Below are 52,701 nucleotides of genomic sequence, written 5' to 3'. Positions count from 1 at the left end.
ATTATTAAAGTAAATGCATATTTACAAATTTATTTCTAATGAATATATTTAAATTAATTTTAATAAATGTAAATTATAATTATAAATATTTAATTATCTATCTAATTATTTTAAAAATATATATTTAATTAGCACTTGAGGCATTTTGATCATTACAATAAAATTTACAAAATTAATCCATCATTTTAAAATTATACCAAACACCATGTTATTTATCCCACCATACTATTAATCAATATCTCTAATTTTTTAATCACTCTAATTACTAATCATTTGCTTATCCCATCACGCGTACCAAACGGAGCCATATAGGGTTCATATTAATAGCGATTAAACTTGGTAAATAAGGCAGACAAAGTTATATGGTAAAAGTAACGAGGCTACGTATTCAATTCTTGAATATAAAAATGAGCTGCAATAGGAATAATTCAACTTCTTCTGGAATCAATAGAGTAAAACTGAACAACAAGTCTTGATTTTTTCTGCTCTCGGGTCATCTTGTTTTTTTGAAGTATTTATTTATTGGATCATCAAGAGCTTCTGTTACGTGTGTTGTATAATTAGTACTTCTATAAACAAGAGTGGATAATTTACAAACAAAAGAAGAGAAAAATGCGAGAAAACAATGTACTGTTGGAGGCCCAAAAGTCGTTTAACCCGGGATTGCTCTGCACATGGGGCATGGACCGTGAAACTTCAGCCACAGCTCTATGCAGCTCTCGTGGAAGCAATGCCCACACTTAACAATGCTTTTCATAGTCTCTGCGGGATTGTATTCTTCATAACATAGTATTGGACAAACTGTGCTGTTGGGCCATGGGAGATTAATTCGTTGATTTCCTCCAATACCAATCGTTTTCAACTTATTTACGATATCATTATCTCCATAGCCTCCTGTCACACCCAAAGCTGGGGGTGGAACTCGGTTGGTTCCACAGCTTGCTATCATTTCACAACGTGGGGGTGGCTGTGGTAAATTAAAATATATTATGCATACACAACACATATAAACCACGATTGCTTTCAGTAAGCACGGTCCACGTACGTATTTAAAATTATATGCACTTCATTGTAATTTAATCTCAGTTGTCCCTTTAATCATGAAGAGAACTAATTTTCGTAAAAAGATATTATTGGAGCAAATTCCATGCATTAAGACCCACAGAAGTTGGCTCTCACAATAGACGACAATCAGTGGCGGAGCCAGAATTATGGTTCTGCCGAGATAGAATTTTAAATTCTAAAATCTTTTAATATTTTAAATTGATCTACCCGGGCTAATATCATATTATTCCAAAATTATACAAAATTTACATATAAATTTTTTTTAAAAAAATTAGGCCACTGGGCTAAAGCCCGGGTATACAAGCATGTGACTCCGTCCCTGACCACAATAGATCTGTGAAAACTATGAAATTCAGTAAATTTATTTTTGAAGTAAATATCATGAGAAATTATAGTAGTTCACTAGTTTAATGAAATGAGATGCATTTAATTAAAAAAAATCTTTTATTGTTCTGCATAATAATCTCAATTAATTTTTAAGATGTTATGTTGTGGGGGGTTATAATGGGACTTAGGGTTTTCATAAATATATAGTTCACGTACCAAATATATAGTCCACTTTTCACATTTAATAAACTCGATCTTTTTACTAATATACTCCTATTTAATGTGCATAAAGTATTCAAATTTCATTTCTCAATATCAATAAATAAGGGTGTATTAGAATATTTGCCTGTATAATTTGTTTTTCCAATTAACATTCTTAATCTGCGTGAAAAAACAAAATAGACTATATAATTGAGACGGGGAGAGTATGTATAATCGAGAACTTATTGAAAAAAATAGATAAAAAAATACTTTTAATATAATCTATCAAAGGAATATATTGCTATGCTAAGTTGGTGGAAGATCTTTTAACGTACCATTCGCTTCTAGATAGTATGGAACCCTCATATTTGGAAGTCGAGTTTCTCCCGGTCGACACACCCGACGATGATCCTATCCGAAAGTGAAAACAGCACCAGGAGACCCCGAAATACGACATTGTGGGTGCCATCATTAATAACTCAAATGTTGAAGTTTCAGTCATTAGTTTGCAATGAACTGGCTTTGTCAGTATTTAAAAATATCTCAAGACGAGTGATATTTTTCCTGTAACACATACAATTTAATGAATGTGGTGATCAATTATGTGTGTGCATGGCGAAAAACAATGTGGTGATCAATTACATATACATGGATAAATTGGGGTTGTTTTTTATTATTTCAAATTATATGTGGTTTTGAATCAAATTGAATCTGATACGTGACGTTGTTTTATCAAATTTTTCCTTAGTAATTTTCCACACATGGAGGTTATTGGTGACCCAAGAATTAGCTACACAAATCCATGAATTAAAATCCATTCAAGTCATGAATTCAAAGAAGAATTTGGAACGGACATAACAATATTTTAATGGTGTTTAAAGCCATACGGAGGCCATAAACATGGTGGTAATGGTATTGAATGGTAGCCTCTTCACCTCCCCTCCATGAACATGGTGGTAATGACATTGAATGATAGCCTCTTTACCTCCCCTCCATGAACCTATAAATACCCCCCAAAAGCTAAAGGAAACCACACCAAAAACAAGGCACAAGCTGTCCATATTTTCGAGCTCCATAGCGATTATTCTCAAGTCTCGGTTTACCTCCGTCCTACCCACATTTTGTCCCAAGTTTTGAGCTAAGGTTGCTGCTCAAGTGCTGCCACTATTCGGAAGAGTTCGAGCGGAATTCCTCCCACAAGTTCCTCACGTTTTATTCCGAAGATAATAATCAAGTAAGTGGACTTTTGCTATATATATTTCTTTGTAAGTGGGTTTTTGCTATACTTTTACGTACACTTGCATTTCAAAAGTGTACTACTTGATATATATATCGACATACTTTTTCTTCGTAAGTATGTCCACATTTGTTTAAAAATACATTATGTATGTTTCTTCAAATTCGATCGACATGATATATTCGTTTCTATTTGTTATGAAAATCCTTGAACAATTTGTTGTTTGATATTAGTTATAATATTTGAAAGCATGTTTGAAATATTTGAAATGCACTGTAATGATTCGAATTAGAAATGGCCAGGAAATTCCGATATTTGATATGCTTTGTTTAAGGCCCTGATGCGGTGGGATATAATTACCGTTCTTTTGGCCTCGCTCCATAGAGGAGTAACATATAGGGGACTGATCAGTAAACCATGGAAATGAGATGATTTCCAGTGCTATGTTTGTATTTTGTTCGTATTCGATTCAACATGCTTATGATTGAAATTATGATAATGTATTCGTATAACCTTGATATTTGTTATGCCTGATCGACCCCTATTTACTGAGTATTTCCCAAATACTCACCCCTTACATTCCCACCCCAGATAAGAACGAGGAACAAATCGAAGATAAAGAACAAGAATATTTTTGGGGATGGTGATGAAGCCAATCCACTTCAAGACCAGTCTTGTCATTCTGTCTTTTATTTATTTAATTGTGTATTACGCTTCCGCATTTCATTTTAATCGCGTTGTAAAGACGATTATTGATTTATGTAATAGACTGGCTTTTGGCTATTTGATGTACTACGTGGCTTGTTGTTATACGATTTTAAATTGTTAAACGACGTCGATGGCACGTCTCGGTTTCGGGGCGTGACAATTAAGTGGTATTAGAGCCGTCAGGTTCATAACCCGGCTGGGAGTTTGATAGACAAAATTTGGCGAAGTCAAATTTTGGCAAAAATCCCATGCCTTCCCATCCAAATCATTCTGATACATCACATTCATCTCCGTTGTTTAAATCTTCAAGTTCAAGCTATTGCTGTAATTGGATGGCTTATGCTTTCACATGGAATCTCGAAACTCAATCTCGTTAACTGCTTTCAATCTATGCGAAATTACCCTTCTTTCCAACTTGGAAATCCCACGGAAATTTTGTTCGATCCAAATACCCTGCTTATCTGATAATGTAACTTTGATCTCTTTTTTCATTCGATTTGTCTTGGAAATGGCCACCCCCCGTACTCGTGCTCAAGCCGCCCTTCGCATGCGTCAACTTACTATTGAAAACCAAACACGAGAGATTGCAACCCTAAAGGCTCAACTCGCTAGAGGAAAACAAGAGAAACAAGAAATCATGGAGATTTAGAACCTACTTCAAACTGTTATACAACGTCTCACCCATCACCTTGAGCGAGCAGAGAGCCAGCTATCCTTAACACTATGTAACCCATCTAATGTGGTACGACTGGTTCACCTAATCGAAAGTTGATAGTTATAAAGATTGAAACTAAGAAAGATCTTGCTAATCGCTCTCGTCATCAACATGAAGACCTTGCTAGCAAGCAAGACGTTACATTGATAAGCTACATGGCGCTATGGATAGACTGCAAGAACAAAATAACTACATGCACTTTGTCATCGAAAACGTGAAAAAAGAAGAAGAAGTACCTATAGATGTAGTGGAAAAAGAACAGTGATAATGGAGAGATGATAAGGTATGCTAGACTAGTATTATGATTATATGATACAAAAAGAAAGAAGTGTAACATTATTTGGGAATGTACCAAGATAAGTTGAATTATATTGGGAATGTATCTATCAGATATAAGTTGACTTATATTTTTGGGAATACACCTATCTGATATAAGTTGACTTACATTTTTGGGAATTTACTTATCGAAGATAAGCTTCCGACTTAAGATGAAATGTTTGACTCGGGGAGAATAAATTATTTATGAAAATAAAGTAAGATATTGATGAGCATTGAGGAAGTGTATCATACATAATAAGTTCTGACTCCTCTTAAAGTACCAAAAAAAAAAGATTTGAGGAGAAAGATATCTAACGAAACTTGTTTGTGTTAAAGCATGTTAGGCTCATAGTCTTGATTAAAGAATGATTTAGTAAAAGAAGAATTATTTGAGGAATTAGTTTCTTCCGTACAAGGTTGAAATAAATTTTAACTAGGTTATAATTATTGGGAGTTGAGTTAATAGGCTGATAAGGAGTTATGTTCTAAGATTCTATATTGGTTTTAAGTTTCGAGATAGTAATCGTGATAATTTTAAGATAAAATAAAATAAGTATGGATACGCATATATTCAGTGCCGACTTTATTCAGTGTACTATGAGAATTGATTGATTGGACAAGAATCATGCAATGGTAGATTGTCGGGGTAAGAATGCCAAACTCCAATCCAAGAATAAATAGTATTTCATGGCAAGGATAAAGAACAAAAATAATTCATTTCTGCTTCTCAGACCTAGAAAGCCATGGAGTATGGCGAATAAGTCTAACTAGCAATGATCAGCGAGGTAAATGACGAAGTTACTTTGAAGATAGAGGATATTCCAGTTATTCAGAAATTCCCGGACTTCTTCCCTGAAGAATTTCCAGGCACGATTCCTGATCGTGAAGTGGAGTTTGAGATCAACTTGATTCCTAGGGCTGCACCAATATCAAAAGCACCATATAGAATGGCCCCAGCAGAGCTAAAGGAACTCAAGGAGCAACTCCAAGAGTTGTTAGATAAAAATCAGATTCGACCTAATGTATCTCCATGGGGAGCCCCTGTATTATTTGAGAAAAATAAAGACATGATGAGGTTATGTATCGACTATAGAGAGTTGAACAAGATCTCAATTAAGAATAAATACCCTCTCCCAAAGATAGATGATCTTCTCGATCAATTGAAAGGAGACAATGTCTTTTCAAAACTCGATCTGAGGTAAGGATACCATCAACTGAAGGTCAAAGTAGAAGATATTCCCAAAACAGCCTTCAGGACTAGGTACATACATTATGAGTTTACGGTAATGCCGTTTGGCTGACCAACGCTCCAACAACATTCATGAACCTCATGAATGAGAGTGTTTAAACCATACCTCAATAGATTCATGGTCGTATTCATAGACGACATCCTTGTGTACTCACAAAGTAAGAAAGATCACCAAGAACATCTTCGTCTCACCCTCCAGATGCTTAGAGAAAAAGAACTGTATGCCAAGTTCAAGAAATGTGAATTCTGGCTAAAGAGCGTCACCTTCTTGGGACACATAATATCAGCAGCAGGAGTGTCTGTGGACCCTAAGAAGGTAGAAGCAATCATGGATTGGTCGAGACCAAAGAATGTGACAGAAATTCGAAGCTTTTTGGGATTAGCGGGCTATTATCGAAAATTTGTTGAAGGATTCTCTTCAATAGCCATACCCCTCACTAAACTCACGCAAAAGAACTCTAAGTTTCAATGGAGTGAAGAATGTGAACAAAGTTTCGAGACCTTGAAGAAGAAACTTGCCTCTACTCCAATATTGATATTGCCATATGAAGGAAAAGACTTCACCATCTACAGCGATGCTTCAAAAAGATGTTTAGGATGTGTGCTTATGTAAGATGGGAGAGTAATTGCCTATGCTTCAAGACAGCTGAAACCATATGAGCAAAACTATCCGACACATGATCTCGAACTAGCTGCAGTGGTGTTCGCACTAAAAATATGGAGACATTATCTTTATGGAGCCAAGTGTGAGATTTTCACTGATAATCAAAACCTCAATTATTTGTTCACTCAAAAAGAACTAAATATGCGGCAGAGACGATGGATTGAACTCCTGAAGGATTACGATTTGACAATAAGCTATCATTCAGGCAAGGCAAACAAGGTAGCTGACGCTTTGAGTCGGAAGAATATGGACAAGGTAATCCTAGCGTCACTTTCAGCACAACCATGCCTCCGAGAAACAATCAAGATAAATCAAGATCGAGACCCCGCTTTGATGAAACTGAAACAACAAGCTGAAGAAGGAAAATCACCAGATATTAAGACAGATGACAAAGGAGTTGTGTGGATGAAAGTACGATTGTATGTACCTGACGTTGAAAATCTTCGACAAGAAGTGATGTCTGAAGCACACATGTCAAAATTTTCAGTCCACCCTGGCAGTACCAAAATGTACAAAGATTTGAAGAAAAGCTTCTGGTGGAGTGAAATGAAAAAGGACGTTGCAATGTTTGTCTCTAAGTGTCACGTGTGCCAAAAAGTCAAAGCTGAGCACCAAAGACCTGGAGGACTTCTTCAACCTTTGGAAATCTCGGAATAGAAATGGGAACATATTTCCATGGACTTTGTAGTCGGTTTACCAAAGACTAGACAAAGTCATGATGGTATATGGGTAATCGTAGATAGACTCACGAAATCTGCGCATTTCTTACCTGTCTGCATGAGCTATAATCTGGATAAACTGGCTACCTTATACATGAATAATATCGTATGGTTACACGGAGTTCCAGTTAGTATACTATCAGACAGAGATCCTAGGTTTGCATCCCGTTTTTGGAAGAGCTTTCAAAAAGCTATGGGGACAAAAGTTACTCTTAGTACGGCATATCACCCTCAAACGGACGGCCAAACCGAGAGGACAATACAAACTCTGGAGGACATGCTGAGAGCATGTGCTCTAGACTTCAATGGTAATTGGAGCGAACATCTGTCCTTAATCGAGTTCGCATACAATAATAGTTATCACAGCAGTATTGGAATGGCACCGTACGAAGCTTTGTATGGACGAAAGTGTCGATCGCCACTATATTGGGATGAAGTAGGAGAAAAAGCCATGGTTGGACCCGAACTGATCCAAGAAACAGTGGATAAAGTTGTTATGATCAAAGAGAGACTGAAAACTGCACAGGATCGACAAAAAAGCTGGGCTGACCTGAAAAGAAGACCCATATAATTTTAAGTGGGCGAAAAAGTATATGTGAAAGTGTCACCTATGAAGTGTGTGATGCGGTTCAATAAAACTGGGAAATTGAATCCGAGATACGCCGGACCTTTTGAAATCCTAGAGAAAGTGAGAACACTTGCTTATAGAATAACACTTCCACCTGATATGTCAAAAATCCACAATGTTTTTCACGTTTCGCAGCTAAGGAAATATATTTCCGATCCAAGTCATATTCTTGAGGCTGGACCACTTCTGGTTGAGGGCAACCTAAACGAGGAACTAAAATACGAGGAAGTTCCAATCCGAATTGTGGATAACAAAGATCAAGTACTGAGGCGACAAACTATTCTATATATATGTCAAAATACAATGGTCCAATCACACCGAAAAAGAAGCTACTTGGGAGTTGGAAGAAAATATGCGAGAACAATATCTTTATCTCTTTGAAGATCGGGTATAGCCAAGTTTCGAGGGCGAAACTCCTCATAAGGTGGGAAGGATGTGAGGACCCAAGAATTAGCTACACAAATCCATGAATTAAAACCCATTCAAGCCATGAATTCAAAGAGGAATTTGAACGGACATAACAATATTTTAATGGTGTTTAAAGCCATAAGGAGGCCATAAACATGGTGGTAATGGTATTGAATGATAGCCTCTTCACTTCTCTTCCATGAACATGGTGGTAATGACATTGAATGGTAGCATCTTCACCTCCCCTCCATGAACCTATAAATACCCCCCAAAAGCTAAAGGAAACCACACCAAAAACAAGGCACAAGCTGTCCATATTTTCGAGCTCCATAGCAATTATTCTCAAGCCTCGGTTTACCTCCGTCCTACCCACATTTTGTCCCAAGTTTTGAGCTAAGGTTGCTGCTCAAGTGCTGCCACTATTCGGAAGAGTTCGAGCGGAATTCCTCCCACAAGTTCCTCACGTTTTATTCCAAAGATAATAATCAAGTAAGTGGGCTTTTGCTATATATATTTCTTTGTAAGTGGGTTTTTGCTATACTTTTACGTACACTTGCATTTCATAAGTGTACTACTTGATATATATATATATATATATAGACACACATACTTTTTCTTCGTAAGTATGTCCACATTTGTTTAAAAATACATTATGAATGTTTCTTCAAATTCGATCGTCATGATATATTCGTTTCTATTTGTTATGAAAATCCTTGAACAATTTGTTGTTTGATATTAGTTATAATATTTGAAAGCATGTTTGAAATATTTCAAATGCGCTGTAATGATTCGAATTAGAAATGGCAAAGAAATTCCGATATTTGATATGCTTTGTTTAAGGCCCTGATGCGGTGGGATATAATAACCGTTCTTTTGGCCTCGCCCCTTAGAGGAGTAACATATAGGGGACTGATCAGTAAACCATGGAAATGAGATGATTTTCAGTGCTATGTTTGTATTTTGTTCGTATTCGATTCAACATGCTTATGATTGAAATTATGATAATATATTCGTATAACCTTGATATTTGTTATGCCTTATCGACCCCTATTTATTGAGTATTTCTCAAATACTCACCCCTTACATTCCAACCCTAGATAAGAACGAGGAACAAATCGAAGATAAAGAACAAGAATATTTTTGGGGATGGTGATTAAGCCAATCCACTTCAAGACCAGTCTTGTCATTCTGTCTTTTAGTTATTTTATCGAGTATTACGCTTCCGCATTTCGTTTTAATCGCATTGTAAAGACGATTATTGATTTATGTAATAGACTGGCTTTTTGCTATTTGATGTACTACGTGGCTTGTTGTTATACGATTTTAAATTGTTAAACGACGCCGATGGCACGTCTCGGTTTCGAGGCGTGACATAAGAAAAGGAGACATTTAAATTCCAGACAACTAACACAACTCACAAATGCCATAAAATGTTAAAACATAATCAATCAATTATTTAAGCTACCTAGATTCACACTTTTGAAATCTGTGACTTCAAAAGGACCTTGAAAAAANTATATACATACAGCTGGACGCATCCGTATGTACAAATAGGCACCGCATTCACAAGTACTCTATAGCTATAAATCAACCTGCATAAGACCAATCCCTTTGAAAGTTTTACAGTATACTAATCCTTCTCCATACTTTCACCCCCACCAATTAATTCTGTTCTTCATTCATCCCCATTTCTAGAGCAATTTAAAGGGTCAGTAATCTTGAAAATGGAGATGAAATTTACAGCAGAAAGATCAATGAGAAGAGTCAAATCTACCACAAAACTGGGGAAATTCCTGAAAGAACAAAGAGGGAGGCTTTACATAATGAGGAGATGTGTAGAGATGCTTCTTTGCTGGCGAGACTAGGCAAGAATATTCATGAGGATATTAACTAATTAATTACCTTAGAGGGTTTTTACTTTTATATCGTTCCAAATCATATTTATCCATTTGAAATGGAAAATATGATCAGTTTTATGACAAGGGTTTGGATTTTTTTTTTGTTCTTGTTTCATTTATATGTATAATATGTACTAAGATCACGTCATATAATGTATTAATGATAAGATTAATGTACGTGATGATTTTATTTGTTTTATAACTTGTTTAGTTTGTTCTTTTCGAGCTGCGCGCGTCTTTTGCATTAGCATGATTATACGTGTGGTATTAAAAATGGCAGAGAAAGTTCATTGAGGAAAAAGTGAAGTGTGAATTGAGGCTTATGGATGAGTAGGTTTGTTGTGAGATGGTCTCACGAATTTTTATATGTGAGACGAGTCAACTCTATCGATATTCACAATAAAAAGTAATATTCTTAGTATAAAAAGTAATACTTTTTCATGGATAACCAAAATAAAAGATCTGTCTCACAAACTACGACCAGTAAGACCGTCTCACACAAGTTTTTGTCATTATGATTTTAATTGGAGTTATATGGAGTTGAACTCAAATGCCCAAATCTATTGTATGTCTGACTGAAAATCAAGATAATGAATTTAAATTCATATATTTTGAATTAATGTACTTTAGGTATATTTAGAGATTATTTTATTCAAATCAACTCTCAAACCTTAGAATGTCAATGTTTTATCATTTTAAATACCTTAATTTCTAATATTTGCTCAAGTTTTAATCCATCTAGCTATTTGAGCCTATTTCTTTGCCAAAAACCACATTTCAACTCACTTTTTAGTCTAATATTGCTTCATTTTCTTCAAAATTCAATTTTATTTACAAACTTTAATTAAATATTATAAATAATGAAATCACTAAAAAAAATGGTATTAGTTACTCCAAACATGCGGAAATTTGACTTTATGAAAAAATAACCAAAACACTATCGGTACGATCTCAAACGAAAGGCATGTAACTTCACGATCTTGCTTAGCCAATATTTCAATTTTTGTTGTTGAAACCATTGCAATTTGTTTTCAATGTTACTCATATCAAATTGCACTATGACCTCTCACTAGTTTCTATCAATTATTTTTAAATTAAACATTTAATAAAATTAAAAAAAATGTTATATAAATTATGATTATAATTTTGCACACAATAGTTTTTTTTATTGTGATTATATTATTAAAATGAATCTAAATATTTTTATTTAAGTCATATTATTTTAGGAGTACGTATATATATTTTATGTGTTTATGACGTTCAATATAAATTTATTAAATTTTGCATATATGATAATAAATATCATTTCATATAATTAAATTATTATTACTCACATATATACTTGAGATTATAATATAATTCTAAATCCATCGTAATTACAAACCATCTACAGTCGAGTTACTTTCCTGAGACGACGAGGATTAAAAGATTTTTGTTTGTTCCCTAATCCCAATAAATTTTAATTAGCAGGTAGGATGAAAGAAAACTGTCGAATAATGAATAGTGTAGCAACGTTGGAATGGGTACTAATCCGACACGTGTTAAAAGCAACTTTGGTTGGTCAAAATGGCAGCTTTTACTGCACACACGTGCGTGCACCAGCTGGACCAGATCTGTTTGTAATTACCAGTCCCTTTTCAACTCAAATTTGTGGTATCACGCGGCCCAAAAGGCCCACCCATCGTTGCCCATTATTACCGGCACATGTATTAATTTGAAATTCATAAATTTTAATTATTTATAATAAAACAATATATTAAATTTTAAATCTATATCTTACTTATTTATACATCAGTAATACAAAGAATAATAGATTTCAAATGATATCATTATTAGTAAACTTGAAATTTATCTTTATTAACTGAAATATTATATAAACATACAAACGGTGAATTTGAAGTTTATGATCTTGTTTCTCTAGAAAAACAAAAATGCTTTTGAATAGATTTGAAATTCATCAATCCAAAATTCATTTAGATCTTTCCTATGCCAAAAATTTAGAGAGATAAAAATTAGAGTAAAATTTTGGTCTCAAGGTGTGTCAATTTTATAAATACTCAATATGCCTCAATTAAATTATTATTCTATCTAATGATGATGCAGAAAACAATTATAAATTAAAATAACCGAAACATTAAATTTCTAGAATACCCAGAATATTTAACTACAGTGGATATTCTGACTGATTATAATCCACAAAATAATTATACACTAAACTAATCTAAATAACCCTTTTCAAATAGCTATTTTAACTCATTGCAAACAATTTATAAAATTTTAATTTTAATACAACTTCTTAATCATTACGACAATAATTTATTTAACTCCAAAAAAGTATTATAAAAAACGACTGTAATGAAACAAAAATGACTATATAAATATACAACACGTGCACATAGGTTGCTGTATATAGAAAGCGTCGAGATTATAGTACTTAGAAAGTTAAAATTACAACATTTTGTTGAACTGAACTAAAACTAGGACTGTGTCGCACTGATTTGAAAAGTACAAAGACTGATTTTGCTACAATATGATTGATTTTGTTCATTTAGTCATTATCATCCTTACTAAATTCTTGCTCTACAAAAATATACAAAATTTCAAATGGTCACTTAAAAGTTGAATGATTGAAGTAAAACATGAATCAAAATCTAGGGAAACATTCGGACCGCAGAATGATGTCTACTCAGTGAAAAAGGACTTCTGAAAGTCCGGCGCAGACAACAAAAGGTTAACTAACCCCTTCACCTCTTTTTCTCACAGAAACAAACCGCGGATGCCCTACTGTCAAAGAGTCAAAGATGAACTTATACAACGTGCCTATACTTTTAGAATCTCACGTTTCTCAAAGTTTTCTTTTGAAGGAGAGACAACGGCAAGAATCACCAAACCAGCCAAAACAACGGTCATGATACCCAAAGAATTAATCAGCAACGCTTCAGTTGAGTAGCGTGATATTATCTTGTGCATTTGAAGAAATGTTGCCTTCTCAAGAAAACCAGTGGTGCATGTAGCCACTGCTAAGGCATAAATATAAATGCCAAAAAATGCATGCCATTGCAGCAGACCAGCACGACTGTTTCTTGAACCGCCTGGATACCAAAAGGTCACAAATCCAGCAGCCCACTGCAGAAGAATTTGTCAATTGATGTAAGCTGGAGAATTGATGCTTCTAGAAATAAGAATGTTTGGTATTGTAAGAAATAATTAAAAGTAGGGGCGAGAGTCGAGAATCTAAAATTACTACCTGAATTCCAAAGAAGAAAAGGCAGGCTAGGCCAAGCCAAGAGTGGAGACTATAGAAGTTGTCAACGCCTTTTTCATTGTGAAACTTCCAAGCAGCCCATACTCCAATTACACCAAAACATAGAGCCAAAAATTGTAGAAAAAGATGAACTATTTTTTTGAACTCTTTGGTTCCCGAGAGAGCTTTATATGCTATCATGGCTACATAATTGAATGAAGGAAATTCAATACCTTATTAAGAGTTTTCCGTGTAAAAATTTTTTTTAAAAAAAAACTAATTGGTGTGTCTAAAAGTCAAGAAAAAAAATAAATTAGTTGTACCTATGCCGCTATGCGGTATGCAAAAAAGAGAATCCATTTATGGCATGTGAAGAGGAAAGAATGGGCGCATTAAAACAACAGTGCTTGCTTGTTAATATCATCGCGAGAAATATACAGCTGACGATATTCTCTTTTTTTCCACATTGCCTCTTACCCGTACATCGGCAAGATATAACAGACACTTCAACAAAATTAAAGACCACAAGTCCACAACAAATTGAACTAGTTTTTATCAAGTCCATAAAATTGAAATTCGGAAAGAATCAAGAACATAAGTTTCTCTGACCAAACCGATGATTCCAATGGAGCGAAACTGCTCTAAAATGATAATAGTGTGCAAAATTCCTTATGTCTCACAGAGACAACCACAGCATCCATCGTAAGTTCTTTTCAACTTCTTAACTATTTAAAGGAACCTCAGAATTTGTTATAGATGAGCTTTGATAATTTGTAACAAGAAACTAAACGGGGAAGTTTTAAATTAATCACCAAACACAAAGCTAGTAAATAATCTACAAAATAATGGAACCAATTTCTCAATAATCCATATGAACATTAAAAAATAATCTGTCAGCAAGCAGCAAACCAGAGGTCCCCAGTTACAAGTATTGAATCCCAAACTATCGATGAAGATCAACTTAACATATTCTATCAGATGGTTAATACTTAATACTTGAAGTTGTAAGTTTTTTTTTTTGTGCATTTTGAGCGACTGATACACTTCTCCCTGTCTGATCTTACCAGCAACATGATATTTTTTCACGAATTTATCGTAGAAGAAGGTAAGAAAACTGAAGTCATTCTAGTTCGATCTAACAGTAAACAATGCTTCGATGTGACATCACTGGGATTCGAGCTAAACTGTATTCTCTCCTACATTCTTTTTTTACCTTCACCATTCAGAAGCAGAAAGCCAATGAGCATTAAAACAGGGTGAACCTGAAAATCATATAAGAAAAACCATCCAATCAATCAAGCATTTCGATTTAGCTTAAACAAAACATTACCCACTTCCCGAATTCATCCACCAACTCAAAATTAATAGTAAGAATGAACAGAAATGAGATAAAAAGAAAGGAAATTACGTTGAAAATGAGAGCTTTATCCTCGGATACGAGAGCCATTCCTCCTCTGAAACGCTGGGTCCATATAATTGTAAGTGCGGCTAATGTAATTCCGATTAACCTCAGGAGAGGGAATATCGGGAACCGGACAACCGGCACCGCCATTCGAAGATGGAATTCAACAGATGAAAGCTGAAAAGAACAGACTACGCCAGCCCTAAGAGCTCATTGAGGCAGAGGGGTTGACATTTTACTTTATGCGGTGTTTTTTATTATTCTTTTTTTTTTTAATTCATTGTTATTTGGATCAAATAATCTCGGACTTGGATTCTAACTCGGAAAAGATTATGCTTCCACCATTGAAAGCTTGATTAATTAGATTCAAGGTCGAATTTTGTTTGAATTTATGGATTTAAATTCAGAGAAACAAAATTCAAATTGATTTCAAATTCAGTTCATATTAATATATAATCCCTTCAAATCAAATCATCAGTCAACAAAAAACTTAAATATGGATTCCAATTCATAGATTCAAACACAACTTAAATTATTTTATAAAAATATAATAATAAACTGCCAATAATTTTATTCCATTCATCTCAAATACATATATTTTTTGTTTTTTTTAGGAATTTTTTTAACAAATTTTCTATCATTGAGAAATATTTAGAAAACAAATAAAGAAAAAGAAAAATTGTCAAATATTTGGGTCTCACCAGTTACTATTTGCGTTTTTATTTTTCTGGGTTTTTTTTTTTTGTTGTTGTAATGTTGATGCATTTTCTCGAGTTGGGTATACATCAGTGACTGATTTGGGAAGATTCTTTAGATTTTCTTATACAGGAAGACAGCTACAGTTTTAACAAAATTTGTAAAGTCCCATCAAGTTTGAATCTCGACTACATTTGTATTTCTTGATTTGGATTAAGCAGCAAATTTGAACATCGAAATGTTTGGACTGGATTGGCTGTAGGGTGGATCCATCCATAGTCTAACTTAATACATGAATTAAACAGTTTTAAGAAAGATACGAAGATAAACATAACAGAATTTTCTTTGGCAAAAAACTTAACAAGATATCATTACAATAACATAAATAGATCGATCAATTGTATTAATTAAACAAATCTTAAGTTTCGAGGATAAAGATTATATCTTTTGTGATAATCTAATTATGAATATCGCGGTTTAATGAATTTTCGTTATACATATTACACCTATTCTTACATTACATCTATGCCACCACCTACTTTGTTCTAAAATGGAACAGTCATTGAAATGACATGGTTCTCCTCCTCAAACTTTGACTCCTTCCAACCATATTTCGCTTTTCCATTTCATCACCTTTCATTCCCACTACCTCAATTTCACCACAAGAATGCTCCGACGACGATGGATTGACAAATCCTTGAATTTCATCTAGACTGCTGTCTCCTGAAGAAACACTGTCAGTTGGTGTATGAAATATTGTAACACTTTCTTTCTTCGAAGCCTGAAACGAATGGCTCCTGGATGTCCCATCATACAACGGGAGAACGGTTTTCAACCCTGATTTTTCCCCGTCCCGTCCCAAACTATATGTCGTTGAGAGCTTTCTCTTGATGCCTTCTCTTTCTTTAACTAAGTCGTTCAGTGTTTCAAGCACTCCATTGGTAACTGCTTCATCTGAAACTTTTTGTTCAAGCTCCGTGATTGCCCTGTCAAATTCTTTCTGTTGCAGACGTAGCGAACGCTGGTTAAACAAAAGAGTACTGTACTTAGCTGTAACAAAACCAATTTAGTGTAACGAAACTGCCAACATCATGAAATGGTATTGTAATATATAATGCAAGTAATTTAGCTTACTCTCTTTTCAAGAAATGTTCCAAGATTCAAAATTTGAAGCCTTTTCTTCCTCCAGAAGATGCAGCAGTACTTGACAGATGCTGCTAGTAAAACCAGCAGCACTGATTCTGATAATAGAAACAGTACAATCGTGCTTGGGTTACCTGCGTAACATGTTAAAATCAGACCTAAGCTTTGTGTCGTTTCAACAAATATGATCCATATCTTGAAACCAAATTACCTGTGTAGATACCGATATTCTTGGGCTTAATCAGTGAGCAGCTAGATGCAAGCTTCTGACCTGGAGCAACAGCAGCAAAATATAAGACGTTTATGTATGTATTTATTACTTAGTATTAGTATATGTCAGCCGACAGAAGAATATTACGAGTAGCACGACAAGGGAATGGATTGCCATTTCCTGCAAGGTGAAATGATTTGAATAATGAGCTCCTGATCATTAAGAAAAGTATAACGAGTTAGGATTAAGGTTTTGAAAACTTACTTGAAACAGCAAAAAATGACAGAAGTGTTCTTTCATCCGTCGAGAAATGCTTCATATCGCTTTGTGACAGATTGAACAATAAGTTACTATGATCGCTCTCAGACCAGTACGAGGACCCCAAAACTGGAACCAACAATGTAAATACAGCATTCCTAGGTTTCATTGCTGCAACATAAGTGTTCTCTCCTATAATATTGGCTTCTCTTTCCTGCATTTCTGTCTGAGAAACATAAACTGCATAACCGGAACAGTCAAGTACCGGATTAACCTGAATAACCGAACTCACACGCGTTGATTGTGGGAACTTTTTGAGAGATCCAGTTGGTGAAAATGAGTATAAGAATCCATCCAATGATCCAATGGATATCCACCCTGCTTTATATGATCAGCTTTGGTTTCAAAGCTTGATAATAATAAACTTAAATTACTCGTACTTTGTAATCTTACCGTTAGCATCAACAACTGGCTCGTAATCTTCTGAACTCAAAGGTCCAATACTTCCTTCCCAGACAATGCTTCCCATGGAAACTTCCAAGGCTAGAATTTGGGCCTTATCGGGTATAATGACGTACAATAGACCGTTGTTCCCAGAAGTGATGGTAAATTTGTTTCCATACAAACTAAAATCTTGGATCCATTTGAAATGAGGACCACGAATCGATAACGAGTAGAGTTCTCCGACAGTGTTTGAGACCTTGCAAGCAGACAAGAAAACATAATACTTACCGAACCTTGAAACTAAAAAAAGGATAAAAAATATATATTGATGATCGAGGCTTACATATATACTAGCTTCACAATGATCAATGACAGGGACAGAAGTAAAATAACAATCCGTAGTACATTTCCTGCAACCTTGGCGATAGCCATGCCGATAAAGTACCGGACCAGCGCTCCAGAGAAGCTTTCCATGTAATCTAAATGCAAAGAGGCCTCTGTTCTTAACATTTATAACAACACATGAGCTAGATATACTTACTGCAATTCCAACAATATCTGTTTCAACCGGACCAAAGAACACTTCAACCGCTGAGTCAGTAGTTCCATTTTTAAAAGGATGGATTTTAAGTACCCTGTTCTCAGCAACCAAATATATCTGCCGTTGGGCTCGAAAATATCAGTGATCGCTAATAAATACGTCACAAAAATTAAAATTTCATGTAACAAAAAGGAGCATCGGGCGGGCCTTGCCTTTCTTGAACCCCCATGAACTGGAGCTATATCAGCACTGCATGTATAATTTAAATGCACTGTCCAAGCAATGGATCCGTTCTTTTCAAAGGCGAAAAAGCTCTTGTCTGAACATGCAAAAACCCGCCCGTCATCACCAACGAAATTTTTGAAAAGTTGGCCACCGGCTTTCTGGGAAGGCTTCTCTGCTGAAACAAGAAAATTCTCCAGACTACTTACACGCCCTCAATCGCCAAATCTTAAAAGTTTAATATCTAATTTTCTGAGAATCTTAGGTTCACTCCTGAATTCAATAAAGGGCCCTTTTGTCTCAATTTTCCAGTAGGCCAATTCCAACTCAAACATACAAAAACCGAAAAGCGAGCAAAATACAAAATACCCGACCTGGATAAGATAGAAGGGTACCTGCAAATAATGCCAGTCTCTTGAAATGTTGAGAATTATAGGTTACAGCGAACGGAAATTGGACAACAACGGCCAAGATTATTACAGAAGGATGAAGAATAAACATCTCTCTTCTTAAATTTCAGAAAGCACTAAATCTGAAAATTACCCACAAAGAAATCCTTATCCGTAAACGGTTAATATAACAGTTTTTTCATGGCGGGAAACAGATTCAGCATTAATAAATTATTGTGTACTTCATTAGTTAACATGATTTTAAAAAAAAATTAGAAAATTAACTAGAAAATTTTATTTTCTTGAAGTCCTACAAAAGGCAGATTACTTTTAAAGTTGTATCTAAATTACAACCTTCAGCTTTGAATTTGTAGTCGGATCTTGTTTCTGTGTTAATCAAATTTGATTAGAAAAACTATTTTTCGACTTGATTTTCGTAACAATATTGCAAGAAATTAACTTTTACATCCCAAAATGTGTGGAGCTTCGAATAGTTTGGTGATGGTGTGTAGTGAGTTAATGAGATACTACAGTAGGGATATTGCTCTTACAGTAAATTCAACGACTATCGTTGATCTAAATATTTGAGATACATGTTTAACTCCACATAAATTTTTTTTAATGCAACAATGATACCATTAGATTTGTCATGAGAATAATGCTATCAAAATAGGCTTAAACTAAACTTTGTTGAGATTCTTGTTTGGTTTTTCTCTGCAAGATCGATTCAGAACAAAATCTATAAACGCTTCAGATTTCGAAGTTCAGTGCTGTTAATGTGAAAGCAAGAACGAGAAAGTAAATGGCAGCGAGATCGGGAAATTGTAAATTTGACTACAAAGTTCAGCAATGTTGAGTGGGACGGCAATAATGAAAAGAACATGAAACACTGTAATGGGAAACTGTAAATGAGAAGAAATTGTGGGTATAAGCTGCTTTCAAAGTTATTTCCCAATCCACTCTCTTGATCCACGTTCATATTTTCCGTCTACTAAGCATATTTTTATATTAATCTTTAGAACGCTGGGACTAATTTGGTGGATCCTATGTGATAGTATCAAGATGGAAATTTTCGATTATACAATTTATATGAAATAGATATAATACATCGAACAGAGAATTCTCAACAGTTACAAGTTGTTCGCTCATTGCAAATCTGCGGGTTGAAGAATCTTGAACTCGAGGGGTTCAAAATCGGCTGGTTGCCGTCCGAAGAGCTGTATATTGCTTTAATCTCAGAAGGGGCTAAGATGATGAGCCAATCTCAACAAAATTTCTGGGACGAAGCGTCTTCTTGGAGAAGCCAAAGCATCACTAGCAAGAGCTTCCTTGTCATCGGCATGTATGAAGGCTACTACATAGTCGAAAAGATCATCTTTTCCACCTCTAAGAGGATCCTGAATTTGGCAACTTACTTTAGAATCCAGAGACCAAGAATTACAGAAAACAAAGCAGAAATAGAATCATTAGTTACTTGGAGGAATAGATCTGTATGGGTTTTCCCATTATATAAGATAAGTTCAGCTCGAGCCCCGGCTATCCTGAGTGTTTCCGCAAATGCTTTACTGTGATCACAACCAAGTTTAGATAACAAAACAGAGAACGTCTTGATTATACAAGAGACGGCATGAAATTGAATTGTTTTTAATGTAAAAATATTATCGTCGTTCTTAAAAAATCGAACCTTTCGTCCGATGGTATGGAATAATCCGAGGTACCGTGGAAAAGGATAAAATGAGGCAGCAGAGAAACTGCATTATGTAAGCTTGGACTTTGTGCAATAAATTCAGGAGAGAAGTGCTTCAATGATTTCTCCCCTTCCATTATACTGTGATGAAAAATCATGACGACGAAGAAATAAACATACAAAATTTGCTATAGGCCAAATGTTAAGACAAAAAACCAAGCACCTTAAAAAGACAGAGCGATACAAGCCTCGGCCATGGAAATGATCCACCAGTTTGAGTAAATTGTACCTGTTGTTTGATCAATTAGGAGCTATGATGCCCACCAAATAGCACGGTGCCTATCATTGTGTAATTTTTTGACATTATCTCATTTAACTCACCCCCCAGATAAACCAAAATAAGCTCTTATCTGGGACACACTCCAAGAAATGTCATCTCCGTTGGACTCTTTGACTGCTTGTTGTAGAAGAGCACACGCAGAAATGTGGGCACCAGCTGATTGACCCATCAAATAGATCCTAAGAAATCAAAAAGGTGACTTGGTATTAGAAGATCTATGGTCGTACCTGATTTATCATGAAGTTGTGCTTCGGCCTAGCACTTGTCACCGATACCGGCCTTTACACAAAGAAATAGAGCAGAAATAGTTTATCATTTATCGCTATTTATCGTTGTTTTTCGTCATATTACAAGACGAAGAGTAATGTCATACTGCTTCCAGCATCACGACTATTGAGGTCAGAATGTGTTGGCCGTTATATTATGAAATCAATTCCTGTTATTCGATGTAGGGCTTGAATGATGATACACCGAGCTATCGCCTATCAAGTGTAGTAGGATTTGCCATTTGAGCCCTTTCATCCAATACCGAACTCTCCAGTTAAGAAGCAACTAAATCTAAATGTAAAAGAACAAATGACTCACTTGTTCGGGTCACCTCCAAATTCAACAACATCATTACAGACATAAGAGATCCCCTGAGAAATATCATCAACCATATCACTAATTGTCCCCTGTGGAAAATTTCTGAATTGCAGATGTATATATTAGAATGTATCGTGTGAACTCAAAGATGGTATATTTATTCCAAAAAATTTAATATGCATTATTATGAATAATAGGATTAACTATAACTCGAACCATGCCAGATACCTGTAATCAATGCTAGCAACTATGATGTCTCTTTCTGCTAATTGTAATCCTAGAAGAGAACCCCATGCCTTATACCTGCAAATATAAATCATGTTTATAGCTTTGGATAGAGTTGTTTTACTTTGTTCAGCATGAAAACCTGCATGTTATTTATGATGGTAGTGCCAGTTACACTCTATATAATGTTGATCACTATCCATTTAGCTTTTTTACTTTATACGTTGAAGAACATACCACTTGAACTAAACATATAATTTGATTAAGTGGAAAGAATATTTAACAGATGCTTTCTTCGGCAACTTAGTTTTAAACTTAGTGCATGTACATAATTTAGATAACTGACTCTTTATGTATGCTTTTATGCATGGGATAACGAAAACATTTGAAGTAGGCAAGATTTTCCTTACAAGCATTAAATAGTTGAGAAGTAACTACTGTCGTAAAAATGTATATTTTGAATTGTGCAATTAATACAAACATAATGGTAGTTTAGTCAATTTATAATATAAGAAGCCGAAAGATAGTGAAATTAGCAATATGTGGAGTACAAATAACACCTCTTTACTTTTAAAACAATCTTAACAATTGTACCAAAAGAACAAGTATGTTGAAACTTTAAAGTGATTTCTCCAATGACAAGCTAATATTCAAACTCAGAACCCGAATATAAATGAGAGGAAATGACCTCTAGCTTACTCACCCGATGATCCAAGCTCCACCAGTTACAAATATCACAATAGGCTTTAGGCCATCACTATTTTTTGGTAAATACAAATCCAATCTGCAAGATTATTTCATGTTCACACCTCACGGCACCATGAAAGTAAATAAAGTAAGAAGGATAATTAATTTGGCGAAAACGTACCTATTTCTGGGTCGATCTCCGTAAACAATACTTCGATGGACTTGGCTTGAAAAGAAGTAACAAAATCCAACTACAAATAGGCAAATTCATAAATATAAATAGAACTATGCATTCTCAAATAGAGGGAGGCGTGTCGAAAGTGTCATTATCTCTAAGATATCCGACTACAAAACAGTACAGTCAAAGTGCTTGCAGAAAACGGCACCCTATTTCCATCTAAAGAGAAGAAAATATATGAATCGTAAAAGTATCAACTGCAGTTTCCACCGAGGAGATTACTAAAAAATTCAAAAAAACAAATGGAAACTTTTGCTTATTACTTGCTAGTACTCTACCTAGTTATGCATTATCAAAATGCTTTCCAAGATTTCTGATTCATTAGCATTCCTTAGTAAAAAAATTTCTCTAAACGCCCAATTTACAGAATAATTTGAAGAAGCGAATGAGAGTTCGACAATTGATGCTCTCACCTTGGAGAAATCCAGGCAAAAGAAACATGGCATAAAGAGCAAGAGAAAGGAGTCTCGTGATCCATCGGTAGCCTACCCTGAAAACAGATATTATTAGTGAACGTTCATAATAAATATCGCTTCTTGCAATAATCCAACTTTTATTATTATTTTTTCCTGAATATACAAGAACTCCTCATTCGAACTACGTTGCATCTAAAACCCAAAAAGCTCAGAACTTGCACAGAATCATTGTCCAGAAATAGAACAGTGATTTTGGTAATAGCATATACCCAAGATAGCGAAGGAGCTTGAAGCTGAGCCTGGTAATCAAATAAGTCTCCGCCGCAGCGTGGCCGACCTCACGGCCAAACGACCTCTGGCGAGCAAGCAACGACGACGTTCTCCTCCCACCTCTCCTCCTCCACTGCTGGTCCGGTGAACCACTCGGAACACTAGAGACCCTGAACAGAGGATCCGACACCGGGTCTTGCTCTACCAATTCTTTTGAAGAAACATAAGGCGGCAGAGACGCCGTCGCTTCCATACCCGCCGATCCGACAGATTCTAATTATTCCGATGGAGATGATTTTGTACGCTTCGGAAGAACGGGTTCTTACGGGGATTTGCGAAAGAATCCTATCTTTCGAAAAGCTTACACCAACAGTGGGATCTCGCATTGGGTAGCAAGATTCAAAATCTTTTGATTTATAGAAGATGGACACAACCGTAAAGAAAGGGAGGTTTTTTACAAAGTAATTCAAAGTGTTGTCGTCTCAGAATTTTGGATTTAATATGTTCCACCTTTCCATCATCGGACCTAAAAACATTAACCAGTCATCGTAGATAGAACAAAAATTGAAATAAATATACATTTATGCCCTTGAAGTGATTTTTTTTCCAAATATATATTTACTTCTTTTTTATATAATAGAATATTATAAATATGAGTTTGGCTTATGATTAATGGAATCTTTCTTGTCATAAAAAATTAATAAAGTTGCTTTTGGTCATTTTTTAAAAAAAAATGAAAAAGTGGTACCTATTACTTTAATTTGTTCATTAAGTTGTATTTACAAATTTTATGAAAAATGGGAGGGTGAAAAAGTATATTCACGCCAATAATAGGAATAAAAAAAACCATAAAATAAATATTAAAATAAGCATCACGTGTCACTTTGTGTACACATTTGTCAAAATATTGGAAGACGCAAACGTACGGTTAAGTAAAACTCTCGGTATTGTAAATTTGTAAAGTCTGCTCATTAACTCTCATCGAATTCTCGAGAAGAATATTAAATTATTTTAAGGTTACACATAAAAATATGTTTCTATTATTATATTTGAGTCAACTTCCCGTCTTATTTTATTTCTCGCTGAATTTTGGAATTTTCCTATTTACAAGTGACATTTTTGTGTCCTTAACGAATTTTTAATTATCTTATAAACTGTCAAATAATTTATTTTGATTTATATAATTTTTTTGAATCCAAACATGTTTTTTAAAATTCCATTTTCTTAAAAAGGACCCGTTTAGAATTATGTCGAAATAAAGGGATGATCTGCGAGACAAAATGTTAAAAGGGAATCAAACATGGTCATCTTTATCATAAAGACAACAACGCAACCCAATTTCATAGAGTGGAATCAGTTAATTGTGCTTAAAATATGAATCTGAGATACCTTAGACAATTCTTTTCCTAGAATCAAGATTACGCCTCTAGTGGCCTAAAAGAGTAAGTATGCAGTGATCAATCTTCTCTTGTTTTATCTCCTTTTCTTCCTCAGACCCAACTTTTTACCGAAACCACCATCTCTGAATGGCAGATATTGGAGTGTTCAAGAATGGAGCGTACTGCTGCATTAATGGATTCACAGAACGCCCAATCATGGCCCATGTATTTTGATGGTAGCCAGCAGTAACAGGAGAATGATACATAAGCTTCAAAAGCTGCCACGAAGACAATTCAAGAATGGAATCAACTTCAATAAGTTGGTGATCTTTTGTCCATCAAATGTTTGATAAAGGAATATCTATAAATATCATAGAATTCAAGGTATACACGATATTGATAGGATTTTGGACACGGGATTCTGTGAGATGAATAACCGAGTCAAGGCCAAGTGACGGCAATAATAAAGAGGACCAATTGACGGTAATTTTGAAATAACTGCACAAGTTTATGCCGACAGGATAGTGGATCGGACAACAATAATGGTATGTTTAACAGAAACTCGCCAATCTTTAACAAGAATTAGATACACGGAAACATCAATTTCAAGTTTCAATTCAAAAGCAACAAATACCTGCCAGTGCATGAATGCCTGTATGATATTCCGCTGCCACCTGTGTATTAAATCAAGGCACAAAACATCAATTTGGTGAATAATTCAAACAACGTTATAAAATAATGAGTTGAATCAGAGCTTGTTAATAAAGGAAATGTGGAGGATACTGACGAGAAGAGAGAAATTATCAGAAGGAACCCAATTCCTATCTCAGCTTGTGATGACAAAACCCCAAGTGTGGTCGTGTTTGATTCAACCCAAACACAAGCCTTTTCCAAGTACCTTCTGTGGAGGATCATCAAGAATGTCTCAAATAGGAGGAACAAAATTAAACACAAATTAGGCTTTCATTTATGACAATTGACAGTTTAATGATTATTAGAGGAAATTTAATACAAATCTAGGGGAAAAAAAAAAGAAACTGAGCCTTTAAACACACGCTCTGAAGCTAGAGCCTCATCAATGATAAAAATTGATATTTGGTAAAAATATAGTGCGTGTGATTATTTCAATCTAACAATCACCTTAGATTCCCTTTTCTCGATAAATATCGGTCAACAATCTATAGGTTAAACAACTTTTGATGTACGATCCTACTATATATCAAAGCAGGAATTAATGAATACACAAAATTCCAAAAACTCAATAAATAACCCATATTCCATGGAAATTAGCCAATTTTTTGGTATATAAATTTCTGATAGTGTCCCAAGAGAGATGCTAACTATAATACTATATCCTAGACATTTGTAGGACTGTAGTTTAGACATAGTCCACTTGATGTCATCCTCAATCAAGGGTTGTGCCAATAAGAGATGCCACAGGACAGTGAGTGCAATATAAGAATTTTGAAATATTCTGCGCAGCCAAAAACCGGCTTTCTCACCTGTACAAGGTGGAACGGCTAAAGTTATGCCTCAAGAACTTCGTAACATGCTCAAGTGCCCGGCACAGAATGGGAATTAAAGCAACTGCCAACATTGAACTTGTTACTTTCAGAATATCGCACATTCAGTAAACATGACTGATAAATTAATAACTGCACAAGTGATACTCTTACATTTGAGGCAAACATGTGAGAAAACAAAGTTAATACAGTAAATGGCATAGAGAAAATCTTTGGTAGCCACCACGGACTGAAACCACACCTGCAAAGCCTGCAAGTTCCATGCTCTTGGTTTCTGCAAACAATAATCAGTTATTATAGGCAGTAAACCAGTAAATAGAACAGAATTCATGCACCGAGACAAAGAAAGAACTAAGTGGCATTACCCCATACAATGAATATAGAGAATACAGAGAAGAACAAGCAGTTCCCAAGAACGAAAGCCGATACGCCCGATTTGATAGATTATTTGGCACAAATGGAAACACTGAAAGAACTCCCACGAGAAATGACTGCAGATAAAGGGGAAAAAATTTAAGTATCCAAAAATAGAATATTTAACGAAGATAAAAACACAACCCTGAGACAATTATCTCTACAACATTATTAAAGGCTGAGCCGTGGAAGGTTTCCAGAAACTAACTTTTGTGCCATGCTGTAATTTTTAAAATGCCAAAATACCCCTCTAAAATTACAATACCTCGTTTTATTTAATAAAAAATATCAGAAAAATCTAATTTAGTGAATTTCAGTTATAACTATCATATCTCATCCACTTTCCAAAAAAATATAAAATTTACTTAAATATTTATTTATTTATCTTTATCCAGACATTTAAAATTTTAAATTCAATCATCATATAACTCCTAACGTAAAAAACTATTATAAAAGGCATGAATTTAAAAGTAACAAAAAATTATTTAACACTAAAAATTTGTATTATGTATATATGCACCCATAACATGCCAAGAGGTGCTAGTGTAAAATAATTTTACAGATCTAGGTAAACTTGATTTTGCAAATCTTGATCAAAATCTACACAAAATATTACAGATAACATGGACCCATCCTTCCAAGACGAAGGCCCAAAATGTTTAGAAGTTATACTAGACAAGAAATTGCAGAATATGATAGAAGCCGTGAACACATTAAGAACATTTAAAGCAGACAGTGAATCAAATTATAGACCAATAAAGCAAGATATGATGCCAGCTCCAATCTGGCCATAAATCTTGTCATTCTTGCACCTACCGAAAAGCAGTTGAACAATAAAATAATTTCAAATGAATTCAACATACCCAAGCATTGACAGAAAATTGGATAGTCCGACTATCCCAACGCAATGATGTAGTGTTAGGAGGTGGAGTTGCAGGTGTCCCTGATGTTCTACCCGCAGACCCTACATGGCAAGTTCAAGTAAAAAAAACACCTAACATCGGAGTAAACCAAATCATCACCACGTCTCATTAATAAAACTAATTCAGACCTGAACTTCGTTGACGTGGATTACTTCCAGAAGCAGACGATGGTGTTGATTGTGGCGAGGCTGCTGAAGATTTTGCAGGTGCGGTACTAGTAGTCATGGGCTCCACAAGTAGATCTGGATCCTGGAATGTAATATACATCAACTTAGCTCCAAAAAATAAGTATCAAGAACCAGCATGCATAAACATTCTCTTAATGCCATATTCAGAATAAACATTCCAACTAATATTCACACTGAAAACTTAATCTCTCATTTATGCAAGAACAACTATGATAACGAGGAAAATCCAGGTTCATACACTCCTAAATTTATGACGGCGAACTGACCAGATCCCATGAAAAAGAATTCCAATAAAACAAAAGTCCCAGATTTTCATGTTCATGCTCGCGTCAAGCACATAAAAATTCTTCACCAGCTGCCCATCTAGACCACAATAATGATCGGGACGACGGGACCAGATAAAATTCGTTTGTTTCGTTTGACAAACACCCAACTAAGCAACTCAAATCATCATATTCTTCTATACATGGGAAAAAAGGAAAATAATTAAACTGTATAGATGTAGCCAAGATAAATCTTCAACCTTGAAGAGGGAGTAAAAGAAATTAAACCTCGATGCGATTCTTTCTACAAATGAAGACCTAATTTGACAACCAAAAACCTTCACCAAGAAACAAATTAACAAAAAGCAAAAGAATATCCATCCATATCAAAATCGATTAAAAAAAAAAGATGAAGAAAGAAGGCATACAATGTACCGCTGGTAGAACTTGCGCTTGAAGTGATCAACAACATCAGATCTGGAAGACATGTGAGGAGGAAGAAGAACGTTTGACCAGTAATCCGCCCACCGCGTATCGTTCTCATAATCGTAAGCGGCGGCCGCAATCCACTTCAACTTCTGCGGATCTTCTCCTTCTCCGCCACCCATGATTTTCTCTCCGCCCAAGAAATTTCTTCGTGCCTATTATAGAACAGAGAAACCCTCAATCTGACTTTGGAATTTAAGCCTCACTCTTTCGCTAAAACGTGGTCACATTTGTACTAAGATTCATCGGCGTTCCTTGGTGTACTATCAGGTGTTACACAATTGCTATCCTGTTTTGCTCTAACAATCTCTGGTTTGACATAAAATCGTTGGTGTGTGATTCACGACTTTTAAGTGTTTGTAGATCCATTTGCTTTTTGAGTGCTTAAAATTAAAATTTTACAAACCGAAAATTTCAAAACTTTGGGGTTATTTAATAAAATATTACAAATTTTAAATATTTACAAACCCATGAATCATTGATCGGATTTCCCAAATTTTGGGTTCCCCTTCTTTGTTGACTGGTTTAGTGAAAAAAGAATTTTTTAATAAAAATTAAACTGAGATCAATTTTTTTAAAAAAAATAAAAGAATTGATACGAGAAAAATAAATTGTATCCCAATAATTTTTTAAAAATATATATAGAATCCAAACAATTTGATATCGTGTAGTTTGGCTCATAGTAGTGTACAACATTCAACTCCAGCATAGAGCTGTTAAAATAAGGATATCAAATCTCTGGATTCATCGGGTCCATCCTACATGTAGGGGCACTACCCCATGATAGAATCAAGGGCCCAAATTTAACCACACATACATAGGGTCCACTAATTTTTTTAAAATCACATATGTGTGTGAATCTTGTCCATCCAAGCCACCACTATAGCATCGAAGCTACCGATTCATCGATAAAATCTCTATTTTTTAAAAAAGTCTACTGTCTCGTGAACATCTATATATTGGTTTCTCATTTCTATTGACATTTATAAATATAGATGTTTCGTTAAGATTACTTCTTACCACATTCTTGAATCTCTCACAAGACAATACACCTTAAAAAATGCATGAATGTGATGATGATCAATTCAGGCACCGCTTGGTTTGTTGTATGAGATAAAGAAAGGATGAGTAATAAGAGAGATAAGAAAATGAAAAATGAGGATAAACCGTACATTATAATAAGTAATATGATGTTTGGTGTAATTTTAAGACATAGTTTGGTATACATGATAAGATAAGCATGTGATATATAATATAAGGATAAGTTAAGGATAAATAAGATGTAGGATATTATATTTAATGTTTGGTATGGTTTTAATAAGAGTGATTAAATTTATATATTAGATTGTAATGACAAAATTAACTTTATCATAATAAATTTTATAATTTCAAAGTTGTTGCTTGAGTTCATATTTCTTATTTTTTCATGTGCCGACAGTGCTTGCATGATTTATTTATTTTTACCTAATTTTATATATTATATAATATATAAAAAAATTTTAAATGGATTTAAAAAAATTTAAATAAATAGATATCAAACAACCAAACCAAATTCATTTGTCGACATAATATCATATATAAAAAACCATAATATGGAATGTAGTATGACAAGTCTATAAAAAAGCACAACTGAAGGATCGATGGAAGCACAAGTGAAATGAGAGAAGATAGGGTTTATAATTTTTATAAATTGAGGGTAATTAGCACTTGACTCCACTTAGCGAAATTTTCATTAATTTTGTATATTACTATAAAATGACTAAGATATTCGTACCCTAAAAAATTATTGTGTAATAATAAAATAAAAATAAAATTCATTAATAATAAAAATCATAAGAATTCAATTATTATATAATTGTTAATGATATTAATATTAATAATTTATTTCTTTGATAAGTACTTTTATTAATATTAATATTATATTTAATAATGTTTAGTATAATTTATATTTCACTATGCAATATTATCTCATTGTTAACGATATTATTCCTGATGCGATCCGGGTGAAATGGACGAGCCGGGTCCGGTGCTCCGCCGGATCTGCTATCAAGATAATGAAGAAAATAAGAGCAAGGGAGAGTATATCTGCGATGAAGATATATGTCTGTAATATGGCTCCAGCTGTAACCTGCACACAAGGAAAAAAACTCGTGAATGGGCGTCGGAGGGGTGTCCGGCGTGGCCACTCCGATGCTTAAATCAGTGAATGACTCAACAAAAACCCAATGTAACCAAGTGATGGTTGTGATATTGGTGTAAGAGTGTAGGCAATAAAATGAATGAATCTTAATGCAAAGAGATCACCTGGTATTTATAATAGGAGAAGTAATGATGACCTCGTTCTTCGTACTACCTACTAATAATAGTAGGGCGGCTGATTGTACCCTATATCCTGACATGTCAAATATCATATTAGTCACATCCCGCCTGTCTGATTTTGTCAACCACCTAGTACCATGGATAGGACGACCGCCTACACCCTACCCTACTGTCGTACTTGAGTGTGGTGTTCATATCGAGGTGGTCTGGTAGAAAATCTCTCGGAAGCTTGCATGAGAGCCCGGGCGTCCAATAGCCCGGGGAGAAGACGTCTCGGTCGTTTAGTAGCCCGACCTTCTGATGAACCCTTCTCGCAGATGCTATCCATCTAGTGTCCCGGGTCGTCCGTGACCGGGACACAATCCATACCCCTGACCCGGACACAACCCATGACCCAAGCTATCCCGAAGATATCAATTCCTATAATGAATAATTGAATTCAAATTGTTTCTTATTATTGTTGTATTCAATATTCTTATTATTATTATTTAAAACTTTTTATTTATTATAACTCTTATATTTAATACAAATATTATTATTATTCTTGCATTTATCATTTATTATTATTTTATTATTTTAATTAATTATTAATTTGTTTCTTCTTATTTGATATTATTCAATTCATTAATATTATTACCATCGTTAATTTATATCTTTTATTTATTAATTTTCTGTGTAATAATATTATTTGAAAATAACAAAAATTGTGAGTAATAATATCTTGATAAATATTTAAATTAATAAAATTACTTTATTAAAATTAATTTTATTCAAATAAATAATAAAATTAAATTGGAATTTATAAATAACTTTTTTTTTTATTTTTGTTAAGAGAAAAACAGATCTTTCTTTTGGAAGGAATATGAAATTTTTTTATTTTTAAATTTGAGGTTATAAAAGTCAATCTTCAGGTGATGATAATTTATCAAACTAACGAAAAGTGACAAATCATCCTGAAATTAATGTGAACAGTTCGGGCCAAGTGACTCATCCCACTTCTGTTAAAAACGAAACAAACATAGGATTGATTTGGACTATTAAATAATATATTGTTTATCCCACAAACCAAACATAGCTTCAGAGAATAATGATCTAAATCCTTAAAAAAATTGATGTGAGTGATATATTCAAAGCTTATCAGCATAGACGTATCTATGTTAAGCATAAGTGGGCTATAGCTCACTAAAAATTTCCAAATCCAACTTAGTATATTTTATGTATTTAAATTAAATTAAATTAAATATATAAATTAATTCATAATGAATTAAAAGGTTATTGAAAGAGATCGGACACAAACAATATAATGTTATTTTATTTTATGACAGTCAGAGAGGCTTGCACATCGTAAGTAATCCAGCCTTTCATTACATGATTAAACACATTGTAATACAATTTCACTTTTTACGAGAAGTAATAGAGGAATTGAGTATGGATATACAGAAGATCCATACAAAAGATAACATAGCTGATGTTCTGATCAAACTAGTAAACACTGATTAGTTTGAATGGTGTAGATTGTTAAGTGACCTAGCAGAAACATGAGAAAAAGATAATGACAAGATTGAAAAGATGTGTGAATATGTGTTTGATTCTGAATTAAATCTCCAAGTGAGAGAAAGTGAATGGTAGTCTTGACATAAGAGACGTTAAACATTATGCGGATTGTGAGGTTGTGTCCTACAATTGAGAGTGTGTTCTTGGAGTTTCGATCAGGCAATGGATAAGCCCTAAGTCAAAACAGGTTTGTACAAAGAGTTGTATAAAATGTGTCGTCCAAAAATATTACATATTCATGAACTTTCATATTTTTTAAATATCTCACCAAAATTTTTACTAAATGTTTATTCGATTTCTAAGAAGGATTATTTTGAGTGTCTTCCAATTGGTTTAAAAACTAAACTTGATTTAATTCATTAATGTTCAATATTTCAAAAAACGAGTCATTGTAGCTCAAAGATTATCTCCCAATCAATCATATCGCTACCTCACATTGTATATTCTAAAAACAGATTTCAAAATATTATGTAATTCGGGAAGAATGAAACTTAAAGATTGCTTCCTTTTTCCCGTTCTGTAATTTTATTATATAATCTTGTTTTACTGAGAGATAATTAAAGGGGGGGAAATGAAAAACAATCTTTAAGTCTCATTCTTCCCTAACTGTATAATCTTTTGAAATATGGTTTTAGAATATACAATGTGAGGTAGGATAATTTTTTGAAAAATAATATGCTATTGGAACATTTGCGTAGGTCGCCATATGCTTCATTTCGAGTATGATTTAGAGATTGAAATATTACTAGTTGTGCTTTCAAATGTCCAATTACTCTTGCAATGAATCATATGGTCTTGCATTTTGGAGTGCTTCTGGTTCTGGAGCTCGTTACTGGTCGTAAGCTTGTAAATGCAACTCAATCTTTTGGAGATGAAAGCTTGGTTGAATGGGCAAGGTCCACCACCCTCCTTGTTCATTGTCTTTTTGATAAAATGGTTTTAAATGAAACCTACTTTTCGGAATTTTATATTCTTTTAAATATCGTTTTATCCATTGTAAGTATATATGAAATCTTGGATCATATTGAACTTTGCTTGTCATTAAGACATCTTACTAGTCCTCCACTCGTTCGAGCACTCGAGACAGAATATTCCAATGACTTCGTAGATTTAAGGTTGCACAAAAACTTCCTACCAACTGAAATCTTCTTGGTTTTGATGATAGTGAGAACTTTAGATTTGATGGACGGAGCGATGGGATGATACCCAGACAAAATGGGATTCATGATTCCAGAAATCACTATGATCCAATCAGAATCTTTCATAGGATGGCATTTGATAGTCAAGATTATTGGTTTCAGGTGCGGTATCTTGATACGGGCTAATCACAAATCATTGAGCTAACAAAACAGATTTTCTAATGGATTTGAAACATAAAAATGAATTGATTAGATCAACATACAATAAATATAAATATGAAAATAAATAATAAAATTGGACACCGAAATTTATGTGGAAAACCCCTAAAAATTATTGGGTTAAAAATCATGGGCAAGATGAAAAGATTTTCACTATAATATATATTGTGTGTGACAACCTCTCACCATGCTTCCAAATAGAATACACACTCTTAATGCATAAAAACAAACATCTGACAAATATTATATAATTTATGCATTCGAAAGCTATAAAATGAGATAATATAGAATTGAGAATGGAATTATTCAAATGTTCGGATTTGTGCATGTATTTATAGCTAAGCTCCATGGTTGAACATTAAATTGCATAAGAAATTTCCGTCTGGTTTCACAAATTCATCTGCAACATGTCGACAGCACAGACAAATTCATCTGCAACTTGTCGACTGCACAATTTTGTCCTACTTCCGTCTGATTTCACACGCTACCACCTACCAATTATATGTCTAATTGGAAAATTGGAGAATTGATTGAGAATCAAACACATTTTCATACATCCTTTCAATCTTATCATTCTACGTTTTTTATGTTTCTGTTAGGCCACTTGAGGATCTACACCATTCAAACTTATCAGTGTTTACTTTTTTGGTCAGAACATCAGCTATGTTATCCTTTGTATGGATCTTCTGCATATTCATACTTCATTCATCTACTACTTCTCGTAAAAAGTGAAATTGTATTCCAGTGTGTTTAATACTGTAACGAAAGGCTGGATTCCTTGCGATGTGCAAGCCACTATGACTGTCATAAACAAAATAACATTATCTTGTTTGTGTCCGATATCTTTTAATAACCTTTTAATTCATTATGAATTAATTTATATATTTAATTTAATTTAAAATATACTAAGTTGAATTTGGAAATTTGTAGTGAGCAAGAGCTCAATTATGCTTCAACATAGATACGTCTATTCTGATAAGCTTTGGATATATCAATCACATCAATTTTTTTAAAGGATTTAGATCATTATTCTCTGAATTGATCATCATCACATTCATGCATTTTTTAAGGTGTATTGTCTTGTGAGAGATTCAAGAAAGTGGTAAGAAATAATCTTCATGAAACATCTATATTTATGAATGTCAATAGAAATGAGATTTGATGAATTCAGTCAGAGATTTGATGCTCTTATTTTGACAGCTCTATACTGGAGTTGAATGTCGTACACCACTATGAGCCAAACTACGTGATATAAAATTGTTTGGATCCTATATATATATTTTTAACAAATTATTGGGATACAAGTTATTTTTTTTAGTAACAATTCATTTATTTTTTTTTAAAAAAAATTGATCCCAGTTCAATTTTCATTAAATAAAAATTCTTTTTTGCTAAACCGGCCCACAAAGAAAGGGAACCCAAATTTTGGGAAATCTGATTAATGATTCATGTAAGACGGATCAATCTTACCAATGTTCACAATAAAAAATAATACTCTTAACATAAAAAGTAATACTTTTTCATTAATAACCCAAATAAAGATCCGTCTCACAAAATACGACCCGTGAGACCGTCTCACACAAATTTTTGCCAATGATTAATGGGTTTATTAAGTATTTAAATTTTGTAATATTTTATTAAAAACCCCCAAAGTTTTGAAATTTTTGGTTTGTAAAATTTTAATTTTAAGCATTCAAAAAGCAAATTGATCTATAAATAATAAACACCTAATGAACAAATTAAAGTAATAGGTACCACTTTTCATTTTTTTTAAAAAAATGACCAAAAGCAACTTTATTAATTTTTTATGACAAGAAAGATTCCATTAATCATAAAGCCAAACTCATATTTATAATATTTATATTATATAAAGAAGAAGTAAATATATATTTGGAAAAAAAATCACTTCAAGGGCATAAATGTATATTTATTTCAATTTTTGTTCTATCTACGATGACTGGTTAATGTTTTAGGTCCGATGATGGAAAGGTGGAACATATATTAAATCCAAAATTCTTAGACGATGACACTTCGAATTACTTTGTAAAAAACCTCCCTTTCTTTACAGTTGTGTCCATCTTCTATAAATCAAAAGATTTTGAATCTCGCTACCCAATGCGAGATCCCACAGTTGGTGTAAGCTTTCCGAAAGATAGGTTTCTTTCGCAAATCCCCGTAAGAACCCGTTCTTCCGAAGCGTACAAAATCATCTCCATCGGAATAATTAGAATCTGTCGGATCGGCGGGTATGGAAGCGACGGCGTCTCTGCCGCCTTATGTTTCTTCAAAAGAATTGGTAGAGCAAGACCCGGCATCGGATCCTCTGTTCAGGGTCTCTAGTGTTCCGAGTGGTTCACCGGACCAGCAGTGGAGGAGGAGAGGTGGGAGGAGAACGTCGTCGTTGCTTGCTCGCCAGAGGTCGTTTGGCCGTGAGGTCGGCCACGCTGCGTCGGAGACTTATTTGATTACCAGGCTCAGCTTCAAGCTCCTTCGCTATCTTGGGTATGCTATTCCCAAAATCACTGTTCTATTTCTGGACAATGATTCTGTGCAAGTTCTGAGCTTTTTGGGTTTTAGATGCAACGTAGTTCGAATGAGGAGTTCTTGTATATTCAGGAAAAAATAATAATAAAAGTTGGATTATTGCAAGGAACGATTTTTATTATGAATGTTCACTAATAATATCTGTTTTCAGGGTAGGCTACCGGTGGATCACGAGACTCCTTTCTCTTGCTCTTTATGCCATGTTTCTTTTGCCTGGATTTCTCCAAGGTGAGCATCAATTGTCGAACTTTTATTCGATTCTTCAAATTATTCTGTAAATTGGGCATGTAGAGAAATCTTTTTACCAAGGAATGCTAATGAATCAGAAATCTTGGAAAGCATTTTGATAATGCATAACTAGGTAGAGTACTAGCAAGTAATAAGCAAATGTTTGATGGAGAAAAACTGCGGGTAGACGAAATTGTCTGGAAAATACAGAATACAGATTCATTCTTATGGATGTTTGAGACAATGTGTGTGCTGCCTTAGTCTGCGTTATTGATCGGATTTTGGTGAGACTATAGTCTATTGTTTTTCGATACTCGTGTGTTATGATGCGTTATCTTCTTAGTTGTATTCTGATTTCCTGGGTATGCCGAGTGTACTGTAAACTTTTTACTTTTTTAATGAAATTAGTTTCATTAAAAAAAAAAAGTAATAAGCAAATGTTTCCATTTGTTTTTTTGAATTATTTACTAATCTCCTCGGTGGAAACTGCAATTGATACTTTTAGGATTCATATATTTTATTCTCTTTAGATGGAAATAGGGTGCCGTTTTCTGCAAGTACTTTGACTGTATCTGTTTTTGGCAGTCGGATATCTGCAAGTACTTTGACTGTATCTGATTTTTTAATCGATTTTGATATGGATGGATATTCTTTTGCTTTTTGTTAATTTGTTTCTTGGTGAAGGTTTTTGGTTGTCAAATTAGGTCTTCATTTGTAGAAAGAATCGCATCGAGGTTTAATTTCTTTTACTCCCTCTTCAAGGTTGAAGATTTATCTTGGCTACATCTATACAGTTTAATTATTTTCCTTTTTTCCTATGTATAGAAGAATGATGATTTGAGTTGCTTAGTTGGGTGTTTGTCAAACGAAACAAACGAATTTTATCTGGCCCAGATCATTTTGTGGTCTAGATGGGCAGCTGGTGAAGAAATATTATGTGCTTCATACGAGCATGAACATGAAAATCTGGGAATTTTGTTTTATTGGAATTCTTTTTCATGGGATCTGGTCAGTTCGCCATTCTAAATTTAGGAGTGTATGAACCTGGATTTTCCTCGTTTATCATAGTTGGTCTTGCATAAATGAGAGATCAAGTTTTCAGTGTGAATATTAGTTGGAATGTTTATTCTGAATATGGCATTAAGAGAATGTTTATGCATGCTGGTTCTTGATACTTATTTTTTGGAGCTAAGTTGATGTATATTACATTCCAGGATCCAGATCTACTTGTGGAGCCCATGACTACTAGTACCGCACCTGCAAAATCTTCAGCAGCCTCGCCACAATCAACACCATCGTCTTATGTGTGGAATTAATATGTCAGTGGAAGGAAATCCTGCATGAGGTTGGTCATAATGTTGCTAAGTCATTTATATATTCTCTCAATTAAATGGGAATATATACTTCTCTTCATCTTTCTGCAATGATTATAATTTCTGGATATTATAGATTTATAAATTTCATTATCAAAATTTTTTTTTTTAAAATAGTAAGAAAATGAATGAGGCGATTTTGGGAACTAGTTCTAAGATGATCTAGACTTTCGCGAATTCAAAAATGGTCTTGTGCAGCATATGTCGGCTTCTATCTTGCAGGTTACATTCTTTTAGCATATATATTGCCTTGGAGAACATGTTGTCTTGTTTAGTCTTGGGAGTTTTCTTGGATGATCAATTATGTTGATTATCCTGAAAGTTTGTAATTTGGTCGAATCCAAAGTTCAAGAAGGGGCTGGCTATCGATTTAGAGTCGGATTCCTGATTCTTCAGTTGGTTCTAATGATTGTATTCAATGTCAGTGCTACTATATTGTCCTCGCATATGTGAACTTGGGATTTGGACATGTTCACTAATGTTGGGCTCCATCAGATTATAACATGGCCGAAATGTTCTTGACCATTCTTCTTGGTGCGACAAACTCAATGGTCACAACTCAATTAATTTTGTATCATGTCGCTGCTCTTTGTTGTCTGCAAAAAGTAGCAGTCTTCGGTAGGAATGAATCCTCGTTCCTGGATGATATGCCAAGTAACAGAACTTATATCAGCTTTACGAAGAGGCAAGTCCTCTTTTCGAGAACCCAATGGAACCAAGTACGCAATGACATCGGTTACGACTAGCACGATGAAAGGTTTGCAAGCTTTTTTGAGATGAGAGTCATTCTAGAACGTATGAGAGATGCAATCCGGAATCTCCATGGAGAAGCAACCCGCAATGTCTCTTGAGATGAGCAAGTTTAGATTGGTTGAACAAAGGTTGTGTATAAAGCTCCATATGAGATATGGATTGGGAGGCCACCCAAATATTCTTTTATTCTTTTTTAAGAATATGAGGGTTCCCTGCTAGTGTGAAGCAGACAGTGAGAGATAAATTGGGTTGTAGAGCCAAATTTTGCTACTTTGTAGGATATTTATTGAATTGTGTTGGATATTATTTCTATGATCCCGATGAAACAAATGTGTTTGTTTTAGGGAATGTCACATTCTTAAAGAATGAGTTTCTATTGGATAGAAAACGCGGGATGATAGAACTCGAAGATATTCGGGATCCACCCACTTCTGAAATAGTAGAACTAACACCCCAACAAGCAGTTGAAGAAACACAAACTCCTAGGAAATCCGAAATGGTCCCAAAACCACCTAAAAGTATGAGCCTGCTTCTTGAAGAAGGCCAAGAAGAGCTCATTCTTCAATGTGATTCAAGACATGTCAAATAAGCATTGTTTGATGTTGATTCATCTAAATGGCTTGAAGCCATGTAGTCAGAGATGAACTCTATGTATTCAAACTAAGTATGATCTTTAGTAGATATACCCGGGAGAATTGTTTCCATAAGAGGAAAATGAATTCACAAAAAGAAACTTGGAGTGGATGGGAAGGTAATGAGCCTGAAACGTCTGCCTTTCTTTTTCTTAAAACGTACTAGAAATTTTTTTTTCTCAAACCTCACTAAGTCGGCCGAGTTGCATAAACACATGCATAAAATATTTTGGAACTATTTTAAAAATAAAACAACCAACTATATATTTGAGAAATACAGCCCATACTATAATCTCTCGAAACCTCTCAAAAATAAATATAAGTCATAAAATATCTTTAACATAATTTAAAATCATGAATCATAAACTAGTGCGGAAAACTAGCGTCGGTCCTCGGGTTATGTGTACCTTTAGTTCAGCAAAGTCAACCATCAAGACCTCCAAAAACATTATTATCATAATCACCTGCATCAATCACACCTAGTGAGTCTAAAGACTCAACACGTCATATTCTTGATAACAAGTAATACGTATAAAACCACAGGCAATAGTGAAAAATACTTGTACTTAAAATATCGTTTTCATGAAGATGCATAAACTTCAAACATGAACATTTTCGTAAACCTTTTTATGATGCATGAACTTTAAATAAAAACATTTTCATAATGATGCATCAACTTTAAACATAAATATTTTCATGACATGCATAACATAAACCTTAACTTTTTCCTTTTCCTCAAAACATAACATAAATCCTTTTATCATGATCATAAACATTTTTCCTTTTCCTTTTCCTTTTATTTTGTTGAATTCAGATCGTTAATTGTGACTTTCCTCAACATGACATGAACATGAAAAATCGATGGATCCATCTACATTTAACCACAGTACTGGGCGGCGGGGGACACCAGCAACACTCTCACCGGTCAACTGGGCCCTGTCCTATCCTCATCGAATAGAAATACGATCGTCGGGCTCCCTCTGAGGCCTTTTCCCATAAGTGGGTTCCCTCGGGGGCCTTTTCCCCTCACGATCTTCTCATTCTTACCGTTACCACATAACCGTTACCACATATTCGTAACGATGGAAATACGATCGTCGAGCTCCCACTGGGACCGTCACCCTCACGATACCTCCAACATTATCGAATTAGTGACAATTACTTCACTTCCTTCAACGTTTACATTCTCATCACTTTATAAAATCATGCATAACATAATATTTTATTTTTGAAACCAAGCATGCAACATGTCTTTTAAATGTCTTCCTTAAATCATAAAAATCCCATGGACATTTAAAAATCATAATTTAATCATGAACATTTCATAAACATTTAAAAATAATCATTTTAACCTCAAAACATTTAAAATAACATTTTGTCATATTAAATCATAAACATATAAAATTCCCTAAAAATTTAAAATAATCTTTATAAAATATAAAATTCCATAAACATCCATAACCATTAAAAATAGTCATATTAGCACATAAAACAACATTTAGGACACTACCATGACGTTTACTAATTTCTAGGTGTAAAATGACTGTTTTACCCCTGGACGTAGAATTTCACGTTTTTTACTTTTTCTTAATTTCATTGAGTCTAACACATTCCAAATAATTATTTAAGCTTACATAAATTTTCTCATATTTTTATTTAGCTTAAATCGATGACTTTTAGATTAATCTTTAAATCTGACGTGTTAATGTGTTTTAATCCCGAATTAAACCAAACCTTAATATAAAATTCTCAAATTAAAAAATTAGACTTTTAATAATTATTTAAGTTTAAACCTAATTTTTCATAATTTTATAAAGCCTAAAACTAGGCGTTTCAATTAACTCGTTAATTGACGTTTCGTGCGGCGATTAAATCCCGAATAAATCCAAAACTCATTATTTTGATCTCAAATTTTAAACATAACATTTTTATTATTTATTCTACACTTCCAAGTCATGAGCCACACCCGAGGAACCATGGATTCAATTTTTCTCCTTTAATTTTCGAAATTGACACAATAGTGAACCCACCGAGCCATCTCTCAATTTACTCGAGTCATGCCCGAGCCGCCTCGAGCCAAACTCTAGCCAACCCATCTAGGCACCCTCCTGACCAAGCCCTAGCGCCTGAACCTAGCCCTGGCTCGCTTAAACTCACCTGGAACGTGACCCTGTACTCTGTGTGTGCGTGCGTAAGTTCCTTGGTGCATTAGAACTCCTATCTAGCCTAGGCCCCCTTCCAGCCGAGCCACCACTGAGCCCACATGACCCTCACCATCCCTGGACCACGACCAGACCCTACCCAAACCAGCCCAAGCCCTAGACCCCGCGCACGAGCCGCCTAAAGAAGAACAGCACCCTGCGCGCTACCCCTTTTCTCTCACGGTTCCATCTTTCCCTCGAGCCAGCAGCGTCCCATGACTCTCCAGCCCCTGGCCCGACCCCTTCCCATCCTCTTAGGACTCTGATGAACCACCTAGACCATCCCCAACCCGAGCCGCAGCCCCCTAAACAGCAGCTGATCGCAAGTTGCTTGGGGAGAGTCCCAACTTTCGTGGACTCTTCCCCAGCCTGAACCACGAGTCCTAGCCATGATAGGACTCTTCCTAGGACCTAGCCACGACCCTTAGGACCCAACCCCCAGACCTGGTCGAGCTCCAAGCCCCCATGCACCCTAGCCAAGTTCCTTGAATTTTTGTACAAGCCATGCAACTCACGGCTTCATCTTTCTGAAATTTCCTACGGCTCCAGCTCAATTTAATTTCGTTGCAGCATGTTGGGGTTGATTTAGGACTCTAAAACATGTGAAAACATCCCTCAAACCTATCATAATCATGGCAGCTCCTTAACAACATAATATTCATGTTTTTGGTTCATAAACCACACTTTAAAAATCACATATGCTAGAAAAACGAAAATATAACAAAGTGTCCCTTGTTTTTCATGCAAAACAATTTTAAATAATTACTATGGTGTGAAAGATGAGAAAAAAAAGAAATATGGCGTGCCTTTGCGTATTTTACGCACGAAAATTCGATGGCGATGCGAAGAACGACGATGCGGAGACTATGCTGAAATTTCCTTCAAAAAGCTGAAGCTATTCTCCTTGGAGAATTACGTGTGTGCTGTGATTTTGCTTAGAAAGAAAGAGTTTGAAGGATTTGGAGTAGGGGAGGCGTGAGTTTGTGATTGTGTAGGGTAGGATTTTGAGTTTTAAATAATAAATAAAACACTAACCAAGGTTTAGGCCCATTAGGAAAATTAATTAGGCCCAATAGCCCATTATTACTTAATTAGAATATTTAAAAGATTTAAAAATAATTTTGCTTAATTAAGTTTGTGAATTTATTAGTCGGGTTGCTAAAACGTTCGTATTTTTGTTGAAAATCCGACACCGATAAAAATTACGTCCCGATGTATAAATTCACCTCAAAACCCTTTATTTTTCAAAAATAAGAAAAAGCGTCACCCTTAATTTAAATAATCAAAAATAATTATTTAATAAAAATATTTTCTATTTTTCATCCCTCGGTCTCCGTTCCTCGATCGCAACTCGAATAAATTTTAAAAATATATTTTAATGCAATCATGGAGAAAAATATATTTTAAACATGCAAATATGCACAACATAATTAATTCATGCAATTAAAACAATTAATTAAAATAAAAGAGAATTTAATAACTCAAATGCATGTGGTTCGCGTGGACCTTTAAATTTTCGGGGCGTTACAGAGCCCAACAAGATTTTGCTTCAGACTACTTACAGAATTAAACATATTACCTACCCAAATAAATGATATTATTTTCTCAAAAGCCAAATAAATTTTTTACCAAAAATTCCAAATGATCCAAGAAATTCTTTTCTTAAAACCCGAAGGCATAATTATTCCTTTAAAAAGAATAAATGAATATGCCAAATATAAAATTAAATGTCAAAAAAAAAACTTTAGATATAGACTATTATTCTTGAAAACTTCAATTCTATATTCTTTCTAATCAAATATAATTTTCAGCTTTAAGATATTTTTTTTCATTCAGATAAATAATAAAGAAGAAAGAATAAGTATAAATTCCTTATTAGATTTAGGGTTAGATCATAAATCATTATTATAGATGAAGATGACATAAACAGTGTCAACATTGTTGCCCTCAAAAGTGCAATCCAATATTTATTTGATACCGGCAATAATGAAATTAAACTAGAAATAAAATCAACATGCCCAGAATTGATTAGAACAGCAGTTCACAGAATTTGAGTCAAACCCTTTAAAACGGAGAAAACCAAAAGTGGAACTTGAAGTCCACCACCCAACCATTTGCAGAAATACAATCCAAAAACAAATAAAACACCAGAGATCAGAGCCATTTGTCTTCAAACATAAATTCATTGAAAAAAGAAATGAAGATTACAAATTATATTTTATGAACCAGATTTACAAAATCTACATAATGAGCTTATCTACATGCGTTGATCATTTTCCAAAATTCTACACAGATGCTTCCAAAGTTTTTTATTTTTATAATAGAATGTACGATAAATTCTTGGAAGACTTAGAAGATAAGAAGACAGAAGAAATATTCCACTCATAAGAGGAAAATATTAACCTTGAAGATTTACTTGATTAAGAAGGAATGCACAATTTAGACACATAATTATTATTGAATTGTAAATTGTAAAATGTATATATTTGTGTATAAAAAAATTTGACGTCAAAATGATGCAATCGTGACGACGACAAATACTATTCAAGATTCCGAAAATACTCTCGAAGATATCTATAAAAGGAAGACAAAACTTCCAAGAGAATGCAAGTTCTAATTCAAGTTTTTATTCTTTCACTTCCTCTCTTTTTCTTTTTTTTTTTTTCTCTTTCTCTTTCTTACTTTTCCTACTTTCTCCACTAACACTCATAGTGTTTAACCTTCAAGCCTTATGTTTTTGAAGAATTTGTAAATCTTTTGAAGATTCATATTGAATTTCTTATTTTGATTCGAATGTGTGTTTTATTTGTGTTAAAGATCTTTAAATACATGTACTTAAATTCCTGTATTTAAATTCCTACTTTTAAATTCTGCATTTATATATTATACATAATATATGGCTGGTTTAACTGTCTACTTTATTTATTTATTTATGCCTCATTTTCCTTTTATTATTCGATTACTATTATTATTTTTTATGAATATATCTTTTGGTGTCCAATTATCCCTCTTGGTATCAATGGGTAGTCTTTGTGTAGATGTGTGTGTGGAAAGATTACTTTAAGCAAAAACATATATTCATTGATTAATTAGAAACACAAATTTACTCTTTTATTTATACCTTCTTTTAGTAAATGTATTTTGTGTTGTCATGTATTTATAGAGAAATATGAACGGAAAAGAAGTGAAGTAACATCGATCATAAACAAACTATAGCAAAGAGACCTATCCGGTAATGAGTAATGACAACTTAACAAAAGATCAAGGCAACAAATACCGAAAATCCAAAATTCTATGGAAAATGTTCTATGCGAATTGGGAAGATGCGTTAATAGCTTTTTTCATTTTTGTTCAACCAATCTATGCTCATCTCCATAGACATTACAGGTTGTTTCTCCATGGAGATTCTAGATTGCATTTCTCATACGTTCTAGAGTGACTCTCATCTCAGTAAAGCTTGCAAACTTTTTATCGTGCTTGTCGTAACCGATGTCATCGTGTACTTGGTTCCACTGGGTCCTCGAAAGGAGGACTTAACTATTCATAAAGTTGATAAAAGTTCTGTTGCTTGGCATATCATCTAGGAATGTGGATTCTTTCATACTGAAGACTGTTACTTTTCGCACACAACAAAGAGCAGCGACATGATACAAAATTAATTGAGTTGTGATCATTGAGTTTGTCGCACCAAAAAGAATGGTCAAGACCATTTCGGCCATACCATAATCATTATCCTCCATCAACATAATTTCCATTAGGTTGATGGAGGCCAATATTTGTGAACATGTCTAAATCCCAAGTTCACATATGCGAGGACAATATAGTAGCACTGACATTGAACACAATCATTAGAACCAACTGAAGAATCAGGAATCCAACTCTGAATCGATAGCTAGCCCCTTCTTGAACTTTGGATTCGACCAAATAACAAACTTTCAGGATAACCAACATAATTGGTTATACAAGAAAACTCCCAAGACTGAACAAGACAACATGTTCTCGGAGGCTTTATATATGCTAAAAGAATGTAACCTGCAAAATAGAAGGCGACAGATGCTGCACAAGACCATTTTGAATTCGCGAAAGTCTGGACCATCTTAGAACTAGTTCCCAAAATCGTCTCATTCCTTTTCTTGCTATTCTAAAAAGAAAATTTTGATTATGAAATTTATAAATCTATTATACGCATAAATTAGAAGCATTGCAGAAAGATGAAACAAGTATATATTCTCATTTAATTGATAGAATAGATAAATGGCTTAGCAACATTTATGACCAACCTCCTGCAAGATTTCCTTCAACTTAACACAATTTGATCAAATTCCATATTAGTGTGGTAATATGACGTATATTTTTATAAAGATGTATACAATTATTGAGTTATCTTATGGAATTTGATCGAATGACAAAAGATAATTTAATTCTTATGGGTAAAATTAATCTGTCAGTGGAAAGAAATCCTAAAGGAGGTTGGTTAAAATGTTGTTAAACAATTTATCTATTCTCTCAATTAAATGAGAATATATACTTGTCTTCATCTTTTTGCAATGCTTCTAATTTTATGTCTATTATAGATTTATAAATTTCATAATCAATATATTTTTTTTAGAATAACAAGAAAAAAAATGAGACGATTTTAGGAACTAGTTCTAAGATGGTCCAGATTTTGAGTAACGTTAAATAGAGTTACCGAGCATTATTATATTTTATTTTAAAAATGTTAAACTTTTTAAAGAGAACTATTTTTTTATTTAAAAAATGTATTGAATAATATTATATTAAATATAAATATTAATTTTGTATTATTAATAATTTAATAGTAAATAAATAATATTGCTCAAATGTATAAAATATTTTATTGATAAAGTTTTTGGCTTATTTCGATATTAGTTAAAATAAAATAATTTAAGGACAGGGAAATTAATTAATAGTAGTAAAATTTCGTAGGACAAATATAATAATCAGTTGATATATATGTAAAAGTAATTGGTTCAACCGAAAGAAGTGGAGCAGATTACTGTTGGTCTGCATGATTGATTACTCACTCAAACTCAACGTAACAAATTTCTGTTATCTTTTCGTCATTATGTATATCTAATCAAAATTCATTACTCAAAAAGCTNTATATCAAATATCGATAAATCTTGTTTCCTTTAGACACATACCATCGATATATTCTTTGTTATCTTTTTAGCAGCTGAATGTTATCAAACTGATGGTGCGAATCTCTTTACTGTCCTAGCTCGCTTCTCACTTTGAAATAACATCCAACTGCTAAAAGGGTAACAATGAATATGATCGATGGTCAATGTAAAAAAGAAACACGATTTATCAAAATTATATATATGCATGTAAAAATTACTCACTGGTCTATAGTTCCTTCTTCATTTTTGTTTATTGAGTAATGAATCCTTGATTATATATATAATGGTGAAGAGAGAATAAAAATTTGTTACGCTGAGCCTGAGTGAATGATTAGTCATGCATGTCAGCAGTATTTTGCTCCACTTCTTCCTGTTGAGCCAATTATTTTTGCACATGTGTCAACTTATTATTATATTTGTCCTTCAAAATTTTACTACATCAATTAGTTTTTATGTCTTTATATTATTTTATTTTAACTAATGTCAAAATAAGCCAAAAACTTTATTAGTAAAATATTTTATATATTTGAACAATATTATATATTTACTATTAAATTATTTAATAATACATAATTAATATTTATATTTAATATTATTCAATATATTCTTTTTTAATAAAAAATTATTTTTTAAAAGTTTAAAATTTTAAAATAAAAATGATCGGTAACTCTAATGGTGCCAAGCTCTTTACTTGTCTTAGCTCGCTCCTCACTTTGAAATAACATTCAACTGCTAAAAGTGTAACAAAAAATATGATCGATTGTCGGTGTCAAAAGGAAACAAGATTTATCAATATATGTGTGTGTGTGTGTGTTGGATCTCGGTTTTCTACGCGCCCAAACGCAGCGGAAGTTTTAAAATTTTTATTATATTTTGACAATCAAAATATATTTGATTTGGACGCTCGTATGGTTTTACGATTATACATTCATAGGGTGTTAAAATTTTATACCTTTGGTGAATAATTTCACTTGGCACCAACTACTCCGGTATTAGCGGACGTAGCTCTTGTTGTAAATCCCTACGAACGTTCTTCAATCTCCGAATCAGGTCCACGAATGGAATATTTGTTCCTCTTCTAATTTGCACTAGAAAGTATAGAAGATCTTTTCGTAGAGATAGAACACAATTTGGTTCAAATTAAAACCTTTTGAGATCACAAAATTGGAGGAGCCGAAACTATTGGAAGAGCCGAAACTTTTTCTTGCAAAATTCCAAGAAGGTTTCGTATGAATCTTGTGCAATTAAGAAAAAAAAAATCCTTAATTATTTCTTTTATCATCATTTACTTAATTAATCTAATTAATTAAGTAAACTAAATATTTGGAGGAATCATGGTTGTGACTTTCGAAAATCACCCACAATGAAAATTAGTATGTTGTGGAGGCTAGGGTTTTTTTTTGTCACCTACTTAAAACCAAGCCTCCATGACCTAATTATCATAATATTATATTTGGGCATTTTAATTAACATTAATGGGCTTGATTAATTAATTAGATTAGTCCAACTAATTTAATCAATTAATCAAGGTCCATTAACAACTTTAATTATTTAATATGTTGGACTTGTACTCTTACAAGCCCATTAAACATATTACCCACCATATTTAATTTATTAATTAATAAGCTCAACCTTTGAGTTTAATAAATTAAATCATTTATAAATTCAACATTTGAATTTATTATTCAAATTATAAATTCAACTCCTTGAATTTATATCACCTCCAAAATTTAATATCTAACAAACCCAACATTTTGAGTTTAATAAATTAAATTCTCAAATTTTATAAATTCAACTCTTTGAATTTATTCTCTCAAAATTTAATTATCATAAATTCAACTCCTTGAATTTACTATAATATATAAATTCAACTACTTGAATTTATTCTCTCAACGGGAACAAATGATCCAGTACTTGTGTGACCCTCAATGGTTCAGGGATACAGCTAGCCGTGGGTTCACAACTCCTTGTGATTCAGAATAACATTTATTCTTATTCGGGCTTACCCTAGTTAGCCCCATTCTTTTCATCAACACCTTGATCAAGAATGTCAGAACTCATTTCTGATTGCACCCATCGGATCATGGTAAGAGCGTCTAGTAGCATCGCCCCATGATCCCCTAGGTATCACTGATAGTGCCTGCAAGAACCAGTCGATTATGATTAGCGTACAGTACGGTCCCTTCATCTCATATATCCCGATCGAATCTGCAACCATTGGTTCATCGAGGGTTGCATATTAATTCGATAACTATGTGATAACTTTAATAGTGGCATCGCGTGTACTATTGGAGAACTCTTTCTCTAACGTACATCTCATACTCTGGCCAGAGATTCCATGCACTATAATTTCATCAGATCACATAGGATATCCACACCCGCAGGTGAGCGGTGAATCCCCGACTACAATGCACTGGCTCCTATATGTTTCGCAACTGTACCCAACCTCGCCACCTGATGACTCTCCTGGAGCCAGTAAACGAGTCAAAGCACAGCCCTAGCATATAGAGCCTCAGTGTTGTCCCGGGTTGTAAGGACTAACGGTGCACAATCATAACCACGGACTTATCCTCTCGATGAATGATAACCACTTGGAAAGTCCGAGGGAGGGTTGTTCAGTATAATCATCATATGACTACCCATCTGTATGTTTGGACATCTCTATGCCCTTACCAAGAAACGCAGTACACAACATCACAGATGCTAGTCTCGAGCTCGAGCGACCTTTATCCCTGTTTTAGGCGGCTGAATCGACTAGGAACGAATTTAGAATATGCAGTGTTTACAAATGAGTTTCAACATCGAATTACGATTCATTTGTATTAAAGCATAATCAAGGACTTTATCTATGCTGCTTGCATGGGTATACAGATAAAGTACAACAAAACCATTAAAAAGTAAATTATATTAAAATAAAGATTGTTTATTACAACTGAGTCAATAAATTCCCTAGCCAACAGTTGGCTTACAGGGCATCTACTCTAACAATCTCCCACTTGCCCTAGAGCCAACTACCCATAAACTTTAATCCCATTGATTCGCGATGCTTTTCAAACAATGGTCCTGGCAAGGGCTTTGTAAGTGGATCAACAACATTATCTGCAGAGGCGACTCTTTCAACTGATATATCTCCTCTTCCCACAATCTCCCGGATGATGTGGAACTTCCTCAGTATATGTTTGGATCTTTGATGGGACCTTGGTTCCTTTGCTTGCGCAAAGGCACCAGTGTTGTCGCAGTACACCGGGACTGGATCAACTCCATTAGGAATGACGTCCAACTCTTGGACAAAATATCTCATCCAAACTGCCTCTTTGGCTGCAGCTGATGCAGCAACGTATTCAGCTTCAGTGGTGGAATCCGCAACGTGTCTTGCTTGGAACTCTTCCAAGAGACAGCCGCACCATTAAGCATGAATACAAAACCAGAGGTCGATTTCGAATCATCTACGTCACATTGGAAGCTAGAATCAGTGTAGCCTTCCAATTTCAATTCTCCACCCCCATAGACCATGAATAAGTTCTTAGTTCTTCTCAAGTACTTAAGAATATCTTTCACGGCCTTCCAATGCATTGGACCAGGGTTCGCCTTATATCTGCTTGTAACACTCAGAGCGTAAGCAACATCATGACATGTCGATATCATACCATACATGATACTACCAATAGCTGACACATATGGAATATGTGTCATTATCTCTATCTCTTCATCAGTTTTGGGACACATGGCTTTAGATAGAGTAACACCATGACACATTGGTAAGTATTCTCTCTTGGACTCTTCCATAGAGAATATCTTCAGAATGGTATCGAAATAAGTGACTTGGGTGAGTCCCAGCATCCTCTTCGATCTATCTCTATAGATCTATATTCCCAATACATAAGATGCTTCACCCATGTCCTTCATGGAGAATTTACTTGCTAACCATACTTTAGTTGATTGCAGTAATCCTACATCATTCCCAATGAGTAGTATGTCATCAACATAAAGTATTAGGAATGTCACTGCACTCCCACTAACTTTCTTGTACACGCATGGTTCCTCACGATTCTTAGCAAAACCAAACTCTTTGATAGTGCTCTCAAATCTGAGGTTCCATCTCCTTGACGCCTGCTTGAGACCGTATATTGATCTCTGAAGTTTGCATACCTTATGCTTACTTCCTACTGATATGTATCCCTCAGGTTGAGACATATAAATCTCTTCTTTCATGTCTCCATTGAGGAATGCAGTCTTTACATCCATTTGCCATATCTCATAGTCATACCATGCTTTTATGGCTAGTAGTATTCTAATGGACTTAAACATAACAACTGGTGAAAAAGTTTCCTTTTAGTCAACTCCTTGCCTTTGAGTATAACGTTTTTGCAATCAGTCTTGCTTTGAAGGTCACTACCTTTCCATCCGCCCCAAGCTTTCTCTTGTAGATCCATTTGCATCCTATGGGAACAATTCCCTCAGGTGGATCCACTAATGTCCAGACTTGGTTTGAATACATAGAGTCCATTTCTGACTGCATGGCTTCAAGCCATTTGGTTGAATCGGTATCAGATATTGCTTCTTTGAAATTCATTGGATCACATCCAACACAAGGCTCATCATGGCCTTGTTCATGAAGAAGTGTATATCTGGCAGGAGGTCTAATAACCCTATCAGACCTTCTAGGAGCTTGTACTTCAACTACTGGTTCTAGGGGATTTGGTTCAACTTCTAAAGTTGAGGGAGTATCTTGAATTTCTTCAAGTTCTATCATCTTGTCTTTTTTATCTAATAGAAACTCCCTTTCCAAAAAGGTGGCATTTCTTGAAACAAACACTTTTGCTTCACTAGGACGATAAAAATAATATCCAACAAAATTCTTTGGATATCCTACAAAGTAGCACAAAGTGGATCTACTATCCAATTTGTCTCCCACTGTCTGCTTCACATAAGCAGGACATTCCCATATTCACATGTAAGAATACTTGGGAGGTTCCCCATCCATGACTCATATGGTGTTTTATCCACTGCTTTAATATGGACATTATTCAACAACACTGCCGCAGTTTCAAGCGCAAAGCCCCAAAACGATGTATGCAATTCAATGAATCCCATCATGGATCGAACCATGTCCAACAAGGTTCGATTTCGACGTTCAGAAACTCCATTCAATTGTGGTGTTGCTGGTGGAGTCCACTGTGAGAGAATCTCATTCTCTTTTAGATAACCCAAAAATTCAGCACTCAAGTATTCTTCACATCGATCAGATCGAAGTGCCTTAATACTTCTTTCTAGCTGATTTTCTACTTCAGATCTGAATTCTTTGAAATTTTCAAACACTTCAGATTTGTGTTTCATCAAATAAACATACACATACCTCGGATGGTCATCAGTAAAGGTAATGAAGTAGGATTGCCCATATTTTGTGCTAACTCTTTGCGGGCCACAAACGTCTGTATGGATCAAATCCAGTAGACCATGCGCACGTTCCTCGTTTCCATCGAATGGAGTCGTGGTCATTTTTCCTTTTAGACAGGACTTACAAGTAAGTAGAGAATTTATGTCTGACAAGTCAAACATGTCTTCTCCCACTAGCTTGTGCATCCTTCTTTGGGGAATATGACCTAGTCTAGCGTGCCATATTTGTGCGGGATTTGGATCTTCTAATTTTCTTTTGTTTGTTGTTGAAATCTTGTTTAATTTGGACATTCATTTATCATTTCCAAAACATTTTTTGGCCCAGATAATTTCTTATGTCCATTCTTCTTGCAGTGAAACAAATATGTTCTCACTTATCGGCCTTTGTGGGCCCTTTAAGTATCCTTCGGAGTTTGCTTCTTATTGGGTCTGTTTTTCTTTGTGAGGGGCAGAACATTTCTTTCCCTTACCTTGTGGGCTATTTTTCTTTCCTGACAAGAAACCCAATTAGGAAACATCATTTTCCTATTTTATGGTAGCTTCATAAGTGATAATCATACTGACTAGCTCTTCAAGGCTATCATCAATCTTAATCAAATTGAAGTTCACCATAAACCCGTCAAATGAGGAAGAGAATGACAACAAATTGATGTCATCAAGTAACTCGTTGGGAATCACATATTCCAGGCCCACCACTTTCTCAATAAGCCCAATCATATGTACACCACGCTCATGGATCAAAGCCCCATCTTGCATACATGTAGTCATGAGCTCCTTGAAAGTGATGTGCATCATCGTATGAGTTTCATAAACCATGCAACTTTTACACGTGTATTCAAATGTCATCATCATTCAATCTTTCCTCAAACTGTCCCTACAGTTCATTT

The 52,701-nt window shown here is 34.3% G+C and overlaps 5 protein-coding genes across 11 annotated transcripts; 1 reads left to right on the top strand and 4 right to left on the bottom strand.

Annotated features, from left to right (window-relative positions):
* Positions 1 to 12,803: 12,803 nt before the first annotated feature.
* LOC140985544 (transmembrane ascorbate ferrireductase 2-like) lies at positions 12,804 to 15,136 on the bottom strand. The gene is made up of 4 exons (XM_073453384.1): positions 14,790 to 15,136; positions 14,595 to 14,643; positions 13,385 to 13,584; positions 12,804 to 13,263 (listed from the first exon to the last, which is right to left on the bottom strand). Exons 1-4 carry the CDS (start codon positions 14,931 to 14,933, stop codon positions 12,958 to 12,960), a joined length of 699 nt encoding a protein of 232 aa, XP_073309485.1. The 5' UTR covers positions 14,934 to 15,136; the 3' UTR covers positions 12,804 to 12,957.
* Positions 15,137 to 15,960: 824 nt separating this feature from the next.
* LOC140986905 (protein GAMETE EXPRESSED 3-like) lies at positions 15,961 to 18,868 on the bottom strand. Of its 3 annotated transcripts, none has more exons than XM_073455304.1 (9): positions 18,694 to 18,868; positions 18,289 to 18,476; positions 17,879 to 18,193; positions 17,545 to 17,791; positions 17,098 to 17,469; positions 16,981 to 17,013; positions 16,834 to 16,893; positions 16,614 to 16,756; positions 15,961 to 16,500 (listed from the first exon to the last, which is right to left on the bottom strand). In XM_073455304.1, exons 1-9 carry the CDS (start codon positions 18,797 to 18,799, stop codon positions 16,039 to 16,041), a joined length of 1,926 nt encoding a protein of 641 aa, XP_073311405.1. In that variant the 5' UTR covers positions 18,800 to 18,868; the 3' UTR covers positions 15,961 to 16,038. The 3 variants fall into 3 exon arrangements, with proteins under 3 accessions (XP_073311405.1, XP_073311407.1, XP_073311406.1); XM_073455306.1 differs by having other exon boundaries at positions 15,961 to 16,479; XM_073455305.1 differs by having other exon boundaries at positions 18,289 to 18,473; positions 18,694 to 18,856.
* A 797-nt stretch (positions 18,869 to 19,665) lies between these two features.
* On the bottom strand, positions 19,666 to 23,583 carry LOC140986927 (isoprenylcysteine alpha-carbonyl methylesterase ICME-like). Its single transcript, XM_073455343.1, has 11 exons — positions 23,135 to 23,583; positions 22,863 to 22,939; positions 22,393 to 22,462; positions 22,228 to 22,308; positions 21,528 to 21,602; positions 21,300 to 21,401; positions 20,756 to 20,893; positions 20,598 to 20,663; positions 20,372 to 20,515; positions 20,162 to 20,252; positions 19,666 to 20,084 (listed from the first exon to the last, which is right to left on the bottom strand). The coding sequence occupies exons 1-11, from the start codon at positions 23,386 to 23,388 to the stop codon at positions 19,923 to 19,925; spliced, it is 1,260 nt and encodes a 419-aa protein (XP_073311444.1). The 5' UTR covers positions 23,389 to 23,583; the 3' UTR covers positions 19,666 to 19,922.
* Positions 23,584 to 24,576: 993 nt separating this feature from the next.
* On the bottom strand, positions 24,577 to 28,647 carry LOC140986965 (uncharacterized). Of its 2 annotated transcripts, none has more exons than XM_073455387.1 (9): positions 28,254 to 28,647; positions 27,503 to 27,623; positions 27,315 to 27,415; positions 26,403 to 26,528; positions 26,191 to 26,311; positions 26,017 to 26,101; positions 25,302 to 25,415; positions 25,149 to 25,188; positions 24,577 to 24,792 (listed from the first exon to the last, which is right to left on the bottom strand). In XM_073455387.1, exons 1-9 carry the CDS (start codon positions 28,431 to 28,433, stop codon positions 24,640 to 24,642), a joined length of 1,041 nt encoding a protein of 346 aa, XP_073311488.1. In that variant the 5' UTR covers positions 28,434 to 28,647; the 3' UTR covers positions 24,577 to 24,639. The 2 variants fall into 2 exon arrangements, with proteins under 2 accessions (XP_073311488.1, XP_073311489.1); XM_073455388.1 differs by having other exon boundaries at positions 28,261 to 28,396.
* Positions 28,648 to 35,524: 6,877 nt separating this feature from the next.
* On the top strand, positions 35,525 to 45,060 carry LOC140986378 (probable isoprenylcysteine alpha-carbonyl methylesterase ICMEL2). 4 transcript variants are annotated; one of them, XR_012176933.1, is made up of 4 exons: positions 35,525 to 36,044; positions 36,243 to 36,314; positions 37,140 to 37,322; positions 37,529 to 45,060. XR_012176933.1 is itself a non-coding variant. In XM_073454594.1 (3 exons), the coding sequence occupies exons 1-3, from the start codon at positions 35,791 to 35,793 to the stop codon at positions 37,554 to 37,556; spliced, it is 354 nt and encodes a 117-aa protein (XP_073310695.1). In that variant the 5' UTR covers positions 35,525 to 35,790; the 3' UTR covers positions 37,557 to 45,060. The 4 variants fall into 4 exon arrangements, 2 of the variants coding, with proteins under 2 accessions (XP_073310695.1, XP_073310694.1); XR_012176934.1 differs by having other exon boundaries at positions 35,526 to 36,044; positions 36,238 to 36,314; XM_073454594.1 differs by lacking the exon at positions 37,140 to 37,322.
* The last annotated feature ends 7,641 nt before the right edge of the window (positions 45,061 to 52,701 follow it).

The sequence above is a fragment of the Primulina huaijiensis genome, chromosome 10, assembly GCF_012295235.1.
Source record: "Primulina huaijiensis isolate GDHJ02 chromosome 10, ASM1229523v2, whole genome shotgun sequence".
Lineage (NCBI taxonomy): Eukaryota > Viridiplantae > Streptophyta > Magnoliopsida > Lamiales > Gesneriaceae > Primulina > Primulina huaijiensis.
The sequence above is the reverse complement of the archived record's forward strand: the minus strand, read 5'-3'. Positions and strand labels throughout refer to the sequence as shown.

Bases quoted from the DNA above. Each gene is read 5' to 3' on its own strand.
- LOC140985544 (XM_073453384.1), bottom strand. From the start codon at position 14,933: ATGGCGGTGCCGGTTGTCCGGTTCCCGATATTCCCTCTCCTGAGGTTA. The intron at 13,585-14,594 runs GTAAAAAAAGAA...TCAATTATGTAG, and splicing joins TCTGCTTCTGAATGGTGAAG to CCATGATAGCATATAAAGCT. The intron at 13,264-13,384 runs GTAGTAATTTTA...ATTCTTCTGCAG, and splicing joins TTTTCTTCTTTGGAATTCAG to TGGGCTGCTGGATTTGTGAC.
- LOC140986905 (XM_073455304.1), bottom strand. From the start codon at position 18,799: ATGTTTATTCTTCATCCTTCTGTAATAATCTTGGCCGTTGTTGTCCAA. The intron at 16,894-16,980 runs GTAATATTCTTC...CTGTTGCTCCAG, and splicing joins ATTCCCTTGTCGTGCTACTC to GTCAGAAGCTTGCATCTAGC. The intron at 16,501-16,613 runs GTAAGCTAAATT...TTGTTTAACCAG, and splicing joins GAACATTTCTTGAAAAGAGA to CGTTCGCTACGTCTGCAACA.
- LOC140986927 (XM_073455343.1), bottom strand. From the start codon at position 23,388: ATGGAAGCGACGGCGTCTCTGCCGCCTTATGTTTCTTCAAAAGAATTG. The intron at 22,463-22,862 runs GTGAGAGCATCA...GCCTATTTGTAG, and splicing joins TTTGCCTGGATTTCTCCAAG to TTGGATTTTGTTACTTCTTT. The intron at 21,603-22,227 runs GTGAGTAAGCTA...TTATATTTGCAG, and splicing joins GGTGGAGCTTGGATCATCGG to GTATAAGGCATGGGGTTCTC.
- LOC140986965 (XM_073455387.1), bottom strand. From the start codon at position 28,433: ATGGGTGGCGGAGAAGGAGAAGATCCGCAGAAGTTGAAGTGGATTGCG. The intron at 27,416-27,502 runs GTCTGAATTAGT...CTTGCCATGTAG, and splicing joins TCCACGTCAACGAAGTTCAG to GGTCTGCGGGTAGAACATCA. The intron at 25,416-26,016 runs GTGAGAAAGCCG...GATCCTCCACAG, and splicing joins AGCCGTTCCACCTTGTACAG to AAGGTACTTGGAAAAGGCTT.
- LOC140986378 (XM_073454593.1), top strand. From the start codon at position 35,791: ATGGAAGCGACGGCGTCTCTGCCGCCTTATGTTTCTTCAAAAGAATTG. The intron at 36,045-36,237 runs GTATGCTATTCC...ATCTGTTTTCAG, and splicing joins AAGCTCCTTCGCTATCTTGG to GGTAGGCTACCGGTGGATCA. The intron at 36,315-37,528 runs GTGAGCATCAAT...ATTACATTCCAG, and splicing joins TTTGCCTGGATTTCTCCAAG to GATCCAGATCTACTTGTGGA.